At 37.7% G+C, this 64506-nt stretch overlaps 2 protein-coding genes across 2 annotated transcripts; one reads left to right on the top strand and one right to left on the bottom strand.

Moving 5' to 3' along the window:
• Positions 1-8292: 8292 nt before the first annotated feature.
• Positions 8293-37421, bottom strand: LOC139727769 (insulin-like growth factor-binding protein 7). The gene is made up of 3 exons (XM_071638747.1): positions 36704-37421; positions 10804-11021; positions 8293-10008 (listed from the first exon to the last, which is right to left on the bottom strand). The coding sequence occupies exons 1-3, from the start codon at positions 37284-37286 to the stop codon at positions 9901-9903; spliced, it is 909 nt and encodes a 302-aa protein (XP_071494848.1). The 5' UTR covers positions 37287-37421; the 3' UTR covers positions 8293-9900.
• A 4641-nt stretch (positions 37422-42062) lies between these two features.
• Positions 42063-54631, top strand: LOC139727751 (uncharacterized). Its single transcript, XM_071638729.1, has 9 exons — positions 42063-42177; positions 44305-44731; positions 45148-45218; positions 46783-47341; positions 47826-48033; positions 50355-50417; positions 52775-52966; positions 53812-53893; positions 54532-54631. Exons 2-9 carry the CDS (start codon positions 44454-44456, stop codon positions 54615-54617), a joined length of 1539 nt encoding a protein of 512 aa, XP_071494830.1. The 5' UTR covers positions 42063-42177; positions 44305-44453; the 3' UTR covers positions 54618-54631.
• Positions 54632-64506: the final 9875 nt, after the last annotated feature.

Genomic DNA, 64506 nt, shown 5'->3' with positions numbered 1-64506 from the left:
AGTTAGAAATCTAAATGAAAGAAAAGAAGGCACTTGAAAGGTGAGTTTCCTGAAATGATGCCATGCCAAAGTGAAAACTTACCCTTCACGGATCCTGCAGTAGTTTGAGACACCCGATAAAATGATTGAATGTTATAGAGTGGTTCGATATACGTGGCTATCATAACCTTCAGTGTCCGCAGCCTATTCGTATACGGTATAGGTGAACCCTCGCATCACGCTTATTCTGATGCAATGTAGAAGATCGAGCCGAAAAAAAAGGGATTTTTCGAAGAGGAATTCGAGCCCGTAAAATAGGTAAAAAGGAAATGCACTCGGAAAATTGGGAACTAAACCCTACTTAATTGTAGGGACATTTATGAATCAGTGTTTGCAGATTCAAAGGCTATACACTGAACAATACAACCGTGACATATTTACAGAATAGTGCACATCCACCGCTAAGTATACACATGTTTGTGTTAGAAAGCTATCGCAGGCTCAAAGTGTAAGTTCGATACCGTGTTTAGGTTTACTTTCAATGAATACAGTAAAATCAGAACGGAAAAGGAATCATGCAAACTTTAAATTAGGAAAGTATCAAATTCCAAAGATTCAAACTTTTCATCACATATTGATATTGGTCGCAACCATGTATTCACAACCTTCCCATTGGTTTGTACACTAATAATTTAACCCCCCCCCCCAAAAAAAAAAGTGGTTTTTTTTTCGTCATTAAATTACCAATTGTAACACCTTCCCCTAAAAAGTGTTTTTGCCTTGCTCTCACGAGACGATGATATTCTGGAACATGAAAAATATAATCTTTTTTGCTTATTTCAAATAATCAGTGCAGAGTAAGGGCGCGTTTACACCGAGCACGGTATACGGGTAATGGTCCGGGTTTTGCTATGGTGCGCCAAAAGAAACATGTCTGGCTCTGTTTAAAAAAATAAATATCAGCTATTCGGTACAAAATCACCCAAAATGTTATTCTTGTGTCAAAATCAAGAGCAACAAATCAGCAGTAGAAGATGAATTTTGTAACAATCATTGGCGGCCTTGAGTGTGGCAGTGCGCTTGATTTGGATGACACGAAGAAATGACACAGAGAAGTCACTAGAAGTTTAAATTGGTATTTATCTCTCGAAACACAGACGGAGCAGCACAATGTTGCTACCTAGAATGAAAGTGAAAGTACTAAAACGTCTTCCAGAACATGTCCGTATCACGGGACCCATACCACGTCATCATGGCCAGGGTATATACTTGATTAAGCGCAAAGCCAATGTGGACAGAAAACTAGAGGAATAAACCCTCAAACGAATTCAGCGACTTGGAACAATATTATTTCATGAAAGATGTAAATTTCAAATTATCAAGGTTAGTGATAATCGGAAAATGAGTCGGTTTAATTACTTACCTTCGGCTACGTAGTTGCCAAGTATTCGGCAGAGTATATATCCAATTTAGTGAAATACACCGAGCAGCAGATCGTTCTGTCTTCGTGTCACTTTATTCCAGGAGACTATCACTCCATCACCATGAGCTGGAATGCGAGAGCGTTATTGTCTATCAAAAATTATCTCTCCTCCAGCTCTACCGAATTTAATCCAGACTACCCTACATTGATGTGGAGGAGAGCATGGGAATGGGTAGCGTACACCTTCTATTCCCAGGGTTTCGTAAAGTTCTCCTGTAGAAAATGAATGTGTACAGGTGCACTGATCCATTGGTAAAAATGGCGGAGTGCAAGAGCGAACCAATCAGATCGCCGTATAGAGGGGCTTTCCCGAATTACTATTACTGACCAATGAAGTCATTTAAAAGCATGTAGTCGTTTTCTGGAAAAAAAGGGACTTTCATTACACGAATCCTCCTGGCTCCTTTGTGGAAAATTTCATGTAGAAATTCATTTTCGTAAGCAGTACACATTGTACTCGCTATACTAAGTTTTGGTATATGACGTCACAAACTTTAGTATGATGTCACAAACTTGAGAGAGAGAGAGAGAGGGGGGGGGGGGAGAAAAAACATAGGAGGACGGCAACCTTGATGTTGATTGTACGTTCTGGTTGTGGACAACAGACTGGAGGTGACATTCCATGACTCGTGCGTATAGTGGTTTGAAATTAGGCCATCACTTAAATGGGTATGTGTATTATCATACGGTTCATTCTAGATCATGTTCATCGAAATTCAAATTTGAATTAGAGAGCTATGTAAAAAGTAATACATGTACCTAATTATCTACATTTATGTCATCAAAATCGTCACTGTTTTGTGCTTAAAATTTCATGATCATTCTCTGGTAGATAATTCTAGCAACCGCTGGACATTTTTCAATACTGGATTTATTGCAAGGTAACAACAGATGCTGAGGACAATACTTTTTTGTTCCTCTGAGATTCAAGTCAAAGAATAAACTTTGGGAAGGTCTATGTTAGGTCACACAGACTTGAGAGGACTTGAGAACATCACATCATTTGTGTGTGTGTGTGTGTGTGTGTGTGTGTGTGTGTGTGTGTGCGTGCGTGCGTGTGTGCGTGCGTGTCTGTGTGTGTGTGTGATATGAAATTAATATATATTTTTTCGAAACATACACTGAAGGGATATCACACAAGCGTAATAATTTCCTATCACGTTGGTTGACAAAAAAAAAATCCCACTAAGATTTTGAAGAAAGCATTTTTTGCTGTGAAATTGGGTAATTTTTTAAAAGGAATTCAGCATTACCAACGACAGCTTACTCCTTCTTATGAAGCCAAGTACATAAATATGGTTTTTAGTCCAAAATTAGTGATAAAGGGCTCGGGAATGGTCCACTTTATTTACAGGTGATGTCAACTGAGCTATATAAGTCGAATAATTTGAATATCCAGGGCTGTGCCAACCTTTGGCGGAATCATATCAGAATAGTATACCTAATTAGCACCAACTTTGTTCAACTGCTTTCTGATTTAACACTGTCGCTGTTATGTGCAAAGTTATTTTTTTCTCTACAAAAACATTAAATCAAATATCCCTTCAGAAGACTGAACATTTTGTTTTCCCTTTTCCACATACCACCCCAACAATAGTGGTACACGCGTTCTATTTGCAATGATACGATAGACTGAACTTTGGGGAGTTCATGGGAATAAGAAAAAGGGGGAAGCCCGATTTCCTTTTTGCATGACGTCATCCTCCAGCAAAGAGAGTCCACCCATGGGAGGATATCTCAGCTTCTTTAATGAGGATTTGCAAATTTTCTTTTACACTTATTAGAACAAAACATCCCCGGAGATAATACACTTATCATTTTTGTATACAACATTGGCTTTTTTGTTTTTCATTTATGTGCTTATGTCACTACTATTGTCATAATCGCAAATCTTTAGAATTCATATTTCATTAACATTATTGAAATATGGCATTTGAAATAGTATTTAGGGTCATTATACTCATAATGATAATGAGGGTATCCTCAGAGCTGGTATCATTACCACCATCACCTCTTTGAAAAGCGCATTAAAATTTGTAACAAGTCAGTAATCCGCCAAATAAAAACTAGAATAGATATTATTTTTATTGTTATTATGATGATGATCTTCATTGTTATCACCATTACTATGATAATTCTTATCATGATCTGTCTAAATATTTTCTAAATAGATACAGAATACCTCGACATCATCACATGGCTTAGTATTTAGAGTTGAAGACCATAGTGTTTATGCAACATAGTCCTAGAATTAAAAAAAAAACCCACGACACTATAGTCTTGTCAAAGTCATATCATATAATATAGATTTGATCGAGGTTTACATAGGAAGCAAAAAACAAAAAAACAAAAACAAAATAAAACACAATCAATAATAGGGGATTTTCCCCGTTTACCCTTCACCTATGTTTGCAAGCCCAAATTTGATTGTTTGCGACTCTTGTAGAGGACAAGTATATCCGAAATAAGTCTCTATGATTACAATGATAATGGTATATCACAAAAGTATCATCCAAGCAAATGGCAGAAGTCCACATTTGATGAGTGTTTGCATACAAACATACTTGATTTTTCTGCTGGGTTCCCGATATGTATATTTGACTGACTAACAATATTGACCTTGCCCAAACACAGACGATTGGGTAGTCGCCCCCCCCCCCCCCCCCCCACGAATTCTGAACTTGTATCGCTGAACTATAATTAGCACTGGCATTCACTTCTCTGGCAGAGTGCTAACCGTAAGATTTCCAAATGTCCTGGGGGTGTATCATAAAGCTGTTCGTAAAGTTACGAACAACTTACGAGCGACTGGTGATCAGTTCTTGTGCTGAATTATGGAAATTCTTATAAGTATAGCACATCAGAACTGATCACCAGTCGCTCGTAAGTTGTTCGTAACTTTACGAACAGCTTTATGAAACAGGGCCCTGGTTTGCTCCCAAGAGTGAAGTGTTCCAGAAAAATGCGAATCGGGGAAGAGCATGAAAAGGCCATGATTGCAAAAACTGAAAAACTTCCCTTTGTGTCACATAATACACTGACTGTTATTTTTTCCCCAGTCATCATGGTTATCATCTCCACTGTCATTGTGTGTCATAAAAATGTATGTCATTCTTGTATCAATTCTATTCACACTGTTATAATTATCAGGGCATCCAAACACAACTTACCTGCTCGTGTAACTTCTCGGGACATGTCCCCCTTATCAGATCAATGTGTATAGCTGTCATGTTCTATCATTGTAAATCCATCTCTGTATTTGCGATCTGACTGCAGTATCTGAATTGAATTGAATTGAATTGAACCAGGATTTGTAAATGATTTGAAACTAAGAGAGAGAGAGAGAGAGAGAGAGAGAGAGAGAGCAATTGAGAGAGAGAGAGAGAGAGAGAGATAGAGAGAGAGAGAGAGAGAGAGAGAACAGAGAAAGAGGAAGACATGAGGCGAGACGGAGAGTCGACAACTACATTCTGAACAATATATGCATCTGGCTGTAAACTTACAGCTAGTTCCAACCATGTTTAGTAAACGTCTAGTCATGCATTGTTTTTAACAGCAAAGATGACATTATCACTTTCATCCCTTGAACCCCATACCACATTGTCATCCCATCATGACAGCCCAATCAGGCCACAGTAAAATTGTCCTTGTAATGAACAACTTTTATTCTCTTACTCTTAGAAAAAAAAAGTATCTTCACTCAAAGAAGACTCCAGCCAGGTTTGGTTAAAATTAAGGATTTGTTGTTGTTGTTGCTAATGTTTTTCATTGAAGAAGTCAAGTGCAAAGGACGCAAGTCAGATGAAAAACTCACTTACCCTAAAGGGGGAGTGGAAACGTATTTTGGCAAATCATCTCATAAAGTGGATATAAATCCTGTCCTCTTAAAGCAAGTGAAGGGAGCAAATCCACTTCCCCATGCCGAGATGTAATAAAACTTAGGATTTTATCGCGGGAGTCAACATGTTGACTTTTAGGATAGATCTTGTTATTATTATGCAATATCGATGTTTATGGAAGTTTGTTATTTTAGAAAAGGAGGCACTATCAGAGAGCACAAAAATCGAGATTGTTTAGAGATTGGAATAAAAGTTTGCTCCTTTATCTGGAGTGATCAGTTATGCAAAGTAAGACTGAAGAAAAAACTGTGTTAACTGGTTAAGATGTGATATCTGGATTATACAATTAACGTGTTAATAAAGATTCATGAAACCATTGCATGTGTATAGGGAACAAGTTGAATGAATGATTCGTTCTAGATTGACGTTGACCTGATAACATAGATTCGAGTGAATCAATAAAGATATTCTCATAAACCCACCGGGGAGTTGATCAAGTCAGAGTCAACAATAATACCTGCGATTACTTCCCCTTTAGACGTTATCAAATTGAAGAAAAAAAATCCATAAACTCCGATGCTATACTTGTATGGGTTACATTATTTACTTGAGTAAAGATCAACAATGGTCTTCCCCCATGGACTGTGTCTCTGTGTGTTCTTACTCTTGTGAAGAGGAAGTTAACCCTTGATGGGGAGAGAGAGAGAACAAAAGAGATAGAAAAAAAATATGATAGAACTCAGCAAAAAAAAAAAAAGAAGGAAAGATTAGCACGAAAAGAATGCGAGGTCAACTGTAATAAATCTTCTTGCAAAGGTCAATCACATACACACATGCACACACAAACCTACATATACATAAATATATATATTAAGCAGTAATAATGTAACAATAACAATAGAGGAATGCATTAAGTGCCAGTTGCCTTGATTTGATTTATGTATATATATATATATATATATATATATATATATATATATATATATATGTATGTATGATATCGACTATTTACAAATGATGGTTCTAAACGGTTTAGGGTATCATGATTGCCGAAAATTCCAAAATTTCTACATATTACGTATAATTATACAGCATAATCTACAAGTATATAATTTAGGCCTACATAATTACAAGTATATTATATTGTACAATTGGATATCTCAATTACTTGTTGAGGTTATAACAGCATTCATACCTTACTTACAGATAAGATTGTGAATTTTATTTCTGTTTGGCAGAAACATTTTTTTTTAAACCAGATTTTACTTTAATTTTCATTGCAATGCTCTTGCCTCATACAGCTTGAACATCTTTTTCTGTTTCCATTTTCCAATTATCTGCGACTTTTATTACACCAGAAATCTAGTGAAGTCGTTGTATGAGAAAAAAATACTGGATATCGAGGCAAGACATATAGGCGAAAACTTGAGCAAGTTTGTGTCAAAAAAAAGTTAAGCCGATTCCTCTTGCGGGTTATCATCCAAAATCGCACTGTGTGCGGACCTCGAAACTCAGTGGCGGATCCAGAGGGGGGCGCAACCGGCGCATGCCCCCCCCCCCTTTATTTTTCGTTAAAAACACAAGAAATAAAAAGAAAAAAAATGAAATGAAACCCAGAAGTGGCACCAGAAATATTAGTCAGCCCCCCCCCCCTTTTTACAGAATTCCTGGATCCGCCCCTGAAACTAGCATTTAATATACCGTCTCAAACTTCGTTTGAGTAGAGATCCTTTGTGGGTTGTTTTGCAGACAAAGTAAACAGAGTAAAGGTTACTGAACTTGTGTGAAGCAAAAGATTTTGGCTTTGGATGACAGAATATCTTTAGAATACGAATGTTCTGCTTTCGGTAAGGCAGCATTTTACAAACATTCCATGCACACACATAAAAAAGGAAGACTAGAATGAGAAATGTCACACAGTTCCGATTGAGCAACAAAATAAGTCAGAAATTTATGGCATGCCAATGGTATACGAAGTTTGATACACATCAAAACATATTCTTACGTGCCTGTTTGCATGAAGGCCAAATGAAATATTGTACATTATTTTCGTTGGCACAATCAACTTGTAATAATTATGGCATTTGGGAGTACACGTATTAATTATCTTATCAAGGGCTGGATAGGCTGGGCTCAGCGTACCAGCCAGACTAAGTGATAGTCCTAGCTGCTTGACATTGAGATACTCTTTTAGACACTTATTTTTGATATTTCTCTTGGGCTGCTTAAAGCTTATTCAGTGCCCATGGCCAATCTATTGTAATAGACCTAACAAAAATTCCTCCTTGAGAAGACTATTTCTTTGCGAATGTTCTATTTACATTAAATGTGTGATGTAAACGCGTTCTGTTCCACCCACGCCTTGTTCCGTTTGAGCGATGAAAATAGGAAACATTCCCACGATATTTTCCAGTCATATCGCAAGGCAGTGTTCCCTTTTATTCGAGTCCCGAATACTAATAAATCAAGACGACTGTACATAATACACAGACTGTCAGTATAATGTCCTAACACAAAAGATTGTTCTCTCCAGAAGGGAATTATTCACCCCTCAAACAATAGTGAGGCAACAATAAACAACACCAACTGCATGTAAAGTCAATCTTGCATGTGATTGTAAGGCTGTATTCTGCCCTTCTGCGTCTGATGATATTATGACATCACACATTGACAGAAGGGGAATTCGACGAGGAATTTTCCTTTCCACTTCCTCAAAAGATTCATTTGTCTGGGTGCAAACAACCTTTGCGTCGCAAATAATGGGAAGGGGGTGGGATGTTCGTGCGGCGTTCAAACTCTTTTGCAAATTTGGGTCATGCAGTTATCAAATCTATGTTTACAGTTGATTAGGATTGTTGCCTTGTTTCTTGTTCTGTTAAGGTCGGACAACCCAGCTCTGATTTGAATAGTCACTGTGTGATACCCTTTATATCACAGTGTCTGAATTTACAAATGTCATAATCATAATCATTTTTAAGACAGTGTGCCCTTTTCTCAAATTGCATACAATGAGACTGTTTCACCGGTGATCGGGGCGAGGAATGAACGGTAACGCGGGAACAGAAAGGACTGTGAGATATCAAGATACCGGAACGTACACGGCTCCTGCACATTAGTAATCATCTCACCGTGAAGTAAACCTCAAGGTTCCCAGACGTCCCATACATTATCATACTTCTTCTGATGTGAATAGATCTACAAATCACACATTCTGGAACTATTTGATCGAAGTGTCTTTCGTGGATTTTTTTTCTCCCTTTTTGCACTCACTAAGCTCCACAATTAAAAAGTCAACTCTCTTGCATTTTATGGTGTCACCAACAAGAAGAAATTCGGCTGAAATGAGCATCGCAATGCCTAAAGTTATGCATGAACCTTACTTTGCATAATGTAGAAACTTTCAAAAGCAGGGCAGGTATAAGAACTACACCTTTGATAACAGTTATGATAGCATGACAGTCATTGCTATGTGGGAAATGTTTTAGGGTTGTATGGCAAAGAAAAAGGTGTGGAATTGTATGGTATGAACCCGGCAATGGTAATGTGAGCTGGTGCACCTGGTTTTGGCAAAGTGCATATGGGTATTGTTCATATGATTAAGTTTATTTCAGCTGACTATACTGCTGTTGGCATCACGAAAGGCAAGAAAGATTTCTTGGACGAGTGGAGCGAACTGGGTGCAAAATAATGTAAAATCATACCATATAAAACATTTGATGAACATTTAAAGCAAAGGTCACTAAATCAAAATGTGTGATTTACATACATATAAATATCAGATGAAGTCACCATAACACATGACAGGAACTGGATGTCAAGGGGCATTAATTTTGTTCTTGCAGCTTTACTGCAAACTATAGAGGGCGAACTACGTAAAACGAATAACGGAGCTGCAGTACGGAATTATTAATACTAACTCAAAAACATTTATTCGCAAGGGGACGCGTGCGCCAACTTTGATTTTACAAAGGCGCCTCCCCTTTACGGAATTCCTGGATCCGTCCCTGGTTACACGCATTACTGATTTTATTATTCTTTAAGGCGGTAGGGGCCAGAATTTTTGTAACGATACATAACAAGATTTAAAAACATTAAAGAGCTGATTGCTGTACACTGATTTATAAAATAAATACAGACCACCTCGGGGTGCTTAGCAGGTATATAGGCCTATACTCCTCGTTACTATTTTGTAGGATTGACATTTCGGAAGGACAGGGTGGAAAACAATACAGTATAACCTTACACACGTTTAACAAATATAGCGTGCAGATCAAGAAAAAACAGAGATAGTATCAAGTCCAAATAAGCAAATATTTCTTCCCGCTCTGCGTATGCGACTTTGCTGTGACTATGTACAGTATGCAACACAAGTCCGTGGCCATGTGTGACGGCAAGACTTATTAGGCAATTTCCATTTCTCAAGCCTTCGCTCTATCCAACAGCTGGTCACACGCATACATCAGTCCGATCGTGGATCGCCTTTTTCTCATCTCACCGGTCTGATACACCCGAAAACTGCAAGATTGAGCGGAATTACTTTCTTTTTGAAATTATCTTATTGTATGCATTTAATATGTTTAGGAAAGTCCAGTCGCGTGTCTAGTCTTCGAACACTGCGATGTGCGCGCTTTTCGACACTGGTTCCCCGATGCCATTGTCCACTTCGCATGTGTATGTTCCGCTGTCCGTACCACGAACCGGTGAAATCTATAGTAAAAAGACATACATGAGTACAGCTAAGAGATGAAACAAAATGAAAGTAATATTAGTGACACTTGATTGTTTCTTATAGTCCAAGCAGCATCTGTTTCCAACAAACAAATCTGATTGTAACATTTACAAGACAGGAAGATATTGTGTTCGAAATGATCATAAACCAACGACTTGAAAATGCATGTAAGGGGACCTTATAGTGTCGTTGCTAATAGCAGGAAACGATGTAGAGGTTAATAACGGTCAAAGTGTTTGGCATCATGGTTGTGAAAATCATCTGGAACGAAGGCGGTCGTTCAACAATCTCGAAATATTAGTAAACTACTTCAGACTTCACGCCCGTAAATAAAGTAGACGAACCCGAGCCCTATCTCATTCATTGATTTCATTTATTCATTTTATTTTCATTTCCAAATAAACTTTGTCTTACAAAAACAAACAAAAAACAAAAAACACCCAACCCCCCCCCCAAAAAAAAGCTTTTTAAACACAAAGTAGGTGTGACTGATGAGGGAGAGTCCTTCTTCGAAGTACACATTACTTGGAGGCTGAGCACGCGTTTTGTTTGATCTCGGTAGAAGGTTTACACCACTTGTTTCGGCGTGGATTCAGAAAATAGGGACATATCTGGAAATGGTTAAAGACTATAGTGGACTACGTTACAATTCCAAAGCCAATCATACGGGTTTCACTGAAAATGATAGAGAGGGAGAAAAAGAGAGGGAGGCAAGACCCCCATAAGAAACACGCAGTGCAAAGGTGAAATAACACAAAGCAGAAAAGAGTCACCATGAGCCATCCGGTGGCTTGGTTTTCCCGCGGTCCCCCGATCGTCTGCACTGCAATGTTTGAATAGTCGCCTGGCAAAAGAGCGCCATCTATCGTCCACTTGATGGTCGGGGTAGGGAACCCTTCCCCCTCACATTGGATGTAGGTTTGCTGGCCCGCTGACGTCACGATTGTGTCGTTGTTGTTCTTTGTAGGGGAGAGCAAATTCACTCGAGGAGCTGTATGGATTTAAGGTAAAAATAAGGAGAAGAAGAAGAAAGGGGAAGGAAGAGAAGAGGAGAAAAAACTAATTCTGTTGCTGTAGGCCCTGTTATCATTACAATCGAGTACAGTCATGTACATTTTGTTGAGCATGCAGCAAATATTAGCACTAAGATATCATTTAACCGCAAGAAAACTGTATTATTGAATTGAATTGAATTAAATTGAATCGAAAGGTGTTTTATTGATCAATATCTTTCGCAGCCCGGAGGCTGAATTACAGACATTGTTAACAAGTGGCCATAAATACATTAAAATACTCACAAAATACAGTGTAACAATGAAAAAAGAAAAATATATAAAACAACAAAGGGTCAATCTTATTCATCTTAACCATTACACAATTAGATTACCCTATAATACAAATAAAAACAGATATTACAAATACAAAATATCACTATTCTCAATGATTATCTTTTGCTGGATGTCTCCTTTATAGTGTCACTCCCACCACCACGACCACCACACACACCACGGAGAGGGCATTGACCCTTAGAACTCTGGTTCTGACCGTGACCTCTGGGGCCTGTTTCATAAAAAAATGCGATTGAGCTTACGCTCGATTTATTGATGGTAACTTGTTGAATCGAGCGTAAGTTCAATATTGAGCGTAAGTCATGTTTCATAAAGACACTTACAATTGATTTCAAGAAAAAAACGCGTAACTTTCAGTACTTGCGATTAATCGCAAAGTTGTTTATGAAACACAATTTGCGATTGATTGCAACTTACGCTCAATCTTTATGAAACAGGCCCCTGGTCTCCCTATTAAAATACAACAACTCCACCTGCAGAACAGCCATTATTATTGCATATTGTCATCACTTTATTGTTTCGGATATACGTTCAATGATTACTACAGCCATGGACCCTATCACTCCAGCCTACAATGGCCTACATTGTCCAAATTGAGACGCCATCAACGCGGTGCAACACACCAACTTCTGTTTCAGTATGTATGTCTGTAACACCTGTTGCTGCAACTCGAGTTACTCGACTCGGTTGGAAGTCGTCTTCAGAAGGGATTTGGATTGACAACGTATTTATACATGTACATGTAGTTGATGCGTCACTATAATGGTGATGATAATAATCATTTGCAGGATAGAATGGAACGTTTGTCTTGGAGACTGGCGGAATGAAAAGGGCAAGTAGCATTCTAACTCCGATTGCTACTCTAACGCACAAACACCTACACCTACACACACACGCAGACACATTTTTGCGATAATCGTTATCTATTGACATTCAAATCAATGCAAAAATAATATCATCAACTGATGCCGCTGTACAAACAGAAAAAATCACACTTTTTTTCTAACGCAAATAACAACAGTGTTCTACCCAGGAGATACTACCTTTCTGCATAAATAGTACATGTACTTTTTTAAAAATTGAAATTAAACTTAATATTTCAACACCTGGCATTCCAGTCATCACACACACACACACACTCACACACACACACACACACACACACACACACACACACACACACACACACACACACACACACACACACACACACACACACACACAAGCACACACAAACACACATATACACACACACAATACACTCACATAGTATAGCTCATAGAAAGGCAAACACAAATTTTGACCTCCTTACAGTTTTTTTTTTTTCCCGAGACGATTTGATTTCATTTCCCTATAAACAGAAATGTAATTGTTTGAAAATCTATAAGCACGTAGTGTATTCATATAAATTCAAATAATGTGTTCTTGTATATTCTCCAGTATTTGGCAATATCTCGAGTGCCACTCACCCAAACATCCTGCCAAATAAAACGACAAAAACTATTGCCTTAGTCAGGGCCGGCGGAACCGGGGGGGGGAGGGAGGAGGGGGGGGAGGGGGGAGGGGGAGGGGGAGGGGGAGGGGGAGGGGGGAGGGGGGAGGGGGAGGGGGGAGGGAGGGGGAGGGGGGAGGGAGGGGGGAGGGCCCCCACTTTTTGGCACCATACAAAGGAATACAAAGGTGTCACCACTCTGCCCCCCCCTTTTTTTTTTTTTTTTTTTTTTACCCCGGAAGTGCGTAAGTGGCACTAGAAAGAAACACATAGAAACCTTGAAGTGTGAGCGCGATACAGCATTTGTTTTTTCTTGTCAGCTGAAGAAACCCGGAAGTGCACGACAAGTCATGCCGAAGGCCTTTTTTTTTTTTTTTTTTCGTTTGTTTGTATTTTTTTCTTTTTTTGCTTGTTAGCTGATTGAACCCGGAAGTGGGCCCCCACTTTTGAAAACGTTCCGCCGGCCACGGCCTTATAGTATAAGGTAGCCTTTTGCAAAGGCAGCTCGCAATAATTTGTGGATGTGCATGTATAGCGACCTGCGAGCGGAGCTGAGCGAGCTGTGTGCGGAGCTGAGCGAGCTGTGTGCGAGCTGCCTTTGCAAAAGTATGTGAGGCTACTCTAGGTGCTAGTTCACACAAGCCAAAAATCTTGGGTTTATTTCCACCAAATAAAGACATTACAGAAGAGACACTGACTCCAGCTTAAAAGGTTAATGAGATTGCGCTAAGTCTCTTGCCTTCTGATTTGTCCACGAAGCGAGCGATTTCCCAACCCCACAAACAGGGAAATGGGGCGGAGATAAAACGGGAGAGAGGGGAGGGCAAAAAAAAAAAAAAAAAAAAAAAGACCAGGGCCCCGTTTCATAAAGCTGTTCGTAAAGTTACGAACAACTTACGAGCGACTGGTGATCAGTTCTGAAGTGCTATATTTATCAGAATTTCAATAATTCAGCACAAGAACTGATCACCAGTCGCTCGTAAGTCGTTCGTAACTTTACAAACAGCTTTATGAAACACCCCCCTGAAAGTGAAATAGGAAGCATAATGCCGTTTTGCTCCACTCCATGATCAAACTGACTTCCTAAGAAAGAGTGAACTTATGCAAACAGATAAGCGTAAGGTTCAGTGTATAAATCAGACCTCTAAGGGGCTTTCAAAATTTCTCACATTTTTATGAAACAGTGTTCAGTCATGATCGTAATATGCAGATAATATAATGATGAGGTGATGACATCATCGTCCAACCCCCCCCCCCCATTGACATGTACACTAACTTTCACTTAATGTCCTTGTTTGATAAGAATATAAAAAGAAAGCCCATTAATCGATTTAGAACAACGTCGCAGTGATTATGGCTCTCGCCTTCAATGGGGAAAAAATGAATGTTACTTATTACTAGTATTACTTATGATGACCGATCTATGATTGAAGAGATAGATAGTATTACATGCAATTCGAAGGAATTTCACTTTAATGTCAATGTCAGTTTCGCGGTAAGTCGATGAGAGGCTTCAGAGGAAATTTGAGAGCAGGATAAGTGCAGGATTAACCTTTACGAGTACATTGTGCTTTGGGAAGCACATCCAGCTGACATCTGACCCACGTCTAACAAGGAGAGAGCGTTGGGTGTATTTCTATACCTCCTGTGATGCAAGTTTAGACAGTAGTTTCATTCTCATTCCACTGCCAAAGAAACACAAAGACAAAAATATATACAAAGTTGTCACTCATGGATTCTGGAAAGGGCATAAATTCATACTGTAAACAAGTGCAAAAACGTGTACATCAAACTATAAACGGAACAACAAAGGAAAATCCGACAAGGTTCTAATCATCTCTTTTTCTCTTGAAGTAACTATTATAAAAGTCATCGAAAAGAAGTCTCATCGGGTGTGTAGAGGCCGTAGTTGAAACAGAAGGTTTATAATTTTATGCCCATAAACGTTTTAGAATGTTATTTCTATTTTCAAATACCATGGGTCAAAGTGTCACACGTTGTATACAGTTTTGTATACGTGTATCCAGGTAGATGGCAGCCCCCCCCCCCCTCCTGTATACCATCCTGGTATCTCATACTTGATACCTTCCTTGTTGAGCCAATGAAATGATGCAAGAATATTAAACAGAAAAATGTATGGGAATTACTCTTTAAGAAAAATTGCTTAAAATTTTACTCAATATTAAGTCGTATATATAGTTACATGGTCAAAACTGAGTGATTTTTTTTTTGTCTCAAGAAAACCGTAAAAATTTTCAGCCATTATTCGGTTTACCCTATGAAAGAGTAAAATGTGTTTTGCTCAAATACTGGTAATAGTTTGTTTAGTATATAGGTATGACCAAGCGACTCTTTTCATTTGCTTCTGGTGTAATTTCAGTAGTGCTTATATGGTCATACTTGACCATGTATCTCTTTTTTTTTATGTATGTGTGTTGTGTAAATGTTATCGTTAAAGTCGTTAATACAGAAGTATATGGTATAAATATTTTTTTACTTAGTAATGTCACATTGGGCCTGAATGTTCTACTTCAGGATAATACTAAATGTAATGACATAACCAGATTTACATAGCGCATGCATATTACTTCAGTCTCTATTGTTATACGATCAAGAACAAAGGTGTGACAAGTTTAGTGAGCTCCTATCTTTAAAAGCAAAAGCCTTATACTGACGTAATTATGGTTTACTACAGATTTTTTTTTTTGGGGGGGGGGGTACATTCGATCCAAAAGATTGATAGCATGTCTGGTGTTCCGCTTACATCTTATCCTCAAATATAGTGAGCGATTGATTTTGTATAGGCGAATGTAGCTTAAAACTTATTGTTTTATAATACAACTTTCATTCAGACTGGCACTTGAAAGCAAGCTGTCAATTTTCATTTTGAAGTGGATTAAAAACTGAAATTCGTTTTCTTTACAATGATAATTTAATGTGGACTTAATTTGACCCAACTTTAGTGTGAAATAAAGTGCAGAGATTTCCGTCCAGATAAATTTGATAATGGAATGATATTTCAGGTGTTGCTTTGCAATACTTCTATATAGCTCACAGTCTTCCAATATAAATTTATCCGTTAGGAAGTTAGAGTTTGCCCATTGCCATTTGCAAATGCCCGTAAGAATGATCTGTGCCCTCGTTAGAAAGGTCAACTCGAACTGCGAACCTAGAATACAAAGAACCGATTATACACTCGTTCAACCATAGGTCTCAGTTTTAAATTTTGCGTGGAAGAAACGCAACACTGCTGACGAACGGATAAAATGTTTTGGTCTTTCATTTTCGTGCAAAACTGTTGAGTGTAACCAGGAAAAACAGTGATGAATGTCAAATGCAATTTATAACTCGTCTTTCTTGCCCCCACACTTTACTCCCACAGGGGCTCTATAGTAGCAAATATTTTTTTTTTCCAAAACTGGAAGAGAAATTAGATTACGAAACTGCGACGAGACGAGGGGCATGCAGTGCTAAAATCGGGTAGGTGTTAGAGCGCAGGGCTCCATGATTGTATACACGTTTAATGGAGACTCTTTTAATCACGTTAGGCTTGTTGACTTCTCGTGGGTAAAAGTGCGAACCTAATCGTGAAGCAAGCCACGATGTTTGAACTCACAACCCGAATATGGTCACTCCGCGAGCAGGGAGGACAGCGAAGCAAACGCGACGCCAGGTAAAACAGCCACAAATAATATCGCAATTAAGGCAACCTGCAACATGAAAAATATACTTCCTTTAATCCATCAAGTCTTGAAGTATAACTTTGCTGCAGAAACATTCATCTTGTGCCACAAATAATTTGACATCTTTGAAATTCACTACATATCGGAGAGAAGTAATATGGGAACTGGTTATATTCATTGAATCTGCAGAAAATCAGAAAGATATTTACAAAATTAACCAATGCACGAAGTTGATGTCACATTTCTGTCACAATCATTATCGTCATCTTTTGTCTGTAAAGATCGATTTTTATGTTCGTGTACGTTTGTTTGGACGTGGACGTTAGTCGTTTTAGACTAAGATTAGATTAGGGTATATTGTACTATACGATGCTAGTGGTCACCATCAACATGGGAAGTCCGCCTGGTTGTTGATGACTTGATCAAACCCAAATTGTTGTCATGTGATTTGTTATTTTGAACATTCTTATAATTTTCCGCTTACTCCCCCCCCCCCCCCACCTCCTTCCTGTCTTTTTCATTGCGTGTGTACACTGTAAAAAACTATCGGTATTAGATTTAACACCACGGGTGTTAAATCTAACACCGATCAAACTTCAATAAAGGACCACACCCACAGGTGTTAAAAATGCACTGTGATGGTGTTGAAAAGTGTTCACCTGACACTTCGTGGTGTTAATTTGACACTGTACCTGGTGTTATTTTGACACTGTACCGGTGTTAATTCAATAATGACACCACATGGTGTTGATTTGATATTTGTTGGTGTTAATATCAATGGTTTAACACCCGTCCAGCTTCAATAAGAGACCACACCAGCTGGTGTTACTTTGGTGTAAATTTATTTTCATATTTTTTCAAAAATCTGATATTTTAATTTAAAATTCTTGATCGTCTTTTTTAAATTAAAAATCAACAAGAAGTGCAGTTACTAAGAAACTCTTCAAAAAACAGTTTAAGATTTGGAAATGACACCCGGAGATGTTAATTTAACACCATAAATGAGCACCGAAAATTTAACACCAGCTCGGTGTTCACTATTTAACACCGGACTTTTTGCAGTGTACGTGCTTATAGGGTTGCATTCTTCCTTGCGTTTTTGCTCTATGTTGTACACTGTACTTCTTTTACATGTATATTATACTAGCACATTTTTATACGGATCACTGAAAGGTGTAAAGAATTAATACACCTCTTACCATTCACTGCTTAGATAATGTTAGTGTATTAGCACACTGAAGTGATAATCACTTTAACTTGTTATTACATTTATCAACTTGTTCATTTACTTCTTGACGCCAAAGATTCGTGGCTACAAAAAGTACGCAGACACTGTGGAGCTGAGCTTTATTTCACTGAACTTTGCTACTATATGTAATATCAGTCTATTAGGTATAAAAAACAAACAAACATGGATTTACAGCTCAAACCCCGCATTGAGCCGTCTATAGGATTGGGATAAATAACTTTGCTGTCTTGAAACTTTAAGAGAGTAACAAAAAGGTATCCTACCCTCCCCCTTTTCCAATTCTTCAAGATTACGCAACAATCTAACATTAAAATATTCATAAACGACAACTTAATCATAAAGCAGGGACTTTCAGATTGTTAGAGTGAACTCATGCACGGTAACTAATGAAATTTTCTGATTTTCTGCTTTAAATTGAAACTTGAATCAGTTATCAATTCCTGTCAAAATGGTGGAGATCGTTTATAAGTTTGATTGATGTTGGCGGCTTATAACACATGCAACAGAAATTACTCATGTATTTTACGGATGATAATGAAAAACAATAATGATGACAGTGATGATGGGGATGAATCAATGTTGATACCTCTATATTGTACTTCTTCTAGTAAGAATATTAATAGTAGCAATGAATAAAAAAGTTGAATATGAAAATAACAATGGTTCCACTTAAATAATTTTAAGATGCAACGTTGCGCTATACAGTAAATTCAGTAGTGCTAGTTTCAGTGAGTGATTTATGGAATCTACGAACTACAAACAATATTCAATTCAATTCAGATTTTATTTCATTTTCGAAAAGAACATAAACATATCACTTTCTTTGGTATTAGAGAATAAGGTTGCATAATCAAAACGAAGTAAGTTAGGTTAGTGACGATTCTGATGTTTATATAGGGCTCATAGGCCTTTTTCATATCGGCGACTGGAAAAAGAGGCCAGGAGATTGTCGGACACTGTCATTTCAACTGTGGTAACTGTATTAGATCTACGTGATATATCAGCGGCATTTCAGCGTATTGATTCTGAAAGGGTTACAGTGGCGGACCTACGGAAGGAGGGGGAGATACCCCTCCCCCCTTATAGGATCTTAATGTGATGTACATATAAAAATGCCATAATTTGCGCAGACTCACACAGTATATGAGCATTTAGCACTGCATGTGTCTGAGGCTTAGTTCAACGGAACGAAAAAAAAATGTGAAGATCTTTATCTATTTATTTATTTATCTATTTGTTTATTTATTTATTTATCTATTTATTTATTTATTTTTCTTGTTATCATTATTGTTATCATTATCATTATTATTATTATTATCATCATTATTGCTTGTCAGCTATTTTGGGAGGGAATTGGCAGCAAAAATGGGTAGGTCTTTTATTCGTTTATCAAATTATCTTTTTAATTTTTATTTTTTTGGTTTGTCATTCGATTGTGGCAGCAACAACAACAACAAAAAAAAGAATGTGAAGACTTTTTTTTCTTGTCATGAACCATCGTCGCCCCCCCTCCCCCTTCCCCCTTAGCAAAAAAAAAAAAAAGAAGAAGCTAGATCCGCCCCTGCGGTGACAATGATCATGTAGTAGGAGGAGGAGGAGGAGGGGGAGAACAGATGCCATCACGATGATACATCGAAGAGACAGAAGGCACCACATAATGTATACCACCCAGACGACAGGAACGAAGGTGGAATAGTTTCACGGTCAGGTTTGTATTCTGGCGACGGATCAAGTTCTCTGTGGCATCTAAAAATAAAAAAGTGGCGGAAATAGAAAAGCGGTATGACTCCCTCCCCAATTCTGTTTATCCCTTACCTGCGAAGAAGTGGGTGATGTTATCCCGAAACACACAAATTCCCTATACCTAGATATTCATTAATCCGAACATTAAAGAGGGATCGTAAATCCAAACGTCTGTACATTTGTGGCATTATTCCAAGGTTTGCTATTTCGAAGATTCGTAAACTTCCGAAAATGAAAAAAAAAATCAAAATATGGTTTGTTAATCTGACAATAAAAGAAGATTCGTTATTCCAAAGGTTCGTTATTACGAAAATGAAAAGAAGGTCGGCATAGGCCTACTAATGTACGTTCTGAATTACGAAATTTATTTCGCTCTCGGATTATAACAAATCCTTTGGAATAATGAACGGTGTGTTTTTCTTTTCTTTTCTTTTCTTTTTTCATTTTGGGATCAACTAATCTTCGGAATAACGAACTGCAACAGAAGAGGTAACCAGGATGTACTAACCTGCAAACATAGGAGGAGAGGGTTATGCTGTGATTGGAATAGACTGTCTAAGAAAAAAAAAAGTAGTTGAGAATGATTTTGTACACCTTTGCAAGGCAAATGTGACAATGTGTACTGCCATGGTTTACCGCTGTTAACTCGAACTCAGATCCAGGTGTCATCTTAGGGCTTCACTTCCCTGCAGCAAGAGGCGACTGACAAAGCTGTGAAAAATTTTCGGCAAAATGATGCCACGAGTGTAACTTATGAAGCAGATTAGTTTATCATCAGTATTTCGCAATTGTTGACAGCATTGCTCTAAGGATCACCATAATCATGTGCAGACACAGAGGAATGGAAAAGTTTCTCTATAGTCTTCTGCCATCAAAGAAAACGAAGGTATAAAATATCAAATAATAATAATAATAATAATAATAATAATAATAATAATAATAATAATAATGATAATAATCATCATCATCATCATCATCATCGTCATCATCATCATTGTAATAATCATAACTAATATGTTGCTCTTAATAGGAGCTATAAAAATTCCAAACTAGAAACCACGAAAATTGATAAAAGACGAAATGTTTGTGCATTCACATATACCAATGAACGACAGATAGCTGCAGGTAAAGCTTACTTCACTCAAACATGTCTTTTAAAGCATGGTGTTAAAAGAAAATCATGTTCAGTGTTCATGTCCACCTTGCTTCGTCACGTCGTATATATGACACACAATTTAAACATTACTGACACCTATACGAGTATGTGAAACCTAACCTTTAACCTATAACTGCATTGCAATACATGACACTCTGGCAACCGAAACGATAATTCATATGCTGTGTTTGACTCCATCCGAAATTTATCACTTCTGAATGTGCATGGTAGTATGTCGTGTGCGAAAGACAAACCATGGCAAACATCAGTACAAAAGCAATAATAACTGTCTCCCGCGGAGCGACTTTTAAAGGGATGGCATAGTGGTTGGTTGAGATGGGTCTTCGGGTTTCCAACTTTTTTTGAGATAATAAGAGACCTCTTATGAACTATCAAAAAACATATCGTACTGCATATCACTACATGAAACATTTTCGCCCGAATGTTTGGAATTCATTAACTATTCATAAATGATGACCATGCTGTTTGGGAACCGAAGTAATAATGATCAGGGCTCCCCCGCTCAAACTCGATGCTACACAATGAAGGTAGTCTAGCAATATTTTCTAATACCGATAAGGAAAGGAGCCCATGTTCGAATTCCTTTCAGATATTACAACACATATGCAATCTGATTGGTGGAAGTCTCTGCAGTATATTCTCAAAGGTGTAAGAAGAATAATCCTTATGTAGAAATGAATTCAGTTCCTATGTTTCTCGTATTTTTTTAATGATCAAAATCATACTGCTTCTGGACCGTCAACACGGTCCAACTCCTTTGAAGCACATACTAGTCGACGTCTTCCGCGAAATAAAATACAGCAGCTGTGTATGAGACTGTGTACAGAAGGGGAAACTTGCATGCCATCATCTACTATCTTTCGACTCTCGAAATATCATGGCACGCTTCTGGCATTTCTCTCAACCGTGGGATGCGGGTATGTTAACCCCCAAAATGATATTAAACATCTCTTCCACCCTCTCAATCGCTCTCTCCCCTTCTCTCTCTCTCTCTCTCTCTCTCTCTCTCTCTCTCTAATAATGATAATAATAATGACAATAATGGAATAATTTTGATTACCTACTATCCGCCACCTCCACCACTACTATACTGCTAGTACTACTACTTATCATTATGATTTTAATATCATTATTACTATTATTATTATTATTACTATCATTATCATTATTATTATCATTGTTTTAATATACTACAACTTCGTTGGGGAAAAAACAATTAAGGAAAACGATAAACATTTTGCAAAGCATTCTCTAGATCATCCAAATGTCATCAAGAATCACTGAGTCTTGTTGAATGACAAGGTTCGCACCATTTAAGGCTATCAAAGAAAGATAAATCACAATTTTTGCCCCACTTCTAGTGACCAATAAGTATTTCCATCATAATGATGACAAGAGTAAAAAGACGTGAGTCTTATCATATGGCGAGACTATAACTTAAGTTTCCTCTCTGTCCGTCCGCCGTCGATGCGAAACAGGTCCCTGTCATTCGGTCTTCAGAGCACTAATCCGACTGTAATGAGCTCTTCGTGCAGACCGCCTGCTTTTCGTTACGGATGTCAACCACGATCGTTGTCTTTTAAGTGCACGTCCACATCATGTTCCAGTTGACGTTCAAGGAAAAGTTACCTTAAACGTAATGCGTGGATACACAGTAAATGCTGAAATCCCAGTTGAACACGTCGATGAAGTTTGAAGTTCACAACTCTGACTTGCTAACGTTTTGGTCGAAAAGATTTGTCATCATCTCAGGATTTTCAAGATGGTTACCATGGTTGCAACAGCTCGTAATGTTTTCAGTAGTTGGACGGAAAAAAAGAAAATAATGAATTTCGCGGACTTTCAGTTTTGTTGTAAATTGAAAGAGTATTTGACTCCAGAGGGCGGGGGAAATAACATCAGAGTGACATCCTGTCATTCGCGGGAATATATTAATTTTTTTTAAATTAATTAAAAAAGGGAAGAAAATGTGTGCCGCCTTCTCCACATACAATCAAACACAGTATATCTTTCTGTGGCCATACAATCTAAGAAATGAAATGGCACTGTGACAAAATGACTTGTTGAATAATAATGATGACGATGGTGGTAATGATATAATAATAATAATAATAATAATAATAATAATAATAATAATAATAATAATAATAATAATGATAATAATAATAATAATGATAATAATAATAATAATAATAATAATAATAATACTAATAATAATAATAATAATAATAATAATACTAATGATAATAATAATAATAATAATAATAATAATAATAATGATAATGATAATAATAACGATAATAATGATAATAAAAGATATATTATACTTGAAATAAAGAAATGTGAGATCATTAATGCCTATCTATAGGGCGATGTGGGATGGGGAGTACCCCTCCTCTTTAATACAGAAACTGCCCTGCCTATATACGTTATTGCTTCAACCATATAACATGCTCCATTCCATATAGATAATTATAACAACAACACTGCACACGAAATGCAATTTTCAGATGGTGGTTGTTGAAGGGTAATATAACGGATATCATAATTATTTGTGTTCTAATGAAATCAGCCCTTTGCATAATTTATTCCCCTGACATAACTCAGTTGTGGTCTTTAGAGATCGTGCTGCTACACTACATTTAACATTTTGATGGTCCGGATTAACGTTTTTTCTGCTTACTCAAAGATTCAATACATGCAAGATGACGATGATATATAGCATTGTGTAATCTTCCATTTATACATCATTTTCTATCGCCTTCTACAGCATTCGTATTATGTCCTACGACCTTTTGTATCGAAATGTAACCGAATGACAGTGACGCATTCTTGTTTAACACGTGAAGTAAATACTATATATTTCATGTTGTGAATCGTAGTCGTGTACGACAGACCTACTTGTCGCAGCGACTCACTCACCTACGCTTTAGATGAAAGTACTGATAGTCGACGAGATGTTAAGTAAGCTTCGCCTTGATCACAAGGTCACTAATTCCATAAGAAATTCCTGAAAGATTTTTGCGCAATCTTGCATCATAACGGTGTGAAGTAGAATTGGATAAAAGCGGACGTAACATTAGAAGACATGGGTGTTTTATAGTTCAAAGACTCTGCGAAACTCAAGCCCTTAGCACTATCAAGTATGGACGCAGCAAAAAACATAAACACAAAGAAAACAAAAACACAAAGGAAACAAGAAAACACCGTGCATTGGGCTGCTTATTTACTTTCATTCTTCTTCATGATCTATGTAAAAAATCGTGCCCATTGTTTATTCATATACTTATGCTGAATTGTTTATATTAGTCACCTTTCCTTATGGTGCTCAGAGCATTTGTCAAGTTCAAAAGCGCCCAACAACTACATGCTCGATTAGATTACTAATCATTGGCTAAATACCGGGTTAACAGTGTTTATTCATTGACGGTTTCTTGCCAGGTTTATGATTGTGATTATGATCATGATTGTGTTCATAATCCCAGCGCTGTACGAAGTGCAACGACATTAGATTAGGAGGTACCGTTCGCTCTTTATTGATTTTAGCGTGATATCGTTGCTGGTCCGAAAGGAACGTATCACGAGTTGTCATGACGACGTAAAGGAACGTCATACTCTGTAGTGTGTCTGAGACAATTCAGTTTACACAGTGCCGAAAATGAAAGAAGTAGAATGACCGTCACGTTATGCTTCCAGCCACGATGTGATCGATCGATTACGATTTTGTTTGACCCCTTAACAATATTGATTTCATTATCTCATAATCACTGCTGTGACGAGTATACGGACGAAGTCAATGGGTATATTTTGTAATGTGTACTGTACATACATTTTGGTTGTGCTGACCCATTCGGCATTATCAAAAATTGATCTTAGAATTATTGCGGGGATGATTATATTTGTGAAGTAGTTACTGTGTATTGTATAGTAGAACAATCAGAAATTGACACAATGGCAGTCCTAAAAATTATTTTGTAATATTTTGATATATGTTTGAAGTGTCACGCAGCAAGCAACACAACTAAATATTGAATTGTAATCAATGATGGATGATGAAATCGAAATAAAATATTGTTTGAAACAAAACAAAAGAAAAAAAAAGAAAAAAAAAAGAAAAAAGCTGGAATAAAAAAATGAATAGACAACGAAAATTGATAGATTTCTCCTGACAGGAAGCACGAAGGTTGATGTCAGCTTTCATGTCAAAAAAAAAGTAAGAGCAGGAGAAAGAAGGGGAGAGCGTGTTATTCGTATTACTCTTAATTTCAGAATTTTTTCAAGAGATCAACCCTATAAACAAGTTCCAATGAAATATGTCAGCTTTTTGCGTGTTTTTTTTTTTATTTGGTGGGGGGGGGGGAGAGGGGTGGGGGGATACCTAATTGAAAACGGCATATCACTGAGAAAGAAATGCCATGTCACTTCGTCGATGTGAGCATTCCTCTGTCGCTGTCAATATTTGAGGAGCAGGCAACCAGTGTGGGGTGACAGCGTGTAACCAGAATGTGTCAAGATCAGTTCATTTGATCCCGTGTCAGGCAGACGATCCTGCCCGCCACAGTGGGGGAGTCAAGGTCCATCACTTAAAGGCATAATTTACCATTTGTAGATGAAACAAAAACCCAGCGTTAGTGCTTCAAAATAGTTCTAAAATGTGAGTTAGAGATTGAAACAACAAATGTAAAAATTTGAATCCGTATAATCGATGTTAATTATTGTTACATGTAATGTGAACAATAGTTATATTAAAATGTTTCCAGACTAAACCGTCTACAGTTATGGTTTAATGAGAAAAATACTGATATCTCCTTATATTTTAGGCTTCATTGCAAAAATTTTATATGGTAGGATGTTTTGTGATACAATAGTTGACCTACACATATGCATCAAAAGTGATATCTTGAACATTTTTTAAATCATTGCTCCCAAAGGTAAACAGGACCTTTAACATAATTATCGCCCGGTAAGAAGTTCGTATAGACGTGGTATCCATTCATTTTGACAATCCAGTCATCAACATTGATCCACAGGATGTACGGGGGTGGGGGGGGGGGGGGAGGGTAGCCATAGGTGACAAAGATCGCCGAGAAACTGTGCCAACAAAAACATTGTGTTTTTTTTTCCTTAGTGAGACGATAACATTAATATACAGCGTGCTCGAAACCGACGTTCAGTTGACATATAGGTGGAAAGTAAAACAACACTGTGTAGGTTTGATTTATACATTTCCCTCTGCAGTTGGGTATTGAGTCAGTGACGTATTTTCAGTTTCATAATACATAAGAGTCTGATAAAAGTACATTGGCAGACAGAATATCATCAATTCCACTCACAAGAAGGGGGTGAGGAAGTGGGCTGAAGGCCTGGGAGATGAGACAGCTTTTTTATGTCGTTGTTCTTGTAGAATTGATTTGTGACATAATTGTTATAGAGAGTGACAGCGCACTTGTGTAATTCCACGTCCCACAGTAATACGACATCAACATTTGTAAATAGAGTAAAGTGACTAGATAGCATTTGAAAAAAAAAAATCGAAGGAAAATAAAATTCTATCTCAAAATTGATAGGGAAAGATATTTTTGAAAAAAATTGAGTAAGGGAATTTTCGATGAGATAGACATGCTTCAGAATACGGATCATGTGGACGTCACAGTTCCTGCTGTTACTTTAGCCGTCCAATAAGGCTTTCGTTTGAATCTACATAGATGACATGAGTAAAACAAAAAATGGAATGAGACAGAAGGCTGTACTCAGAAGATGTACTCTATAAACAGAGAAACTCCTGTGCATGGTTCTGATGGCTTTGATAAATAGAGCAAAAATAAATCGAGGAAAAATGAACGTTTCAGCAAAACCGGACGAAAAACATTCAAATTATGGCACTTACAAGTTACACTTACAAGCATATTACAAGTTACAAAATGATTTATGTATCACAAAGCTGAAAGCATAAGCTCGGTCACGGAGACACGTACAACTTGCATGTAGGACATATGTCCTTCATTTATTTCATCTGATATGAGCTGATGATGTCACATGTCATGTATCCCCAACACGGAGTGAAGATTCCCTTTGAAGGCATAATTTACCTATTGCAGATGGAATAAAAACCCAGCATAGTTCTAAAATGTGATTTAGGGATAGAAACAGCCACTGTAAAAATTTGAATCTGTATAATTGATGTTGAGTATTGTTAAATACACAAAATGTGAACAATAGTTGTAATAAAAATATTTTCAGACCAAATCGTCTGCGGTTATGGTTTACTGAGAAAAGTACTGATATCTCCATATATTTTAGGCTTTATTGCAAAAATTGTATATGGTAGGATGTTTTGTGATACAACCGACCTACACATATGCATCAAATGTGATATCTTGAACATTTTTTAAATCACTGTTCCCAATGACAAACAGGACCTTTAAGTCGGGAGGTTTTGAGAGATCACTTCACCAGTTGAGAAATCAAGCACCTGCGAGTTTGCCCAAGGAAAACGTCTGTATTCTTTGTGCATTCTATTCTTTACTGATTTTGGCCCTGTTCCGATGACATGTCCAGGTGGAGTGTGGCTTTGCCAAGCAGTAAACCCTCTCTCCTTCGCCTATTTACAACGCGATTTCATATCTTTTTCCCCGGTTCCGAGCGACTTGTTTTACATTAGTAGCATAGGAAAGCGAGCCTTTCCCCCATTTAGTCTATTCACACCGGGTTTCATTCATAAAGGCTCTGTACTTTTCTCTTTATCATAACTTACCCTACCGAATCGCTTACTGCAAACCACAATAAACCATCACAAGAGCAGCATTATTATTGATACAAAATCTTAAGCGATATCAGACCAAACAAATCAAACTGAAATGTCCGTTTGAATGTCAATTGTCAGTTGATAACTCCAAGTATTGATATAAATAGATTTTTAAAAAAAAACGCTGTGTGCGACGCATTCTCGCTGTAGTATCACTTATTATTTCGTAATCAATTCCTCCCCCCCCCCCAAAAAAAAAAGAGAGAATAAAATAAAATATAAAACACACAAATAAACTTATCATTGGCAGATGATACGCAATGAATTAAATGACTCAAGGCATGCACCAACGGAAGCAAATCAGTGGGCACGATTTGACCTGTTGCAAGATCAGACGTGACGAGCCACGTACCCACGTTCTTCGGAGGCTAGTTAGACGATCAGTTACCATAGCACCCACGTTCTGCGAAGCGATGCACCTGTTTTGAAACGTGATGGAATTTTAGGGCAATTACTCAGACAAGCCAAAAGGGCAGGCGGGGACAAATATTGTTTTGATATCCAATGATCGAGCACGCCCTCATACCTTCATTCTCAATTATAATGATGCATACAGTAAACACTTCCTTTGAGTTTTCCTTTTGTTCTTTCAACCAAAAATGAATTGAAATAGTCCGACTATTAAACGACTATTATGCTATATAGTATGCAGTCTCGAAGGCATTTGAAGAATTTCCGTGTCCATGACCAAAATAAAAAGGGTTTTGCTTTGATCACAAATAAATCCAAAATGAGTTCACTATAAATCCATACGAAATTCCGAAGAGATTTTGCCCGTTCGTGCATATCAGCGGTTCGGAGAAGAATGAAATAGATGCGAACATAAAATTGGGAGATAAGGATGTATTATGGTTTGAGAATTTCGTGCAATTCAAGCCCTTAGCTATCTCCATAATTAATGGCTCTACCAATGTTGTTATTATATACCTGTTTCCTATTTCAGCCATAACGCCTAACAATATTTCAATTCAATTCAATTCAATTCAATTTAGCCGATATTTCCATCCAACAGAAAAGTATTACAAATACAAAGTATAGGCCTTACATTAATAAGTAATAATATCGTTGACAATTTGTAAGCAGTGCAGATCATAACGTTTTTATGTAATATAAATAATGTACGCGCTAACTTATCAACGTACGTGACTCATTGCGTAACCCATTAAAATTAATTATCTTTTATTTTATTTGGAACAAATGCACCCCTCTCCATGGCCGACATTATAAAGTTACAGTGTTGTAAAATCGAATAGGATCAGCATGCAGACATGGGTGCTGGTTCATCCCCATTTTTTTTTTTTCGTGATCTGTGATTTACGACCATACAGTTCTGTCAGTCTGAAATAACAAATACTGACGGATTTCGCGAGTTGCAGTACAGGGAAGCTTATCGCAGTGATCAAACGACGTTTATCTACGACATTATTTTATCAGTATAAACGAGGCGAAGTGTTTTCCGAGACAAGAAATAGTTTCCTCTATTGCGGGACTCCTAGATCAAGCTATTTCATCGTCTGCGTGACAAGACAGATTTCACAGCGTTACACGCATGCACTTGAAACAAACCTTGTCACCTACGAACGGTATTTGAAATCCGCAGTCACTTGAGGTGAGTTGTTGAATGTATCAAATGACCGTAATACCCATAGGCTACATTTTTACTCCTCTCTTCAAGGATAACTGCGTAAATGCGTTGATAATTTACTGAAACTCTTCCAAAAAAAAGAAAAGAAAAAGAAAAGATGGGCTACATTGTATTTTCTATTTGTCCAGCTATTCGAGCGCTACGTTCCACCTCTAAAAAAACAGAAACAAAAACAAAAACAAGTCAATGTAACATAACCTATATGCACAAATCTCCACATGCTAGGCCTACTGCGCCGTATCATCATTGTTGATATTATTACTTTCATGCAAAAAAAAAAAGAATTATTGCTTTATGGGTATTCTATCAATGACAATAACCTTGCATAAACTCAGTCTTTCATGTTATACAAGTATATCACTTTAAACTCTTAAACATCGGCCGTGTATGCTATCTTGAAAGATTCGTACACATCTGTTGTTGTTTTTACTGCGCGTGGGTATCTCAATTGTAGAATCATGAATCATTAAGGGTCTGGTGAGGCAGACTACACGAGTGATGGGCGTGGACGTGATCGCAACACGAGATGCCCTGGGCATTTACGGACACCAGCATGACGTCGAATAGGAGACGTGTGGGAAAGGGAGCCAAGTTCATCCAATTATAGACTTGGGTCAAGTTAAGACATCTTTCTTTTCGTGACACATGGCAACCAAACCACTTTCTTTCTGAGGTCATTTATAAATCTATAGGCCCTATACATCTATAATTGTTTTGTTTTGTTGATTTCGGAGAGCGTTCGGAGGTGGGATGGGGTTGGTTATACGACTTTTCCCAGATGCTGTGATCCACACAGTTTCATGAGCGTAGACTTCCATTCGTTGTCTAAAATTGTTGATGCATGGCATAGGTCGCAGACTTCACATATCAGATACGGTTTGGTTTGTCCATGATAATGCTACAAGTCTCACTTGCCATTGGTGAAGAAGATACAATTATGATAATTATGTGAAACTGAGATGGTCAGCATTACCCAAATTGAATCACTTGTAAACGCCGTTTGAATGTCAATCCTGCTCGAATGAATCGGCCAGCAAATTTATCATCTTTAATTCTGAAGTGTCACTCTGCACAATGCGCGCACCGAGTGAAACTTTCTGCTGTATGAGTCATCGCTCATAATTATATAATTTTCATCATATAATGGTTCTTTAGTAGGTCTTCTTCCGTTTTGTTTTGCAGGACCCTCTAGAGCAGTGGCCAAACTGAAGAGGCTACCCTGGATAAAGAAGACCTTATTATTATTACTGCTTTGTTTTGTTGGTTAAGTATAAGATTTATTTTCATTTGCATAGTAATTCTTCAACACTAATAGTTTTGATTTTGATTTTAATGTTAAAATATTTGCAGTATTTCAGTTTTGTGTATTGACCTTGAAATTATATTTACGTATCATATCTATACTTGTATTGGCTACCAATACATTTTTGAAGGTCTTTTAGATGTACGGCAAGGACCGTCCTTTGAAAATTAACCCTACTTACAGCTGAGAGATCATCACCTAAGCGGAGAATAGATGGATTAGTAAATAATACACAGCTAAGTAAATAAAAACAGGGACAAACAGACTGAAATACAAAGGCCTAAAATTCAGTGACAATACTGCAGCTGAGTCAACTACCAACAGGAATCATCAGATTTAAGGTAGATTATGCTTTGGATACACAATTTTTTCTTTCTTTTTACTTCGTGGTTTGCACTTTTTTCAACTTTGTGGAACTTGATCATTTTAGAATTTTCTGTTATTGTTGGAAATTATGCTGTCATTGTTGGTTCAGGCTTTCGACGGACAAGTATCATCACTCCGATGAATTGTTTTTACTACGTTCAGAAGCATGCATTTGATCATTTTCAAATTCAGCCTTTATATATAGCTCCATTTTGGCACGATGTAAAAGGCTGTGGTAGCACGGGGAAAACCATACAGATGAGTTCTGTGTTGTTTTTTTCAAACAGGAAACAGCTTTAAATGGAGATTAGATTTATCCTACACAAAAATATGGATGCAAAAACAAAAAGTAGAACACGTCAAATTATCTCCGAGGAAATCGGACAATCCGTACGAAAGTTATGAACTTTTACAGTTTAGGTCAAATTCATGAACTGCATCGATGGATAAGAACGCTACAACAATTCGTGATGTCATAATAGTAGAGTGATATAAAGATTATAAACACGCAGGGAAATTTAACAGAAGATTCCTCCACTTTCCTCCACTTTTTTTATTGCCTTTACATGTCAAAAGTAACATTTTTCTGACGTCTGAAGGTTAGTAAAATTTCTGTCATTATGCCAAAGAAAAGAAAATGGAGAGCATCTTTCCGAGCAACAGATGTTCTCGCATATGTTATAGCCATGTTTTGAGAACAGCTATGTCACCATTATGTTGATGCGAATAAAATGATGCGTGAACAACAGCTGCTTCTGTAGAAAGATTTGAACACCACCATCCACGCGTCCATGACAACAACTCAGCCTTCCGCTTCTGCCTATGACCAGATGGAATTCCTCTATTGAAAGAAGTTAAAGGGATAGTACAGGTTTGGTTGAAATGGGTTACAAGTTTCAAACAGTTTCATGATGATTTTTTTTAGATGAGAAATCTCATAAAATATGAAAGAGCATATAATTCTTGAGAGGAATTCAAAGTTTATTTGATGAAAATTGGTTTTGAAATGGCTGGGATTTCCAAAACAAAGCAATCCTAGTGAAAGGAAGGTGGGACCCACCTTTTATTAGGATCGCTTTGTTTTACTTTGTTTTTTGATATCTGAGCCATTTCAAAACCAATTTTCATTGAAGGAACTCTGAATTTCTGTTAGAATTGTTTGCTCTTTAACATTTCTAAGTATATTGCAAAAAGCTAAAGGCTGAATTCTCACCTCAACCAATACTATACCATCCCTTTAAATGGGTGATACAATTGGTGGAGATGGGGATTCAGGTTTTAACCTTTTGCAAGACAATTAGAAACTACGTATATGAAATATTAAAGAGCGTACAATTCTAGAAGAAATTCAAATTCAATAAAGAAAGCAAAACAAATTGGTCCTAATAATGGTGGGCCTGGTCCCACCTTTTATTAAGTACTCTTTTGTTTTTGGATATCTCAGACATTTCAAAACCATTTTTCATCAAATAATTATAAACTTTGAATTCCTCTTAGAATTGCATATACTCTTTAATATTTCGTATAAGTGCATGGCTTCTTATCATGTCGCACAACGTTAAAGCCTGAATCTCCATCTCAACCAAAGCCATACCATACAACAGATTTCAAGTACTTCGTAAATTAAGAGCTTTATAGCATAGTGAAACGTAGATGTATTATGCATGCTTACCTCACCAGGATAGTGGAAAACAATACAGAATGTTTCTTTTTGAACTTAAAAATCATCCCACTCAGGAGCATTTTCTCTTTTAATTCTTAAGAAGATTAAATTCGTGCTCTCCTGAATGATTGCATTTGAGGTAGATTTTCTCTGATGAATTTCAGCACCTCCTGGACAAGACTCAAAACATCACCATTACTAATATAATAATGCAAAAATTTTCATCTTAGAATAATTACCTATTACTTCCATGCCCCGCAAGAGAATGTTTGCCTAAGCGTAATAATGTTTACAGTGCAAAAGCTGTCACTGCACGTCAGCAAGCATCGGCCCCATAGCTCGAAAATACAAGGTGTAGGCCCTATACTAGTAGGTCCTATTGGTTACCCATGGGTACATGAAAAGAGAGAGAGGGAGAGAGAAGGAGAGAGAAAGGAAAATGAAGAGTGAGAAGAATCATTATCTATACCACATTCCAACATTTACACCTGTGACACTAACTTGTGTAATCATCATCATGCTATACATCCATTATTCACACGCTATCTCACAAATTCGTATGATAACAGTAACAGTGAGGCTTTGCATTCATAACACACACAGCCATGGACCCTCGAACCCCAGGGATTCTTGAGACCAAAGACCATTTCGGACTCACGACAGTTGTTTGCATGTTTCCCCGACTCTGCTCTGGTAACAGGGTGTGTGTAGGTATGTGTATGTGAGTGTATGTGTGTGTATGTGTGTGTGTGGGGGGGGGGGTATAACTATTGGTTTTCAGGACAGCAGGCTGCGATAAAATAAAATGAATTGAAATTTCCTTTACTCTATCGAAAATCCAAGCAACCCGTCGCCTCCGCCCCCTTTCCGACTTGATGTGCTTTACTACAATTTTGATATTACGAAACAAAAAGGGAGTTATCAACCCCAAAACAGTCCTCAGACAAGGTGGATATCAAAGTATAACTATTAATAATGGAGTGATACCGCATAGGCCGTAATATTGACCATGTACAATCAACATCCAACTGAAGAAAAGGAAATCGATTAGTTCCGCGGCGAATCGTCTCGATCTTTGCGCAATATTAGTGAATCCTTCTCGGAAGCATTCTGGTTTCTTCGCTATTTACGGTGACTCCGTCGATAATGAAGTGAATTTTGTTTTCTTTGCGACAATAGGCCTGCAGAAAATATCACCGCCATGCAATTGTCCTCCACGAGGACACTTATGTATACATAAAGTCGTTTTCAATTGCTGCACTCGTTGCACGTAGACACATTTTTGTATATCCGAGTGGCTAATAATAGGAAATGGTACGTTTCACATTCGTGCGGATGAATGCCACCCATTAAAAAAGGTCATTATACATCAGACCTCATACTGATTGTAGACTCCATGTTTAGGCCCAGAAGAAAAAGAAATGTGTAACTGACATGTCTATAATCACACGTGTAATGGAAATTTGGCCCCACTTCTCAACAGACTTTGAACCAAAGACGTACCGAGGTAGATGTACAAGATGAACACGGTCAGTTTGATCAGGGAGGTGAGACTCGATCACCTCCCTGGTTTGATCTTCCCGGATTCATCTCATACAACCTGCCCCCCACCCCCCATTAAAATACCGGGGGGGGGGGGGGAGGTGAATGATAGCAAGAGTTGATCCCCCATCTCTTTCTTCAAGATATGACCATGTCTCAGGTACTGTATTACATCGTGAACAATGGGTAACCTGTCGTTACACTATCTAACTCAGTAACTGGCCATGGAAGCCATGAATCAGTGTAAATTGTGGCTTATAAGAAGACAGATAGAGAGAGAGAGAGAGAGAGAGAGACAGACAGACAGACAGACAGACAGACAGACAGAGACAGAGAGGAGGGGGAGAGAGAGAAGAGGGAGAGATAAGGTAATAACTTGGATGGTGTTCCAAACGTTAATTGGTCTAAACGGTATAAACGAACAAATTTGTCCTTCTGTCTGTGTAGACCTGGGGAATATTTTGCTACTGCCCCCGGGACCTGATGTCACTGCATATTCAATAGCCTTTTGACGAGACATGAATACGCGGTTCACTCACGGTGACAATACAAAAAAAAAAAAAAAAATCAAGGGTTCAAACATGTAAGAAGGGCAAGTGTCAGATTTACAGAAGTCAGTGGGTAGTGTTTGACAGAGATAATGTCAGGGTTACCTATATCAAAGGTTTAAAGCAAAAACAAACAAACAAAATGGTGTCGGGAGTGAATACAACTGTCAGACATGCATTCACGTTCACTTTCAACCTTCTTTTTTATGATTATCATTATTTTTTTTTACCGCTGACAGTTTTCTATCTGGCATTTTTACCTCTAATATTTACAGCCCTGAAAAATTCTTTATACCTCTGATATTGAACGTTGACATTTTTTACTCCTGGTTATCGATTGTGACCTTTATATTTTGCATACGCGGGACTATCCGAGACTGATCTGTAGAGTGTTCTTAATGTTAAGTAGGGATTGATACACACGGTGGCCGCACTGAAACGAAAGAAGTTCATAACGTCTGTCCTATTTTCATAAACTTTCACTGGTGTGTTCTACCAGGGAGGGTTCGTCTCTCCCCCCCCCCCCCCTCGTTCTACTAATATTGCTATACATTCACATGCTGTAATCTACACTATAATCTTGGGGGATAAGTTCCCTTAAAGGCATTATCAACCATTTGCATTTGAAACAAAAACACAGCATTAGTGCTTCAAAATAATTCTAAAATGTGAGCTAGGAATAGAAAAAAACTAATGTATAAAAATTAATGTATAATCTATGTTAAGTATTGTTAAATATACAAAATGTGAACAACAGTTATAATAAAATTATTTCTCGAATAAACCGTCTACAGTTATGGTTTATTGAGAAAAATAGTGATAATATATCTCCTTAGGGCCTATATTTTAGGATTTATTGTGAATCTTTTATATGGTAAGATGTTTTGTGACACACCTGACCTACACAATCATAAGTATCAAAATAACTAATGTGATAACTCGAACATTTTCAAATCACTGCTCCCAGTGGTTAAATAGTACCTTTAAACGTCTTTGATCAAATTAACTCACAATGTGGGGCAGGAAGACGTCAATTTTGATTCAGACTCTGTCGTGTTTATCTTTCTGGCATACTCGCTGTGTTGGAAGACTGACATTAGGCAGTAGCATTGTTCTCGTGGCCAAGTTCAGCAAATACATCAACCTGAGGAAAACTAGAAAACAAATGTACAGCTGAGTCTATTCAAATGTGCAAGTGATGGGATCGAAACCTGTGTTCGCTGTTCTGGGTTGTTCCCTTGATTTGCACCTTGCCATGCACTCTGTACTCGGAAATGTTAGTAAAGTATTAATACAGACGTAAAACATCATTACGGTGTCATGAGGGTATGTAAAGTTGCCACAGGAGGTACTTATGTGGACGCGGAGATATCATCGGGGATATGTTCCGCGGAAACTGCGTCTGGAAATCATTGAAGAGAACCGTAAAAGTTTAAAAAAAAAGAGAAGAAAAAAGAAAAAAGAAAAAACTTCTCTGGACAGACAGATTTGTCTGTCTACTTGAGTTGTGTGTCCGGGTCTAAAAACAGGTACAAACACAAACATACGCACAAAAATATTTACGCACACACGCACCCACTCATGATATAGGAACTTCTGTTATGATAACAATCGTAACACTATAGACTAGTATGTCATAATGACGATGAAGATTAAAAAATAGCAACAAACGATAGTGGTACTAATGGTACATTATTATAATTGTCATTATCAAAGGATCTACAAATATTATTACTATACTGCCAGTAATATAATTATTTATCATAGTGATATTACATGGTATTCAGGCCTTTTTTCGTCTCATCAGCATATATGTTCCTCTTTCACAAGACCCTACTTTTTTTTTATACATATGCGTCATAAATTCCAGATTGAACACTGATCGAAGCACATGCTTCACACCGTTTCTAGAAGCTGCTATCTCTTTCGTTATCACAAAAAAACCCTATCTCAAGCGCATTCAAACGACTCAACCATATTATATTATTTGCTGTAAAACGGTATGTAGGCCGACCCATCTGACGTATAGGCTGTGTATCGAAGTTATTTTCAACTATTTGTTTCTAGCATTGCGAGAAAAGAAATTCTCAATTTTAAATTTTGCTTACCACTGAAGCAGATTTTCCTGTCTGATGAAATTTCAATCTTATTTCCGCCGAATTTCAGCTGGTCGAAGCTCGTCTCATTCAAAGCGCACGTGTTCTCGTAAACCACCCCGTCGCTGCCGCAGACTCGATGAGCCTCTCGACATCGGCAGAAGCCGACTTCCCCCTTGCCGATGTTGATCGCCCTCTCTTTGTGCGGTCCCTCGCAGTAGTACGACCGACCACATCTGCCAAGATTCCAGAATTTCCCGCCGCAGTTCTGGTCGAGTCTTCTTGCGCACTGCGTACAGCAGCCACATTCGTCCAGCGTGATACCAGCTGGACAGTGGTCCGCCGAAACTTTGGAGCAGGAGGTGAGATCGCAGTCGGCGCAGTCCGGCGGCTGCTGGCCTGAGACCACCGCGACGGCCGCTAGTCCAAGAAATAATCCGTAGAGGATCACTTTCATATTTCTCTCTCTCGCAAGAAAACAAACTATAAAAGCGAATCCCCGAAATGACGATGAAAGTGTTTTATGCGGACTGAATAGGGGTATATTTTCAATCCGTGGAAATGTGAGATGCCAATGGCAATTGTCTGGATGCATGCAACGAAAATATACAAGAGATGACGAGTGGCAGCTGGTACAAGACTTCTCGACGTCTAAAAAACAAGCACCGTGTTCGTGACAGTCTGGCTGATACCGCTGACTGACACGGCTTTCTCGAGTACGACCACTCGGGTAGTCCCACTCGGGTAGTCCCACTCGAGTTGTCCCACTCGGGATGCTGCGTGCTGCGTCAACGAGTGTGTTTAGCCTTAATCTCAGGCTTGGATACTCCGATGGCATCAGTCATTAGATTCAAAAGAGAATTTAGCTCCGCTCTGATAACGTATGTTTCCTTGACAGAGAATATTGTGAGTAGATGCTTCTTCTTCTCTCTTCTCTAGCTGATCTTTATCTTGTCTTCGGAGATGATATCTTCCTCGGAAACTACGTCTGGCTTCACGGAATCCTCTCCTATGGGGAGAGCCGTAAAAGTAAAATGATAATAATGATGATAATGATGATGATGATTATGATGATAATAATGATAATAATAATAATAATAATAATGATAATAATAATAATAATAATAATAATAATAATAATAATAATAATAATAATAATAATAGTAATGATAATGATAATAACAATAACAACAACAGCAACAACAATAATAACAATAATCAAGAAGAAAAAGAAGAAAAAAAGACTACTCCATATAGACGGATTTTCCCTCTACCCTACCTCCATGGCAGACTGACATGCACTCGCCAAAACTACACTTTATATAGTATGCAGGGATGTGATTGCTTGACCGTCAAGTATGTTCCCCTTTGTCATTAAAAGTTTACTTTATGCGTTATTACGCATAATGGTGTAACAACTCATTATGTTTTAGAGGTACTGGGTTCTATGGAATTGTAGAGAAAACGAAGAACACTAGAAGACTGTATGGGTAATAAAACAAGGTTTACAATTACACTTTTAGTGGCTGGTCCTTGGTATTCAGTCTTTTTCAGAGTCTTCAATATCCTGCATCCTGACATGCTCTCATAATATTTGATCATTCTTTGTGCTTGTTTGAATCCAATTTGAAGTCGATTCTGCTTCCGTTGGATCACCGAAACGTGTAAACAACGACCCTTTGCAGGTGCCAACGCAGAGAGTTGGTATGTGAATGCCGAGCAAATACGGAAGGTACATGGTTGGGAAATGCTTGTGATGAACACTAAATATTTAACAATATCTGCACATGATTTGTACACGAGGTCACGTTCGTTGCTTGAGTTGATTTTTGTATAGGTCCTTCGTGTGCGCATGAAGATGTCCATGAACGTATTGAATTCCTACTAGGAACTGGGAATCTTGTCTCTGGTATATTGGCTACCTCATCAAACCTGTCTACAACGGCTGCATTCTGTATATTTCGCTCGAACAGTCTCAGCGAGTGCAGAAGAATTAGTGAAACACTGAGTTAAAAGTATACAGCGTGCATAACCTATAATCATGAAAAAAAAAATCAGACAATTCGCTGAAAAAGTTTCGTTCAAAATCTAAATGTCGCCCTCTCTAGACATGAGAGTAGCAACAATGTTCAATTTCAAAGTACCAAAAAAAAAAAAATCATAACAAGAACTTAGGACACTGAAAGACTGCTTGACGTATAGCTCCTCCAGTAGTTACGGAGAATTATAATTACCGTCATTTCATATCTCAATAGCACGTCAAAAAAGTGTACTTTATCGAAAAATCAAGACGTGTGACCTTGAGGCGCCACTAATAAAAAAGCGCGCTTTCTGATGTGCGGTTTTCCTAAATGATTTGAAAAGCTCCGCAGTTCTCACCGTAAGGACATGATTGATAAATCTGTGACGTCAAACAAAAATCAGAATAAGAGTTGAATTATACTGGATAGAAGAATTTCTTAAATTGCAATCATACATACGTCTATGATCCAGACTGAAAATTATGACGCCAAGGCGTAATATTACGACTGTTTATAGTAGAGTCATATTTTTCCGAAACAATCGGGAGGGATAGACCAAAGAGGAGAGCGTCTGGACTTGCCACAAATCAAAATGGTGACTGACCCGATAAAAAGGTTATGCTGTCGACTTATAAAGGAACCGCCAAATCCTAGGTGTCGACATTTATGTTGCAATATCGACCCCTGTTACTGTCAATGAAGTCAGGAACAGCATGTCAAGAAAGATATAATGGCATCTGAGCTGTTAAGTTGTCACCCTGTAGCTTTCGAAAGAGGAGGCCCATGGGCCGACATTAAATATAAAAATAATGTACACAGCGAGTAGAAAAATATATCTGTAAAAGGGATATTCTATTCCATGATCAAGTTGACATTGATGAACAGAATAAACACAGGCCCAGTATTAATTGTAAAACCTACATTAGATAAGCGATATTAAAAGAATAAGTTAAGGAGTTTGTGATTTTTACATATTTCTCAAAAAGTTGGTTTGGAATGATGTTATCGCCTTGCTATTATTTACTCTTGTTTGGACTTGATAAGAAATTGAAAGAAAACACTCCCACCTTTGTGGTTAATAAATTAATGAGGAATGAGGAAGGGAAACCGAGTACGATATGCCAAAGATGTATTGTGAATTTGAATCATGTTTTAGTCGGCTTCAGAAGTTATTAACCATCAGGTGACCACCATTCGTATGATACAAATTTATACAGACCAATGTATTAAGGGATAATTGGTGATTTCCTAACCACCCCTTCCCCCATCCCCTCTCTCCCTCCCTCCCTTCTCCTCTCTGACCCTTTCCTCTCACTCTCTGTGTCCCTGTCTGTCTGTCAGTCTGTCTCATTGTCGGGGAGGGGGGTTGGGTGGGGTGGTATAATTCCCCTCTTCAGCTGGCTTCAGAAAAACGAGGATTACATATGTTTTATATTACTTCTTCAACATTATCAAAATCTTTTTTCTTATGTCTTTTTTGCAGATTCTTTTCAGATGGGATTCTAATTCATGGTTGACTGCGTCATCTATAGCTGCCTTGAAAATATCTTTTCGTCTCCTCTGTCGTAAAAGAAAGGGCAATTGTAGCAGCCTGACATACGGCTATGAGTTTATATGATTAAAATGATTGTCGCGACGATTTCCAAAAACGAAACGACAAACAAAACATCTATGTACATTAATGTTATAATTATGTTAGCAAGACTGAAGATGATACAATCCCCTTAAAAAATGAAAGCGGACCTTAAGCTTGTATATACAACAGTAAGCGCCACAACGTTATAAAGATGGCAGTGATTACGGAAAGTTGTTTATCATTATTATTATTATTATTATTATCATTATTATTATAATTATTATTATTATCATTATTATCATTATTATTATCATTATTATTATTATTATTATTATCATTATTATTATTATTATTATTATTTCTATCATTATTATTATCATTGTTATTATTAATATTATTATCGTCATCATCATCATTATCAATATTATTGTGTGTGTATAAGAGTGTGTGTCTTTAGGGGTCGGCTGCGGGCCGAAAGCAGGGGGGGGGGGGTCAAGATTCAATCATGCAACAACTTTATGGTTATGATAATACTGATGATGATTATGATGATGATGATGATGATACTAAGCAAATAGCAGTGCTGCGGAACTTTTTTTTTTGGGGGGGGGGGCGGATTTAGTGGTATAGCCCAGCCTCCCTCCCCGCTTCGACGGGAAGGACTTCTTGACGGAATTCACGGGAATGTTTGTTGTTGTTTTATTTTGTTTGTGAAGCGCTAAAAGTGTGTAGTGGTGTTTGTGGGGGGGGGGGAGGGGGTAGGCTGCAGCTCCCCTAAATAGAACAACCAAACGAGACTGTCATAAAACATTTTGTACAGAATTAGGATATTATATGGTAATATATCGATGTAGGGCCTAACAGGCCTCATTGTTTTCTATCATCATCATCCCCGTCGTCGTCGTCGTCGTCGTCGTCATCATCATAATCATAATCATCATTATGGTATCATCATCATCTATTGTCATCACTCGAACATCATCGTTATAATCTTTATTCTTATTCCACTTTATTATTCTTCTTCTTCTAGGTGAAGTACTGACCTCTGGGAAGAGTATTATCGTATTATTATTCGTATCATTACGTGTATTAATATGCTTCTGAACCATGAAGGTGCAGAAATTTCTACTATTAGTGATGCAAATGTATATGGAAGATTCATATCTCTCCTCCACTCTCCCACGTTCCTTAAATTCCAATCAATCTTCCATGCAATGGGGAGTTTCTCCTCTAACTTTCTTGTGCACAGACTGTAGATTTACAAACGGAGTACAATCGGTATGATGTATTCATTGACTCTCGAAGAAAATCACAAACAAAAGCTGCGCCACCGATTGTAGAGATAAATACGACAAAAACACACATAATCCAAAATTGCTAGAAGCAACGACCATCTGCTAAAATCGCCTTGACAATGATACATTACTGCAGCTGGTAATTTGATATTAAAAGCGAGGCAACCTCATAGTATGAGAGGCGAGCCTTGTCTATGTTATTATTATCATCTTAATAATTCCAAAGGCTCAATAAACACAAAAATATGCTGCATTTGTAAATAGGCCTAATTACAATCAGGTATGGACAAAAATAAGGGATTTTGATACATGTACTTTTGTAGGATTTGCTTCACATTAAAATTGAATAACATGATATTAGTGTTGGGTGGCTTTCCATACACAGGTTCACTCTGATAAAATAAATGTGTTCGTGTATCATATAACGTACAGTATACTGTACATAAAATGCTACGCCTCCGACCCCGAGTCCAAAGACCATTGTATTGAATTGATTGTTTGAGTGCAAGGCCACTCACAGCTGAGCGCAGAAAGACAGAAAAGAGCGACAAATGACATGAGGGGAACATCCTGTTTCGTTCTGATACGACACCCGTAAGTTACAGTCACATATAAACATACTCAGGCAGCCTTTACTCCACATAAAATCAATCGGCTTTGGAGTAATCCATCCTCCCCTAGCTAGCTAGTAGCCCCATATTATCAGTGGTACAGTGCATTACCGAACTATTGTTTGTGCTTGCAGTTGCAGTCGTCGATCTGTTCGCTACCGGAGCTAGCTTACGGCAGCTACTAAATACGAGACTACAGTTCTGTACATTTGTCGGTATATCTGTCGCTGTCATTCCACAGGCCCAGGCTGATGAATCCGAGTAAAATTTACCGATATCCACACATTTGCCGGGCCGGGCGAGCAGGGTAAACTAAAAGTAAAACTACAAGTACAAGAACCGTGATCCATATTCGTCTGTCTCAAAGTCAAAACTTAGCCTTTGGTAGCCTGCCCTTATAGGTTTCGTTTGTTGTGGTGTATTTGATATCACATGCATTAATAGACATATTAGTGTTGTCACGGGATCGGAGCAGAAAGTGTTTACATAGACCGCCGATCATAATATCGGCAAAGGACGTTCGACCAAAGCAGTACTGTCCCTGTAGCACTGTAGATTCTATAGACTAATGCAGAAAGCTAAATAAATGATACTGTAGATTTATGTGGATGTGACAGAGAATGTGTGTACTGAGCGACATGTGTATGTGATGAGGCTAGTGCGTAGTGTTACTGTAACAACATTGGCTGGCTTAAAGACAAAGGGTGTGGAAAAGAAGTAGAGCTCTAAACGTAATGCAGACTGCAACTTCTATTAATCGATTAATGTACAATGTTTCATATCATAGAGGGGAATATTTCACGAGGAAGGGGGCGCAGGTCAGGGGATGGGAGTACTTAGAATATGGTGTTGCCAGCAGTTGAAAGTCACTGTAAATATCAGGCACACATACACGTAAATCAGGCATGTTTAGAACCAAGTGGTGAAAAACTCCTTTTTTTTTCTCATGAAATCGCTCCCTCCCTGTAGGACATTTCTGAATATCACTGATATGTGAAATTACTGAAGTACTGCCAAGTACTGTATTATGTAGCTGTTATTTTCACGTAAATTAAAGTTTTGTGAATGAGGTCATGTACATTTTCGTTAGATGTTTTTGCGAATTGACTCCGAAGCTATTGTAAGTGCACTATTAACCTAGCGCATGGCAACATTTTTCACGTGTGCACTATTAATAATACTCAAAATACTATTAATCTAGCGCATGGCAACATTTTTCGCAGCCCAACAGTGATTCGCGAAATTCGCGAAAATTAAACCCTCAAATTGTTATTGGATTAATTTGCCATCATTCTTGGATAAGAAGGCTAAAAAAATAGTTTCACTTCATTTCAACTGACATTGTAAAAATGTACACATTCCCTCGACTTGTAATTATTGTCACATAGGGTAATGGTACTGCTCCATTTTCGGAAGTCAAGTGTTCTTTCATTATAGATGCTACTGACATGAAAATATTTGGAATTCACTCTATATTTCTTTATGATGTTCTACAGGATAACTTTATGAGTTGTAGCCTTCTCATCATCAATCACGGTGCACTGATTAGATCCAAATGTTATAAATTCATGACTTTTGAACAGACTGTCTGATTTCCCCAAACTTCACTGATGTGTCATTCTAATATTTTTGCATTCAATGAATGCACTCATATTTTGAGTTAGAAAAAGTATCCCTTTGAAAGAAAGTTTACTCTAAACATGTGAATGCAGTAGAAGACCACATCAGCAAAGTGTAAGGAATTGAATTGGACTATCCATTCAAAAGTTACTAATTTGTAAAGTTTTGATTGAATTGATGTGCTGTCATATCTGGATAAGAAGCTGCAACATTCTGTGATGTCACGGTAGTGGAACGATATTAAGAGAATTCCACAAATGTTCATCTTTATCCAGTCTGTAGTATTGTGCACTCTGATTGCAAAATTGATTTAGCCCCATTTACAAGAGTGTTCTGCAGTGTACTATACAAAAAATGTACATGTCTGTTAAACTTTGGTTTGCTTTTCTTTTGTGAGTGGTATATTTTGGTTTGTTGACAGATAGTGTAAGAGCTTGGGTGGACAGATTAATGTCATGTTTGGTTTTATTTTTCTTCTCTTTATTTAAAGTGTTTGACAGAGTGAAGTTGATGTCTTAGTGACAGTACTCGGCATAGATACAGTACCTGGTCTGCATTGCAACGAAGAAACACCATGTAATTTTGGGGACTGGGAGTGTTTCTGAAGACCACCATCTTGGTCTGGGTGCTCCCATCGCCATGGCAGCAGCAGGCGGGGCCAGACCCAAGACCACTGGCAGACAGGTGTCCGGCTCCCCGCCAAACCTCTCTTCTACGCCGCCTGGATCTTTGCCGTCACAAACTCCTCCCAAGACGGCACATGGGCAGGGACCCGCGAGACCAGTGGCATCAGGCTCTGGAAGGACTCCGAAGAGCCCCAGCAACGACATTGGAAGAATTGTAGAGGCTTACCGGTCACTTCAGACCTTGTCTTGGCCCATCAAGATGTGCTTTGAATTCATAACTTCTGTGCTTTGGTTAGTATTAGAAGAGTGGGTGTGGGGAGAAAGATGATATTCCCCCCCCCCTTTTTTTTTAACATGATTTATAAAATAAGTGTTGCATTGTATAGATTCAGGAGCAGACCTTGTATCATTTGTGACATCCGCTTTCCATGAGAATGCTAATGTAACCTCTTAGGTCCTCAGTGGTCTAAATATTCTATAGTTTAGTCAAATGTTTTGTACAAAATCAGCAGTGTGATAAACATTACCATATTACGATATGCAAATGGACAACTTGTACTGTTCACCCATGAACAGAACATTCTGGAATGTTGCAAGTAGATTGAAAAATGACAAGCAATGGTGATATGTCTGTTGATGTTGTAATCTCCAGTCTATTGAGCTGCCTTGTTTTCTCTCCTTTGTTTATGTCTTTATCCATGTCTCAGTTGGGAGTATCCAATTCTTACGATTGCCATCTGGTTTAGTTTGCAAGTCTTCTGTGTGTACATCACAGCAGGTGAGAGAAAAAGACAATGAACCCTTTTGCATGTAAGTTTGCCTTTGTGAATTCACTCTGCAAAATACTTCACAACCCTTCACTTCCTTCAGTGATTATACAAATGAAGCTTTGATTGAACATGTGTGTAAGTCAATACTAATTATTGTATCTGTAGGCTTTTATTTTCATGAGGGTTTAATTTTCATAAGTTTCACGAATAACTGTTGTACCACGAATTTAAAACATGCAAAAATGTTTTCATAATTATGCTAGGGTAATAATGCACTTGCAGTGGCTGTGCTGTTAAATCACGAAAGCAACATCGTGCAAAAATGTTTGTGTGATCCTTACTTGCGAAAATATCTGTACATATGCAAAAGTAGCAGCTTATACAGTAAATTTTAGACCAGAATCTTAATACACATGTACACTGTAGTTAAATTTCTGACAAAGATTGTGCTAATCTCGCACATTAGATTTTTAATTGATTCTTCTGCTTACTTCCAATCAACAATGAATCGACATTCAATGCAATTTACCATTTCAAACACACTAAACGTCCCACTGCTTATTTAAAAAAAAAGAGGAAAAAAATAAAGACAGAAAAGAAACAAGATCTGCTTACAAGGAAATGTTCTGGAATTATCAGCGTGGAAAGAAATAGAAAGCCCCCACAGGGGATAAACATTATTTCTGTACTTGGAATTTTTTGTCTCACTGTTTGATCATGATTATGCCACTTCCTCCAAATAAAATGCTCATTACTGAGAGGGTATGCCAAAAGTGAAACCAGTATTTAGTTTGGGCACACAAAAACAAGCAAAATCACCTGTTCGTTATTAGCCTGCTCTGTCTGTCTATTTACTCAGTATTTGATAAACAGTATGTCCATTCTTTTACTTTTTTACAGTGTACCTATCTCTCCTTTTCTCTCTTTCTCTCTCTTCTCCTTTTCTCTCCTTTGTCTCCATGTTTGCTATATCTGTCTACATACTTACCTTCCTACCTATTTATTAATCTGTCTAAATATATTATCTTACTGCCAAGAAGTCAATTTTCCACCAAGCTTGACAATTCTGAAATAGCCCCGATTTCTCCAATATGCACTTTTTGTTGATGCTAGGATACATCACAAAGTAATTACATATGTTCGGGTGTTTTTTTTTTGTGTGTGTGTAAATGAAATACAGAGTACCATAGTTCAAATTTCAATATCAATCCTAAAAGAATGTTGTTCTGATATTGATTTTACATGGTACATTGTACTTTAAGCATGTGGGAAACTGTTAATGTAGTGAAATATGTTGGTATATTAATTGATTTGAATGTGTTTTCAGGTACCATAAAAGAGATATTTATTAAGTTAATATTTACCATTTCAATTATATCAGCTTAACAGGAGAACCCTCAGATGAAGCTCAATGAAACGTAGCTGACAGTTACTCTTCCAGGACAACCACGGATTTGATTGAAATATTACTCTTTGTGCAAAACGGGGGTGATGAATAATATGTTATTGTATGTGATGATTTAGTTGCATGATCACTATTTTTGTATTTTTTTTTCTTTCTTACCATTGTAGGCCAGCTTCTGATTGTAGGAATGATGTGCTTGGTAGCCATAGCAATTCTGGGATACATTTCATACACAAACAAGCAGCTAATGCAGTCAAACTTTTCATCTGCTGACAAGAGACAGCAAATTGTGAATTTGGTATCACCGACATCGTCTTCGCCATCGTCAGCACCTAGTGGAGATTCGGCGACTAAGAGTAAGGTCACTGGCCAGACTACTAGTAACATTCCAGTGCAGGACAACCACAGATCGAAACCAGTTTCATCTGCTGCCTCTTCCTCCTCCTCATCAACGGCACCAGCTGCCGTGCAGGGGCCAGCATCCTCCTCGACGGCATCAACGTTGTCCTCCCCTCCCACTTCGATTTTCTCCGCATCCGAAGCTGGTTGCCAGGCCACGAGGAATGCGGATGCCAAGCTGCAGCACGACAATCAGAGACGGAAGGAGCTGCTTGCAGAGTACCGCCAGATGATGCAGGACCTCAGTGGATGGCTCTCGACAGCCTCCCGCTTGCTCCAAGAGCTGGAGGACATATTGCTATGGCAACAGTGGATGAAAACGGCAATGTGAGTGCCCAGATTCTCAGTCTGATCTTAAGCAATTCATGTCCATGATGTTGTCTACAGACACAAATCACATTTTATTATTTGCTGCTTATCCCCATACATTTGCAATGAGTGAAAATAACTTGCTCTATTCATGGTATTTGTGCGTACGGTACCTACATTGTACATACCACAAATGCTTATGTTTGCCGTGAGAAGTAATGTTTAAAAAGAAAATATCATGATGTTTACTCCTGAAAAGCATGGATAGATGTTGTAAATGTTAAGATGTTTTATTACAGTTTTATATCTGATTTATTGCGTATGCCAGACATGTATAAAGTATATGCAAAGAAAGACAAAACTTTTTCTTCTTCAACTCAAAGGCTTTGACAGAAGTATGGTAGAAGCATTGAAAAAAATATATATATACATTGTATATATTGCTAAAGTATAGCACACCCGTCAGTGTACTGGTATGTTTGCATTGCCTTTTTTTTTTCAGATTCTATTTCGTTCTAAGTGGGGGCCTTGTGTGCATCACTTATCTGCCGATTCGATGGACGGCTGTCGCGGCAGTGAACTGCATATTTGGGATCAACCCCTACTGTTATGCCACTATGCTTGTTATGAAGGACTTTGTTAGGTCAAAAATGGCTGCCAAGACACCCAATGACGAAGCTGAGAATCCTGTTAATAGTGTTCAACCAAAGGTACTGTTACATTTTGTGGTGAGATATCTTTCTAGCATCAATGCCTGTAGGCACTATGGTTTATAGCTTGTCAGGAAGGCATTAAAGGCATAATTTACGATTTGCAGATGAAACAAAAACCTAGCATTAGTGCTGAATTAGGGATAGAAACAACCTGTGTAAAAATTTGAACCAGTATAATCAATGTTAAGCATTGTTAAATATACAAAATGTGAACAATAGTTATAATAAAAATGTTTCCAGACTAAACCGTGTACAGTTATGGTTTAATGAGGAAATAGTTATCTCTCCTTATATTTTAAGCTTTATTTCAAAAATTGTTGTATGGTAGGGAGTTTTGTGATACAACTGACCTACACATATGCATCAAAACTGATATCTTGGACATTTTTCAAATCACTGCTCCCAAAGGTAAACATGACCTTTAATATCATCTTTTTATGAAGTATCCGAGAACGCATACATCAGATTTTCATCAACCATACAATGTCTACCATAACAAGACAGTAGGTTTGTTGTTGTTTTTGTTTTGTTTCTTAGTCTTGTAATGCTGTAGGATCAATAGTCATGGTCAGATTTTAATTTAATTTACTTAATCTTTATATAAACATGATTTTCTTCTCAGTTTACTTGGCCCTATAAAAGTAATGAATGCTTGGAGGCATCCATTGGACTGACAACTTGAACTCTTTATGCACCCAAGAACCTAGCTTAACCTACCAAACTTTTTCATCAGCATTCCGTAGTATATTCGAATTTGACCTAGTTATAAAGTTAGCAAAGTGCCACAATCACAACATAAGGCCATGGTGACACAATTGGGGGGGGGGGGGTAAGGTTATCTCAATTTATTGACAACTGATAGTTAACGGATGTCTGTGCCAATCAGTGAAGAAAGCACTTTAGCATGAGTACTAATAAGTGAACAAAGCATAGTAAAAGTCAAGTCTCTTGCTAAGGACTAGTTAACAAGGGTAAAGTATCTTGCCTCAGGTAGCAGTCACTGCTGCAATTCAAACCAGGAACCTCATTATTGATAGTTAATGGTTTCTTCTACCAAGCTACAACATTTGCAAAATAAATCACTTGGTACTTGGCATGCTTATCATGTATTTGGGCCCTGAGTAGGTTTTTCATTCTTAACCTGTTGAGGACGGGCTGATTTTGCTACAACAGGCATTTCCCATAGACACCTGCCCGAGTTTACTCAGGACTCATCCTCAACGGGGTAATGTCTACTAAAGGGCCATGTCAGCAGACACTTTTTTTCCCCCCCAGATGACCCCTGTCACAAATGTTCAATAAGAGTACAATGTAAATTATATTTTGAGAGCCTTTATTCAAAAGTATTGTAAAATATTGCTTTGCTTTATGTGATGTATATAAATAATGCACCATTATGGACTGATTTGCCCAGAAGAAGTAAATCCAAAATTTTGACTGGTTATTAGTTCTTCTTTTTTTGACAACAACGTCCCACCCACTTATATCCATCGGACATGTTACCTTTTAGAATTGCAGCCCATACAGGTGAACATGATCTCTGAACTGAAGATGGCCATTACCCCTTAAAGAGGAAATCCACCCCAAAAATAAATGAACTTCAAAATAAAGAGAAAAATATTCCCTACAGAACGATACAAAATGCAGGGATTGGATAAGAAATAACGAAGTTATGACATTTTGAAATTTCATATTCTTTCAGAAAGCATTTCTTGACCACTCCTTATGAATATTCAGATGAGCAAGTTGATGATGTCATGCTCTCACAATTTCTTATTCATTTCATATACAGAAATGACAAAATATAAAACTTGTCTTAAAACCACCCCCCCCCCCCAAAAAAAAAAAAATAAATAAATAAAATAATGTTAACTCTGATATATCTTGGTATGGGAACATACTTTTTGTCTTATTAGCGAAAAATAACAATTTTTCTGAATTTGATATATAACATACGTGAAAAATTGTAAGGTCCCCTGCGTATGCCATCATAAACTCGCTAATGTGAATATTCATACGGACTGGTCAAGAAATGTTTTCCAAAAAAATGTGAAGTTTCAAAATGTCATATCTTTGTTATTTCATATCCGATTTTTGTCATTTTTGTATCATTCTGTAGGGAATATTTGTTTTTTCTTTTGCAGTTTATTTATTTTGGGGTGGATTTCTTCTTTAAAAGATAGTTTTATGCCCACACCTATACAAGAGTTCAGATTTTTGTGTGGAATGACTGTAAATTCACACTTACCTGGTAAACAAAGCACTCTCATAGTCACGATAAAGATTTCTTTTTGCTTCAATTATTTTTGCGCCTGTAGGCACCGCAAGAGCCTCATTTGCAGAAGGATGGTCCAGTGTCTATGCATCCATTATCCGATGACGTAAGTAGCTTGAAATGATGGGATCACATGTTATAAAAATGTTCATTGTTTTGCTAAAGTGCTGTCTTCCTTCTCACTTAATCATGTGGTTACATTTCCAGTCTTTCTGCGGAAGGAGAATTAAGACTTGCTGCGGTACAATATCTCATATGTTGTGAGCTGTTGTTAGGATTTTGTTTTAAGTCTAATTGTCAGAGTCCGGCATCTGTAGAATTTTAAAATGTTTATGAAGCTGATTTATGTGTCTGCTTGCGATGCAAATCAAACGATTTTGTTGGTGAACAAGTCTGCATTTGCTCAACCAATACCCCATCACATGTAATATTGCACAGTTTCCATCCCTTGACACATTCAAATCAAAATTTTCTCTTCTGAAAGCTTTCTAATGATTTAGCACGCTTTTATAGACATTATACAGCAGTGTTACTTTTTCTTGAGTATGGGAAGTAGAATATGTTAGTATAGTAGCTGCACAATGTAAGTGACTTGATGTATATCATACTCCAAAGCTGTCTCAATTTTTGAAAGTCAATGACAGATTTTAAAGTGAAAATGATACTGTAAAGTGCTGTAGAAAAGCACAGATTCAATAGACTTGTATGGAAGTCAAATAGATGTGACAGATTCTGCATTTGTGTACAGGAATTCCCAGCTAGAGATGAAATCATTCCTATGAGTACTGTATATACTGCCAGATATTGTCATGTTGACCATTTAAAGCATTCTCGTCAAGTTGATTACAGCAACGGAAGCATATCTCACCATCATAACCTGAGGTTGAAATCAAAAGTTCCTGAAGAAATATGATATTAGAGGAAGTTGCAATCATGTACAACTCTGATTGATTTGTTTCCTCGGATAATGCACACTCATCCACCAAAAAGCACAAATTTATGTATTGTACAGCTTCCTCATTTATTTCTTTAGCCAAGACCTGAAAAAATGACAAAGCATAGAAACCTTTGGTAGTATTATCTTTAAGATGTGGTATCATGTTGATAGTTTGTGCAATGAGACACTTAGTTTCAAAACCAACTCAACCATTCCCCATTTGTGCACATTCAGGGTGTTCAGATGCCAAAATTTATACAAGAACGGTATAGCTATATGATGAATTTATACGTCTGAACACTGACTAATGAAACAACGTATAACGAAACAACGTATAATGAAACGATGGTCAGAGCATCGTTTTGAACTAGAACTCAATAACGAATCAGCATTCCATCGTGTCCATTGTGCGTCTGAACGTATGGTGACCATAGAATGGTATAACTGGGCAGGGTTTAACGCGCATGAAAGGTGACCCCATAGCTGTCACCCATTACCATAACAGCATGTGCAGTGGGAGACTGCGCATCTATACGATGTTTTCCAGAACGGTCGAGATTAGCGTCTGAGCGGTCTGTCGACTATACGATGATTCTTTATACATCGTTTCTTTATCGAGTTTTGGTATAAACTGGCTTGCGTCTGAACAGGGGGTGAGTCAGTGGTTCTGTGAGATGACCCAGTCCGTCCTGATATTTTGTGTCCTTGTATGAAAACAGCAAAATCTGAGAAGTAGATCAGTGAAAATTTTAGGGGGAAAAAATCACACATAAAAAAAGTTCATGAATTTGTGAACCTTAACGAGTAAGACAAAGTGGCAATTCTGTGTGATTTAGATGTTGAGCAGCTCTCCACTCAGTTTATACACAGATATTCATCAATATTCATGTTTCTCGCAAGAACATTTTTTTTTTCCTAGATCTGTCTACCAGGTAGTATATAACATTTAACTATAGTAATATGTTTTTGCATGTCTTCCACAGTGGATAATTTCTGTCTGTTCCCAAATCATTGAGAAATTATATCAAGTTAGATTTTGTGTTTAAATCAAATGAAGAGCTGCTGAACACCAAGATCACACAGAGTTGCCAATTTGTTTTCCTCTCTAGAACTTATAATTAAATTCATAAGTTCTTCATGTTTCATACAGTGCAACATATTATACTGTAAATGTGGAAATATTTGCAAGAGTAATTTTTCACACTTGGTTGGATAAGATAAATTTCATGTGTTTTCAATTTTGTAGAATCAAAATATAAAATACTATTGCATATAACAAGCAAAAAATCTGTGAGCTTTTATTTTTGGACTAGTTTCATGTCGCTTGAAATGCATAAAATGTCTACTCTGCACAAATGTCCACTTGTACAGTATCTCGATGAACTTTCCCTGTAACTCTGTCATGAACGCTAATAACCTGCCTGTAACACAATGTCAAAGGCTTTGAGCTGCGATGGCACTTAGTGGGCAAATCACTGAAATGAAGTTCACTCTATTTCTCTTCACCTGGCAATCCTAATCATCAGAGGAACAGTTCAGAGGATAATGAAGATCCAGCACAAGACACGAAAGGAGATTATTCCACTGCCCAGCCAGTTACCAAGGGAAATACCCAAGAGTTGGCAGGATCCAAGAACTCGAGCCCCAACCCAAAGAAGTTTGAGAGTGGAAACTGCTACCTTTGTGGAACCCCGTTCACATCTGTCCTAAAGAGAAGGGTAAGTCATATGGTCATTTTATGGAAGTCCCTGATTCAAGGCCGAAGTTTTGTGATACTGGTAGGAAAAAAATTGGAGTAACACTGTGTGCAGGCGAATGGACAGAACTTTGTGTATGCTATCGGTGTGTGTGTTCCCTATCCTATAGATGCAGATATTTCCTGTATTGTAATGTGATCTCTACATATTTACATGGACACGATCTCTGTATCATTATTATTGCTATGGACAAATCGGGTTTTGTGTGCTTACTTACAAATGTAAATAGTATAAGCATCTAAAAAAGTCTCAGCTTGGCTCTATGGCAGAGGATTTTGTCTCCTCCACTGCCTTGTGAGAAAAGGGGGAAAAAGAGGGGGAAAAAAAATCACCAATAGTGAGAATTTTGTCAGTCCAGCTCAGACCTAACCAGATGACTTTATGAACATTGACCTTTGCTGTTTTGGAATGTCCCAATTATCTGTGCTTATAGCAATGAAGTGAACTTTGAAAAGAAATTGGTCCTTGGCTGTATCTGCTGTGTGGAACAATACCAAAACAGCAGTCATATTGCTTGATTGAAATTGATCTCCTCAAAAAATATTCATTTTCCTCCTGTAACATAGAATGCTTACCGGAGTTCTTCATGTGATATCTTCTTTGTTGGCTACAACCAAAGGAAAGAAGAAAAAAGGAAAAATTTTGCTCTGTTACACTGTCTTGTGGACATGTTGATGAATGAACTTTCTTTTGTTTGAGAGAATATCTAAAAAAAGAAAAAACATACTGCCTCCTTCATGATTATTTATTCATGTTTCTGAGCCAATCTGTTGTTTGTCTCCATTGTAATATGTGATTATTTGTAGAGGTACTGCAGATACTGTGGAAGAGATTTCTGCCCCAAATGTTGCTCAAGGAAACTGCCACGGTCCGTTCTTGGAGCCACAGGTAAATGAGAATAAAGCTCCCATATTCCAACTGATATACTAACTTCGCAAATTTGAGCTATACTGTATAGTTCTGTTTTCTGAAGTAGTATCCCCTTTTTCAACAGCTGTAAATTTCATACGATTTAATCGCATATTGTTATGTTTCCCACAAATTGTTTTTCCCTTGATTACTTTTTTTTTCATGTTCTAGATGTAAGCATGACAACATTTGCAATTACAAATGGAATTAGTCTTATTTGTTTTCATTTTTGTTTTACAAAGGCTAAAAGCTGCCAACATCGTTTAGTGTGTTTGGAATGATAACATGAAGTATATGTGAGAGCGTGTGTGTGTGTGTGTTTTTTTTTTGGTGGTTTAGACAATTTTTACATTAGTGTGATGACAACAATAATTGCGATCTTTATTTGATTTTAAGCTCAAATGAATCAATGGCCCAAATGAGTCAATGTTACTGCATTCTTTATGTGTGTAATAGTGATGTCAGACTTTCACAAGTATTTTTCCCCCATTGTTCACAAGACTGTTGAATTGATTTAAAGCACAGATTTGCAAGTGATTCCCGCTGATGAGTTTCCATTTAGAGTTCACTTGGCCTTTCATCACCAACATATTTTCTCTTCCCCCCTAAAATACTAGCTCCAGCTGCCCAGACGGAGAAGGAGTTGGTGTGCAACCTGTGTGTGATTAAGCTAACCGGGGAGGAGAGCGCCACCTTGAGATGACAGTTACAGCGGAGCGAGTCGCAGCTGGCTGCCACCTCGGCCCAGGGTGCGAAAGTCTACCCCTACGGACTGGCCTGAGAGATGGACAGCCGGGGGGTTCGAAGGTCATCCTGCGAGTAGCGTCGCATCTCCTGCTGCTGTTCTGTGATGACCTCAGAGAACACGAAAGAGAAGGACAAGATGGTGCACATGAGTACCAGTAAGGTGTGTACGAGATGGGGGGGGGGGGGGGGGGGGGAGGGTAGGGGGATGGATGTACCATTTGTAATCATCAGTATTAGGCATTTTGTTAATTAAGGTCCAGTGCTATTCACCACATCGATGTGTTTGCCCTGCGATTTGGATAGTTTGTGGCCGCTGCATGCTATGAAGCTGTCAAACTGATGTATTCTCTTTAGTCCAGGATGAAAGGAATATCAAGAGTATTCATTAGCCTAGAGCATTCATTTTATTGGTTGTTGGCTTCTAGTTTCCCCTTCTACTCTATGTAGTTAGTAAACAAATAGTGAATTGTCACCAGTGCAATGGTACAAGATTTTGCACGAGGTGAAAGATAGAGGCGCTCTATTCAACGAGGCGAAGCCGAGTTGAAAAGTGCGCCTCATCTTTCACCGAGTGCGAAATCTGGTTCCATTGCACGAGTTAAGACCATACACTATTTGTTTTATACAACACCTCGAACATCAACAGATTAAATTTTGGTACTCACAGATTCTTGAATTTAGCACAGAAATGGCAACCATTTTCTGTGAAAGACGAATGAGTAGCCTCACGGTCGCAGTCACTGTATAACACTACATGTGTAGGGGGGTACGTACGTACGTACATGCGAAACAAAGTTGTTTACAAAAACGAGTGACAAAAGTATGCGCTTGTAAGCGCGCTTGTAACTGTTGAGGGTGCGCAGCACATGTTTTTTATTGTGACATCAGAGCGCGTGCAATAGAACATTTTGGTCGAACCAAAATTGCACGGCTGAGACAGCCAGAGCGTGCAATAGAACGTTTCCCTAAATGTCACGTGATGGGCAATCGACCAATCGGATAGCTACATTCTAAATAGGTGTTGTATAATATTCTTAGGTGTGTTATTCTTTTTGTTTTTTGTTTTATGATTTTTATGATTTTTTTTTATTAGGACATATTCTTCTCAAATCAGCCCCTGCACTGAGACTGGAATGGTAACGCACAAATTATGTGTGGAAACAGCGTAAGGTCAACCAGCTTTTTTTTTTTTTTTTTTTTAATGCCTCTGTACAGTAACACATGTGACACAGATGTTCTGTTTTAAAGTTGTAGGATGGGTAAAAGTTTAAAATGGATAAGTTTGTGTAAATTTCGTGTTGTCTTTTGAAGTCATAAGTGTCACTGAAATTTTCTTCTAAGGGGAAAAAATGAATATCAATCTGTCATAACTTTCTATTCAAACGTATTGAAATGTAGTTTATGTGATGGAAATACCTGTGCTGCTTGTGCCATCGGACATATTGTGTAATCAAAATGACCAAATGTTGAATCTCAGTTTAGCACTCTATCAAACAAACGAGATGTCGTTTTGTGTGTACAGGATGACATGTTGCATTCACCATGTCTTTTTGCCACCCTTTTTGAGCACTGTAGTTCCATTGTTCAAATGTTGCTAGTCAATCATGAATAAGTAATAGATGTTAAACTTTTTCATACTTACCTGTTTGTTTGTTTTTGGTTAATAGATAACATGTGCACATATACTGTTAGTATGTGCTATCCTGAAGACAGGGTTTTTCGAATAGTTAACACTTCAAAGACACATTAGCAGTCAAACATAGCTATATACTTGCACAGATACTGAAGAAACTGCAAATGTGGATTGGTGTTTTTTGCCATTCTGTCTTTTGGGTATTCTGTAGTTGTGTTTTTATTGGCAGATATATAATGCGATGCCCTACTCCAAATGTCATTGCTGTATTGCCACTGCTCATCTTCCTGATGCAGATGTATGTATCTCTAAACATCACACACACACACACACACACACACACACACACACACACACACACACACAAACACACAACGAGAAAACAAAGTGAACCCATGCAAACGCAAACATGCATGCACACATACACAACAGAATCAGAATTTTGTGCACAACTACTGAGAAACGTCTTCTCTCTCTCTGTTAAAGTGAAAACATAGTTCTCATATACCTGCAGAACTGTTGATTTTTCCTCTGAATTTACTCACATGCATAAGAAATGTGTGAAAGACACTAATAACATGATTTCAGTTGGGTAATGACAAAAATTCAAGAATTTGGCCGAACAGGTTTGTCAGAAGTACAACAGTTTACGAGCATACCCTGTTGTGATTGCTGCAATGTACATAATTTTTGATAATCAGCAACAAATCAAGCAACAGTAATACTCAACAATCTTCTGTGCTAGTTTGAATGGTATGGAGATAATTGGAAGATATGATTGATAAGGCATGATCGATTGTCACGTAATGTTCTATCAACTCACTGCTGAATGGGGAGGGCTCTTGTGGAATAACAGTTTTGTACTGCGATTAAAATTATTCTACCCTACTGATCTCAAAATACTCCAGACAACTCATCATCCTGACAAATCGCATCAGCCAGGTACGTGTAAGTTTCGTGTAGACCCTTCTGATGTACAGTGCAATTCTAGTGGTGGAAGATGAATTTTGAGCCCTTGTGAGGACTGTACTTTGGCTTTAAAGTCGCACCAATTAACTAGATTCATTTCCAATAATGGTTGCATAAAATGCCGCCATGAGTGACACACATTTGAAGTTTGAATACACTACTAGTATGCAAATTATGATGAAGGTCTTAGTTCGCCTAGCCATCCTCTGAGTAGAAGACGACACAAATAATGTTTCTCCATGAGCAATTTTGTGCCAAAAGCTCATATATAGACAAGGTTCAGTGACGTCAAAAAAATGTGTTGCCTGAGGGGCAGAAACAAATTATATGTGTATAAAGCGCATAGCTCTAAGACCCGGTACATGTACCGCATACCAGCCTGCCTGGCTGGCTTGGTGAAATGGCATGCCATGATGGGACGTGGGATATACACTTGTACGTAATGCTTATGCACTTGCCTATGCATTTCGGGTCCCCACATTGGCAATTTTTGCCCCTTAGCATGACTCGATGATGTCATTGGAACCTTGTCTACACAGTTGTATCCATGAATAGATTTCTTGTACTGAATCTAGTTCTTGAGAGATTTGTGACTGTTATTCTTTTTTAATACATTGATGTCTGCAAAAAAAAAGTGCAATGATTCTGTAAATAGTACCTGAAATATCTATAAATATTGAGCAGAATACAATAATAGCCATATGTCTGTGAATGCATGTACAGTGATATTTCTGTACAGTTGATTTTTCATCATGATGCTGTGATTCTATTGCCATGTGTGTCTGTATAATGGGACATGGTAGAAATTATCTTACCTCTCACTTCCATAGCTTAGCAGCTGTTTGGATCACAGGTACCCAAGTTGCCATGCAAAGAAAATGGTTACTATAAAACCAGAAATTTTCATATGCATGAAACTTTCACAAACTTTGCAAGGAGCCAAGATTTGTGAAAGTAAACTGCATGTGAAAGTGTTTTTTTCTGCACAATGCATTGAATATCAGTACAATGCTACACACCATCATTTTCGGCAATTCACGAAAGTTTAATGCTGTGAATGTGTCTGGTTTTACGGTAGTTTGATAGGGTTTTGCAGCAAAGTAACTTTCTAAATTAGCCCCCTGCCCCTCTCACCTATTTGGGATAAAGGAAAGAATAATGGAATCATCCAGATTATAACTGGCCTGGCAAGTTGCACTCTAATTTGTAGTTCCCTTTTAGCTGCTTTCATTGTAACTTATAGTAGTTGAATCTTCCTGTTGGGATTTTTTTTTTTCCATGTATATACTGTACATTGTGACCAGCAGTAATAGTTATATTGAGGTACATTCCATGGGTAATCCCCTCTTTTCTTTCTCTCTTTTTTGTTGTTGAAACAATCAGGGGCATTAGTTTCACTCTTCTGCTTTCTCCCTGTCAAACTCTTTGTAGTCTACTTACAGAGCAGCCTACATGTGTACTTAATCTTTTGTCTCCTGTTCTAAAAATGTTCATGTATAGTGTCAACCAGTAGTTTACAATGATTCAGAGAGGATGAAATGTGTGGGGTCATTGGCCGTGCAGTGTACTAGGTGCCATAGTAGTGTCTTATATCCTATCATAGTGATGTAGAAGTCTTTTAAGTAGCAAATTATTACTGCAGTGAGGGTTTTATTTAGGATAAAACATATGTAAATTCTGTGAAATTTGTCTTTCAGTCACTCGTTAATCAGAAGTTCTGCATTTAGGACTTCAGTTTGATGTTGACATTTACATATCATAATGTTACCTTTTTAGGTTATGTAAATGTGTAAGGAAATGTATGGCTTTTGGCGGTAAGGCCTGGGCTATGCAGTCAATCAAGCCTGCTTGGCTTGAAGAAGGCTGAAATAGAGATGATTTGGTGGATGTGGGGGGCCTCCATTTAAGACAGGTAAGAGAATGAAGACCTCCTTGTGTCCCTGTAAATTTGGTGGGAGTGGTGGAGGGGCTGAGGGCTGGAAGATGGAGGTGGTCTGGACATGTGACATGGGGAGAGATGAGTGCCACTGACTGTAGCAGGCAATGTAAACCTCTCACAACATCTGGTTCAAGACTGGAGTATGCCCTGCAAGACTTGGAAAAACCCAAAGACCTAGTCTCACCAAGATGCATATCTTAGATCTGGGGTACGTTCCATCAAAGTCTCATAAGACTTTCGTGAAATGGACCCCAGTTCCATTCTGTATCTGTAGTTTCTATATTGGATGAGATGCTGGTAGTAAGAAATTGGAGTCATCCTCTCATGCATTACATTCTTAACAGACTATTCTGAGAAAAAGCATCCTATGAGTGTGTGGTGTGTCTTAAGTTTGGCTTTGTAGAAAAAAATAGAACAAAAACACCAAAACAAACATCTTTATTCCCAATGGTTGAAAACTGCACAGCAATGCTCTAATCTAGAGGGTATATTTTTGTGCCTTTCTGTTTATGTGTGTGTTTGTTGCTATTTATGCTATCACGTTACCTCTGGCAACCACACTATATCTCTACCGAGAAAGAGCAAGTTCCCTGACCTTAATGCGGTTTGCAGAAGAAACCGTAGGTTGTACTGGCTAATGTGAGGTAAGCAACAGATTACACTTTAGCTGTCCATCTGACCGTAACCATGGTTACAGTATTGCCCCCGTCAAATCATCTGTGATGACTCATATCTATCCATGATGGTTTTGCCATGCCCTTGTCGTTGCTGGTATTAGGACATTGCCCTTAACATGTCAGTCCTCTGTACAGAGTTTGTATGATCCCATTCTAGTGGTAGTGTAAACTTCCATGGATCCTAATGTGGGTTGAGCTTTTCTTCTTAGTTTCTGTTCTGGTATCTTCTCCTTTGAAGCCCCACTTTCACAGATGCCCATGAATACATGTACAATGTATGTCTGTTCATAAGGCAGCATTTACCAAAACCTCCAGTAAAAAAAGGGGGAAGGGGGAAAGCCAGACAAACAGAAGTAAAACCAACTTGAAACTACACAGACCACTCAGAAGTATTTATAAATGTTCTGTTTGAGTCTTGCTAGCAATGAAAGATTTTCAGTGAATGGGTAATCAAGGTAAATTTAAACTTTCTCAAGCATAATAGCAATGGATACTAGAATTTAAAAAAATAAAGACTATTATATGCTACATTACCAGAAAATTAATTTTCAAGTCTTGAATCTAAAACTTGATAAGACTTGACATCTTCTCAGGTATGATACCAAAGTCAACTGCTGATTTAACAAGAGTATTTCATCGAGAGCAGAATGAATTCCACGAGACCTTAAAGTAGAAATTTGAAATGCTGCTGATCTGTTTATGCTGATTAGTGAGTAAATAAAGTATTACATACAGGTAGATTGTCAGGTGCCAAAGCTGAAAGGCCAAAGTATCATTGTTTGAGGATTTAGGCAAAGACTTTTATCCCTGAGTTGTACCCTTGTGTGGTGTAGATTTGACCCTTTTTTGGGGGAGGGGGGTGTTTTCTTCTTTTTTTTGACACGTCCAGGTGTAAACTTTGTGGCTGTATCAATGTGTCCTTCCAAGCTAGATAGTAAGAGTCACATTGATATCAAGGTTTCTTTTCACTCAGTTACTTCCTGTGTGAATGAGCAGTAGTTGTATTTGTTGTCATGTTGAGATATTGTATATTGCTATCTTCTATTTTCTATGATATTTGTGTCAGGTGTATTACCTGTTAAACTCCAATCTTCTTAAAGACTAAGATTTCACATAGCTTGTTGATGAAATTTAAAATCTGCTCAATTGACCTTTGGTTTCCTCATTCTTATGCTTCATTTTGAACATTTCAGATTTGCTTATGTCTGCTCATGTTTTGAATGATATTGACATTGTCTCAGAATGAAGTTGACAGAACATTTTCATTCTTATGTAGGAATCACTTCCATCTTTTATGGGAAGAATTTGTGATGTGTAGGACACTTGTTTTGCTCAATGTCGTGGCAGGACTGTAGATTGTACTTGTCATAATAATGTGTAATGATAAGACCGAAATCCTACCTCGTGTATACCATTCTGTTGTGCTGTTTCTTCTGTTTTATGCAAAGTTGGTTGTACAGGTGAATTCTCACCTATATTGAGTCAGTAGTGTACATTAGGCAGACAAATTCCTCTGAATAGGGCACAATAAATCACTCAAAGTTCATTGCATGTTACTGTGAAAAAATGTAAAACCACTATTATTCAGTGGTATTCATAAAATAATTCAGCGTACTGTAAATCCAGTGACCAAATAGCCTGTGGGTAGATCCTTCACTCGTAATACTTTAGAACAGTGATGTCCCTTTATTTTATGAGATACATTGGACTATGGAATTTACCATAAAATCTTGCTTGTTTTGTTTGATGCATTTTTCTTTCAAGGGCATTGGTGCTGTATTTAAGATGTACATCAACCAGAGTGTGAGGATAATGTCAGTGTCATCAAAAGTTACCTTTCGTCTAGAAATGCATAATTTACCATTTGTAGATGAAACAAAAACCCAGCATTAGTGCTTTAAAATAGTTCTAAAATGTGAGTTAGGGAAAGAAACAACCACTGTAAAAATTTGAAGTGGCAAAATCAATGTTAAGTATTGTTGAATATACAAAATGTGAACAACAGTTATGATAAAAATGCTTCCAGACTAAACCATATATACAGTTACGGTTTATTGAGAAAAATACAGATATCTCCTTATATTTTAGGCATTATCTTGAAAATTTTATATGATAGGATGTTTGTGGTACTACAGATCTACACATATGCATTAAATGTCATATCATGAAAAAAATTTTTTAATCACTGTTCCCAAAGGTAAAGAGGACATTTAATGATAATAATAATTAGGAGGTGAAAGTGAGTCTAGCATCAGTCACATCGCACAGTGTTCATAATATGGTACGAATATGACGTCATAGGACGGCGCGGCAGTGCATCTCGGTATCCTCGTAATTCCGCGTACATCCTTGAAATTTCCGTGCTTTAGCGCCCGCTGGTGTTGAAATCTGTGTTTTGCTGCGTTATGAGCACACGGTCAAAATGAATGTACTCTACTTACTGGTATATGCGAACTTCGAAGAATGACACCAAAATAGCAACATTCGGTAAAAATGCGCGAACGAGCGACCACATGGATTAACGCAAACGCATGAACAAATAAGCGAGTGACTGTCCATCAAGTAACAAAAATAAATGAATAAATTACTTGAGCGAGTAAATAGAATGTGTGATTATCCCGAATGCAATTTGGTGTTCACACTTGAGTTTTATCTGTAGTAGCTATGAGTGTAATTGTATAGATTTGGATTCTTCCATTTTTGGAATTACCAGGTGAATATTTAAAGCTTAGATCTTCCTCTGCACGAAGTTATCTCAGCGAACATTTTGTTTGCCTATAATCGGTTGTAGCTCCCTTATGGGTCGGTTAATTTTATCCAAACGTCTCATTATACTAGTATATAGATTAAGTTGTGCCGATTGTTGTATGATAATGTGTTTAAGGTCACAAAGAACAGTGTAAGAATGTCTTACGTCAAAGGACCCTGACAACTCATTGATTTGTTTCATATCGTTGTGAAAAACAAACACAAACAGTGAGCAAACCAAATACACACCATGGGACAGTGACTTGTAGGGTCATTACCTAGATCAGAGAGAGAATAGTTATGTACAATGTGCAAACTACATTACGCACAACTATTGTATAACATTCCGTGTCCGTTTTAATCATCGATACTTTAATGTAGCCTACCTCGTGTAAGTGATCCCTTCAAAAGGGTTTCAGTTTCTCAAAGTATTTCAAGGAAATGAAAATCGAATTCCGTTCTAGAAACAGAACTACGTTTGCAAGTCATGCTCGCCTTTGATCTCAAAATGCCGCCACACGATGACTGTATCATGTCGTGCCATGCATCAAATTAAAGATAAAGACAGTAGCTGGACAACGATAGAATCTCGGTATCTATCTCTCATTACTCGTTGGTTCCTTTTTTCTCTTTAATATATTTTTTTTCTCAGAATTACTGAATGACGCTGGTACAATATGTGAGTTGATAATGAGCAATATCATGAGTTATTGCAATCTTGTAGCTTCGCTAGTCGCCGTGACACAAAAAAGAAAAGAAAAGAAAGAAACGAATGCTGTGCAGTAAATGAGATGTACAGTGGTAAAAGTAGGCTTGTCATATGTCAATGATGCTAACACTAAAGGAGGCATAATATTTTTAGGCAGCTGCGCGGAAGAGGGTTTTAACGACTGTTGTGTCTTTGTTATTGTGCGCAAGTAATCATGGACGTGCGTGGTTGAGCATTTTGCATTTTATGTGTGTGACGGTAAGACTGCAAATGTAATTATTGTCCACGTTTGTGTAATTATATTTCTAAAGGTGAAAACTATTTCATACACCTGATTGCGAGGCTATGCTTGTTCAACTTTGTTGATCTGATGTCATTTTATGTGTAAGGCGTGATATAGCAATGGTATAAAGTTTTTTATTGAGAGTGTAAATTATCTTGTCGGGTATGCATGTTTCTCATTCGTTTACTTTTTAATTTAGATTTTACTATATGCATGAAATCTTATTGCATCATTTCTTTGTTATCTTGTTATGGTTCATTTTGAATTTTCCCAAACTACCGCTGGAACCGTATGCAATATATTTCACAAAACACATTCTGTGTTAGATAATTATGTTTATTGTCTACAAGTAAGGCTTAATGCCCCATGATTTATTGTCTTCGGGAATTATGTTGTACGTGCATGTGTGTGCGTGTGTGTGTGTGTGTGTGTGTGTGTGTGTATGTGCGTGTGTGTGTATGTGTATGTGCTTGTGTTCGCGCTTACTTTGTAGGGAAACTGGAGTCAGTGAGCGTGTTTTTTTTTTCTATGTTCGGTCGGTTAGATAAGTTGGTAGTTGGGGAAAAGCCTGGCAAATACTATTTCTCTCATTAAGTGCACAAAATGTGTATTGTGTGTTCTCGTGACAATCCCATGTAAAGCAGGAGATATTGTATAAAGTATGCTCTTCCTTGCACATACTGCGCAGTTTTTGATTGTTTATAATGGTTAGGGTTTTTTTTTAAATTCAATTTGCCAATTATGTTCTACTTACTGATGACAATGATAATTAATTATATATGTCATGATATCACAGTACACAGGATGTACAATGTATTGTAGGTTTAATGCGTTACCCTGAAGTGTCCATAATTATCTAATTTCTCGTGTGTCGGTTTTTGTCGAGC

This window comes from Diadema antillarum, unplaced genomic scaffold, assembly GCF_040938485.1.
Source record: "Diadema antillarum isolate AM-2024a unplaced genomic scaffold, OU_Dant_1.0 seq00000150_RagTag, whole genome shotgun sequence".
NCBI lineage: Eukaryota > Metazoa > Echinodermata > Echinoidea > Diadematoida > Diadematidae > Diadema > Diadema antillarum.
Note: the sequence above shows the minus strand (reverse complement) of the source record. Positions and strands in the feature narration are given on the sequence as shown.

Excerpts from the sequence above, each read along its gene's own strand:
- LOC139727751 (XM_071638729.1), top strand. The coding sequence starts at position 44,454 with ATGGCAGCAGCAGGCGGGGCCAGACCCAAGACCACTGGCAGACAGGTG. Across the intron at positions 47,342-47,825 it reads CAGTGGATGAAAACGGCAAT|ATTCTATTTCGTTCTAAGTG; the intron begins GTGAGTGCCCAG and ends TTTTTTTTTCAG. Across the intron at positions 50,418-52,774 it reads TGCATCCATTATCCGATGAC|AGGAACAGTTCAGAGGATAA; the intron begins GTAAGTAGCTTG and ends CCTAATCATCAG.
- LOC139727769 (XM_071638747.1), bottom strand. The coding sequence starts at position 37,286 with ATGCATCCAGACAATTGCCATTGGCATCTCACATTTCCACGGATTGAA. Across the intron at positions 11,022-36,703 it reads CAGGAAAATCTGCTTCAGTG|CTCCTCGAGTGAATTTGCTC; the intron begins GTAAGCAAAATT and ends AAATCCATACAG. Across the intron at positions 10,009-10,803 it reads AAGCCACCGGATGGCTCATG|ATTTCACCGGTTCGTGGTAC; the intron begins GTGACTCTTTTC and ends TTTTTACTATAG.